At 31.3% G+C, this 72,089-nt stretch overlaps 4 protein-coding genes, 1 long non-coding RNA gene and 2 other non-coding genes across 8 annotated transcripts; 6 read left to right on the top strand and 1 right to left on the bottom strand.

Annotated features, from left to right (window-relative positions):
• Positions 1 to 31,539: 31,539 nt before the first annotated feature.
• LOC130945830 (pyruvate dehydrogenase E1 component subunit alpha-3, chloroplastic-like) lies at positions 31,540 to 32,052 on the top strand. Its single transcript, XM_057874526.1, has 2 exons — positions 31,540 to 31,765; positions 31,856 to 32,052. The coding sequence occupies exons 1-2, from the start codon at positions 31,540 to 31,542 to the stop codon at positions 32,050 to 32,052; spliced, it is 423 nt and encodes a 140-aa protein (XP_057730509.1).
• Positions 32,053 to 35,479: 3,427 nt separating this feature from the next.
• Positions 35,480 to 39,674, top strand: LOC130946595 (isoprene synthase, chloroplastic-like). The gene is made up of 7 exons (XM_057875390.1): positions 35,480 to 35,792; positions 37,517 to 37,787; positions 37,893 to 38,274; positions 38,377 to 38,595; positions 38,686 to 38,824; positions 38,911 to 39,159; positions 39,242 to 39,674. The coding sequence occupies exons 1-7, from the start codon at positions 35,550 to 35,552 to the stop codon at positions 39,545 to 39,547; spliced, it is 1,809 nt and encodes a 602-aa protein (XP_057731373.1). The 5' UTR covers positions 35,480 to 35,549; the 3' UTR covers positions 39,548 to 39,674.
• Positions 39,675 to 43,011: 3,337 nt separating this feature from the next.
• Positions 43,012 to 51,817, top strand: LOC130946720 (isoprene synthase, chloroplastic-like). 2 transcript variants are annotated; one of them, XM_057875554.1, is made up of 7 exons: positions 43,012 to 43,321; positions 49,191 to 49,461; positions 49,582 to 49,963; positions 50,490 to 50,708; positions 50,805 to 50,943; positions 51,081 to 51,329; positions 51,439 to 51,817. In XM_057875554.1, the coding sequence occupies exons 1-7, from the start codon at positions 43,082 to 43,084 to the stop codon at positions 51,742 to 51,744; spliced, it is 1,806 nt and encodes a 601-aa protein (XP_057731537.1). In that variant the 5' UTR covers positions 43,012 to 43,081; the 3' UTR covers positions 51,745 to 51,817. The 2 variants fall into 2 exon arrangements, with proteins under 2 accessions (XP_057731537.1, XP_057731538.1); XM_057875555.1 differs by lacking the exon at positions 50,490 to 50,708.
• A 186-nt stretch (positions 51,818 to 52,003) lies between these two features.
• On the top strand, positions 52,004 to 52,085 carry TRNAS-CGA (transfer RNA serine (anticodon CGA)). The gene has a single exon. It is a non-coding gene; the product is annotated as a tRNA-Ser (tRNA).
• An 87-nt stretch (positions 52,086 to 52,172) lies between these two features.
• TRNAY-GUA (transfer RNA tyrosine (anticodon GUA)) lies at positions 52,173 to 52,260 on the top strand. The gene is given in 2 exon segments: positions 52,173 to 52,209; positions 52,225 to 52,260. It is a non-coding gene; the product is annotated as a tRNA-Tyr (tRNA).
• A 526-nt stretch (positions 52,261 to 52,786) lies between these two features.
• Positions 52,787 to 55,066, bottom strand: LOC130944909 (scarecrow-like protein 32). Its single transcript, XM_057873498.1, has one exon. It carries the CDS (start codon positions 54,877 to 54,879, stop codon positions 53,488 to 53,490), a length of 1,392 nt encoding a protein of 463 aa, XP_057729481.1. The 5' UTR covers positions 54,880 to 55,066; the 3' UTR covers positions 52,787 to 53,487.
• A 13,454-nt stretch (positions 55,067 to 68,520) lies between these two features.
• On the top strand, positions 68,521 to 70,760 carry LOC130944100 (uncharacterized). Its single transcript, XR_009071967.1, has 2 exons — positions 68,521 to 68,599; positions 69,100 to 70,760. It is a non-coding gene; the product is annotated as an uncharacterized LOC130944100 (long non-coding RNA).
• The last annotated feature ends 1,329 nt before the right edge of the window (positions 70,761 to 72,089 follow it).

Genomic DNA, 72,089 nt, shown 5'->3' with positions numbered 1-72,089 from the left:
AACTAATTGCAAACACTTATCCCAAAACATATTTACAAAAATTAGAGCATTGGTTACTAATATTTTAACGAAACTAAATTTGTGCATAACACAAATAAATAAATTAAGCATACTTACTACTTGATACGCTGCTACCTTATCAATATCATATACTTTTTGTATTTTTTACTCTGCCTTACTTGAATAAAAGCAAAAGGTACTATTGATCGGCAAAATTAATTTTATAAATTACCAATCTATAAATTAATTTTATGTGCCATTACCAATCGATTGAAATTGGCAAAATATTCAACTTCATCACCTTCCAATCGATTGGATTATATTACCAATCGATTGAATTTGGCTAAAACTTCAATGTCATCACTTTCCAATCGATTGTATTTAGTAAATCTATGTTATTTTCGTGAATTCAATCGATTGAGTAACAACAACAATCGATTGTTTTGAGTCATTCATTCGATTGGAAAATATAAACAATCGATTGGTATAAGCTTTTTACCATTCTACCTTACAACTTTCAATCGATTGTTTTGTGATATAGTGTAAATCAATCGATTGAGTTATCATTCAATCGATTGTTTTGAAAAACCAATCTATTGAATTTCAAGAAAACACGATTTGGAAGCCATGGATGAACGTAACGAGAACAAAGTTAATTTTTTAATCAATTGGAATTATTAGAATGAATGGAGGATATAATTGGTTATTATTTTTGTATTTGATTGTTAATAAATATAACAGATAATTGATAAAATAATAATTTATAAAATAAAAAACTATTTTTATAATTAAACAAAATATATGGGGTTGATTTGTAATTAAAATTAGTTTAAGGACTAAGTAGCAATTGATAAAAAAATTCTAAAAACATGTTTTCTACTTGGACCACTAAGTGGTCCAAAGGTTCCTGGACTACCGAATCCTGTGCCAATAATATAATTTTATTTTCTCTTTTTTACTTTATCGTTATAACGCTCATGTCACATGTTATTTAGCTTGTGAACAAAATAGTATTTCTATAAATCTATATATATTTATATCTATACGTTATAATTCTCTTACATATAATCGTAAAATGCAAAATAAATCCTTATATAATTGTAAAGTGTTAGCAGTATAATTGTGTTCTGACTTCTGACCAATCAAATAATCAATATATCATGTTATTAGGATTTCAAGTTGATTAGTGGTGAGTTGAGTTTCGCTGTATAAATTATTAACGAGTTTAACATGTGTCACGTTAAAGTTGCAAATTAATTTTTTTTTATTAAAATATAAAAAATTTAAGTTTTTAATAAATTTGTTTTATTTTTGTTTAAATTTTTTTGTTAATGATAAATTTATCGGACACATGTTAACTAAATTCGTTATTAATAAGCACTAGAGTTAATGGCGTGACTTATCACTAAGTTGAAATTAGTAGAAGTCACTATTCTAAGGGTTGGTTTAATAAAATTTTTTAAAAAAATGTTTGTACTTTTTAAAAATTTAAAGTTTTTATTTTGTGTTTGATAAATAAATATGTGTTTGTGTTTGTAATTTTTAAAAGATCAAAATATTTTTAAAAGTACATAAAATAGAACTTTTTAAAATTGATTTGTACTTTTTAAAATTTAAAAATCTAATATAATCTTATATGTTAACTAATTTTTAAATTTAACGCTTATGTTTATATCTATTATAATATTTTTAAATTTTAAAAATTATTTTATCAAATACAATTATTATTGCTTGTATTTATTAAAAGTTATTTTTAATTTAATTTATCAAATATAAATACTACCACTTTAAAAAGTTATCTTTTTGAAATTAATTTTTATAAATTATTTTTTAAAAAATAAAAACTTTATCAAACCGCTTCCCCCAACTCGGTAGGTCAAGGACTAATCCGTCGCGGTACTGAGCTCCATTTAAGGGTTTGTCGCTGGCCAATGGGTTGCTGCATGCACAAGGCGGAATTCGAACCCCCAACACTTGCTTAAGCGGACTATTGTAACTACTAGACCAACCCAACTTGGTTAATTCAAAGGATGTTACTAGTGAATGTTTTGCTAAGGGCCACCAAGCAAGTGGGGCTCGCAGATTGGGGTCGGGTTTTGCAAAACCACTTTTCCACTATAATCACAACCTTGTTCCCTCTCAACCTATCTACGGCCCAACAAAATTTAAAATACGAAACAATATCGTACGAAGTCCAGTTAGCTATTTTGGGCTTTTTTTCTCCGTTCGCATCCAGGCCCAACCATACACAATCTTTTTTGCCTTAATTTTACCACCCTGCCCTGCGGTAATGTTGCGCAAGTTACCGCAACTTACCACAGCGTAATTACTCCTCAGCGCTTACCATTACACTAACCGAGTAACAGGACAGTCAATGCTCAGCCATGGTTATGCATTACAACCTCGCACCAGAGACGCGAAATAAAAGATAACTAAACTTTTATTCTGGTAAGAGTAAAGTATCATTTTTGTCTCCAATATTTAGGGTAAATTCTATTTGTACCTCTAATATTTAAATCGTTCTATTTTTGTCACTAACGTTTGTAAAAATGATTCAATGTTATTCTGTCATCAATTACACATTATAAACACTTTAGTTTGAGTTTTAAAAATCTCTTCTTGAAATTAGAATATAAATGTCTGGAATAGAATCGATGATCCACTCCGAAAAATAACTCATAAAAAGTTGAAACTAATTCATACAACATTTACATAATTCACTTTTCTAGAAACATAATTAAATCTAAACACAAATAGTGGGTATAATATTAAAATCAAACACATTCAAGTGAGACTTAATTGAAAATAAATACATCAAAGTGAGAATAATTGAAAAATATAATCTTATTTGTTAGTATAATTGATAGTAGGATAACATTGAATCACTTTTATAAATGTTAGGGATACAAATAGAACGATTTAAACGTTAGAGATACAAATAGGACTTACCCCAAACGTTGGAGATAAAAATGATACTTTACTCTTCTGGTAATTAATCATTAGGGTAGTGTTTGAAAGCAATAGTGAAATACTGACACTGAGGAGCAAAGTTAAATAATATTTAGGGGGTAATATTTTTTTTTGAGTTTTTTATTTTAATAAATAATAATTAAAAAATATATATATATAAAATTAATTTAAAATTGTTCTTGCCTGTGTAAATTGGATATTACTCGGCCCTTGATTAATTGGCACCGGGCTATTATCCTCGACGCCCAACTAAAGTCTTGAAGGTCCGAGCTTTTTGTTCAAAAAATATATAAGGTTGCAGAGAACAAAAAAAAAAAGGAAAAGTGTATCTGTAAAAGATACTCCAATACTTAAGTTAGTATTGTGTATTTTTTTTGTTGTATATCCAAAGATAAAATGTGATACTTTTTTCTACATAAAGTAGCATAGTAAAACGGTTACATTTTTGGCAATCATTTTCGTCGAAGGATAATAATGTCGTATTAGGTTGTTATAATACTTATTTTATGTGAATCAAAATTATGACGTTTGAATGTCATGCAGGGGCCGATTTATTACTTTTTGATTAGGTTTTACCGACCATATCATAGCCCTCAAACTTGGCCTGACAATATTTTAATAGAATAAGTTGAGCTTTTAGTGAGTTATAATTCGACTAATGCGATAGTTATGGAGTCCCCAGTTCAACATGCTTTATTAAAATTTGTGAAATGGAACTATAAATGATTAAATGTAATTAAATGAAGAGAGAAGCATTTAATGTTGGAATAAAAAACACGTGTTACCTGTTCACTTACCCAGGTAATTTGGACCGTTAATGGTGCTGATTTTTAGCTTTTGTGATTCACTTGATAGATCCCAAATAGTTTCATTAACTTGTATGTAGTTACCTTTTGGAATCCAAATAGATTGCTTCATTTCACATTCACTGCATTGGAAACATCATGAGTAAAAGGGGTAAGTTCTTTTCATCTGTTTAGTTTGCTTTCTCTTTCCCTTACTTTTGTCTTCTTTTTTGTTGGCTCTGTTTGGGATAGTGATGGATAAAGAAAAAGGAAAATAAGTACAAAAATTGGTAGAGGATGGTACATATGAGTGGGTCAGTGAGGATGTAAAGATAAGGGGTTCACTTTTTGCAGATAAAGATAGTGTGAGTCAGATAGATGTAGGTAAGTTTGTGAGATTGGATTCTGGGTTGCGTATTGAATTGTTGCCTTGTTCTAGGTCTGATAGGATATTTCATAGGAGGAATGACTTTAAGTTCTTCTACATGCATAGTTTTGTGTTGGAGGAGCTTCAGATTAAGCTTCTTTTTACGCAGTTTGAATGTGATGTTTTAAAACAGTTAAACTGTGTTTCATCTCAACTACACCTAAATGGTTGAGATTTTTTGCATTGTTTTGAGATATTGATGGAGTATCTGGAGGTAAAACCAACCTTAGAGTTGTTTTTTACTCTGTTTTAGGCTAAATGAGTGTGGAAATGTGGTTGGGTTAATTTGAATAGTACATCGGACTTTTCAATGTTTAAGTTATATAAGTCGTCCTTTAAGGATTTTAAGGAGATGTTTTTAAAAGTTAGGACGGCCAAGGATATCTTCCCGTTTTATTTGGATGAGAATAGGGTGAAAAGTTCCTTTTATTCTAGTGCTCTAAGCCGCAAAAGATTTTAGGTTCGGAGAGAATTTCACCTAGGAATGAATGCATAATTGAGTATTTGGTTGAGGCTGAAAGGATCTGATATCTATTTTTGAGTTGTTACCTTGGGAAGATGATAGGCAATCAGTGACGGATTATTTGGGTAAGAAGTTTATAAATTATTAAGGATTCTATGTGTTTGCATTTATTGATGTTTTGAATATTGATTTTGCAGGTGGTAAGTATCCTGGGGTGTCAGCGGCGAGCTTGAGGTCGCATTTTAAGTCTAAGAATCTAGAAGGAGGGTTTATCATCGAACCTTGATAAAGTAGCTGTAGAGGGGAGTTAATCAACCTCCTCCTCATCGGAAAAAGCTTATTTTTAAGAAAAGGAAAAGTGACCATATAGACCTCGACTTGTCCGAGGAGTTGTCTGAGAAAGGTAGGGATATTCCTTTGGAGGAATTGAATTCTTTTATTGATATCAAGAAAAGATTGCATGGTTTTGCCGAGGATATTGATAGTTCCTCGGTATGGAGTAAGGAATTTCCTTTTTTGGTCATTTCGGATGAGGTTTGTCAGAGTTCGGCTGATGTGGCTGTGGCTAATGAAGCTGGGGATGTCTCTATTGATCAGTTTATGCAGGTGCGTTTTATATTGTGTTTCTGCTTATGTATAAATGGGCACTTTGGGTGATGAATATTTGCCCACTGTTGTTTTTTTTTTGTAGGTTTTGGGTTTGTGTTTGGCCAGTCTTGGTTGAAGCTAAGAGATTAAGCATAAGAAGGTGTTAGGACAAATGGAAGATCCGAGCAAATTGAGGGAGGAACTGTCTTTGAAGAAAACCTTAATCACTGATCTGGAAAGTAAGCTTTCTAAGAAGGAGGAGGAGTTAAAGCTGTTGGTGGAGAAATATAAGAAAGAAGCTAAGTTGTTAAAGAAAAAAAGAAGAGGAATTGGCGATTAGCAAGGATCAAGTAGCAAGTGCTATAGTAAAGTTGAGTGATTTTGAGAAAAACAAGCAGGCGGAAATATTGGATGCCTTTGTGGACGGATTTGAGCATGCTGTTGCTCAAGCCAAATTTTTGGCCCCTGATCAAGATTTTCTTTGATGGATCCAGTGAGGATTGTTCATGATGGAGCCTTAGTTGATGATGAAGAGGGCGCCGAAGTTGAGGATGATAATTTAGGTTATGATGTATGACTAGTAGTTTTTATTTTGGACTTGTGTTTACCACCTTTTTAGGATGATAATGACTACTTATAACTTGCCAAGTTTGATTTGATTTTTGTTTGACTGATTGGCTTCTTTGGTTATATATGTTTTGAATGTTTGTGTGTTGATTTGGTAATTTGTTATTTGAGGAACAATGTTCTGAGTGTTCCAATTTTGATAGTTTAGTTGTAAGTATTTGATTGATAACTATCGTTTATGATAGTAAAAATTTAGCTCCCATAAATGTCGCCATTTGCAGGTTAGTTTGAAGTTTTTGTATGTCATAGTTGATTGAATAGTATTGTATGACAAAGAGATCATTTGCAAATTGTTATATCTCGAAGAGATATAAATCGGCACAAGAAAAGAGAACATTAGTAAACAAATAGTATTATAATATTGACTTGTTGCGTTACAAAGGTTCAAGTAGGATGGCTTCGTTAAAACCTCTCCAAGAAAAACTCTTTTCGGAAAAAATCTTGTGAGTAGGAAAAAGAGTACCTGCCTGGCCATGACTTTTAGCTATAATAGATCTTTAAAGATGAGATATTCCATGTATTGGGTAGAGTTGTACCATAAAGTGATTGCAGATGATAGGCACTATTGCCTACTACCTCTATAACTCGGAAAGGGCCCTCCCAATTTGCTACCAATTTTTCGTGTTGCTGCATAGCTCGGTGATTGATTTTTTTCAAAGATCGAATTTCTTCAATGGTGTCAAGGTTGTACTGCCGAGATATGTCTGTTGTGTTGAGATTGGTATATTGTGCTCGGAGAGATGACTGGGAGATCTCCACGGGTATCATTGCTTCAGAGCCATACACCAAACAGAAAGGTGTTTCCTTTGTTGTTGAGTGAATGGTGATACTGTATCCCCATATCACTTCTGAGATTAGTTCAGCCTAGAGGCCTTTAGCATCATCGAGTTTCTTTTGCAAAGCATGCAAGATAACTTTGTTGGCGGCCTCTGCTAAGCCATTTGTTTGTGGATGTTCTACGGATGAAAAGTGTTGTTTGATTCTTAAGTTTTGCTAAAAGAGGTAAATTTATGATCGGCAAACTAGCGACCATTATCAGTGATAATGTGCCGGGGTATGCCGAATCTACAGATAATATTTTTCCAAATAATGGAAACTATTTGCTGGGATGTTATTTTTTGCCAGGGGTTGATCCTCTATCCATTTTGAAAAGTACTCAATTGCAACTATTAAAAACTTTACCTGCCCTGCTACTAAAGAAAAAGGGCCAACTATATTGAGCCCCTTTTGATTGAAGGGCCAACTTACTTTGAAATTGTGAAGGAGCTCGGCTGCTAGGTGTGTAATTGGACTGTGCTTCTGGCAGTTGTTGCAGGTTTTCACTTTCACGTTGCAATCCTGTTGCAACGTCAGCCAGAAGAAACTAGCTTGGAGTATCTTGGAGGATAAGCTCCGAGCTCCGACAAGTGTTCCTCATATACCCTTATGAGCTTTGGCGAGTGCAAGCTCGGCCTCCGACCTGGAAAGACATTTTAGCAAAGGACGAGAGAAACCTCGTCTATATAGAGAATTGTTATATATAGTAAAAAATGATGCTTGGCGATGGAATCTCTGAATGTTGTAAATGTTATGTGGAATAATTCCAGTCTTGAGATATTCTATATAGGGTGTTTGACAGTCTTCATCTTGTATAACACTTAAAACCTCGGTCAGATCTATGCTTGGTTTGAGGAGGGTAGATTGATAAAGAGAAGAAGTTGGTGTTTGTGTGCTTGCGAGCTTGGATAGAATATCCGCTCAGTGATTGTGCTCTCGAGGTATATGAAGAATTTCAAATTTTGAAAAATTAGAAATAAATTTTCTGACAACATTTAGATATTTTGCTAATAATGGGTCTTTCACTTGAAAAAGATTATTTACCTATTGCACAACAAGCAAAGAATCATAGTATATCTTTAATTTCGAGATTTTTAAGTTGATTGCGAGTCTTAGACCCGCAATTAGAGCTTCGTATTATGTTTGGTTGTTACTCGCCTTGAAAGAGAAATGTAAGGATTGTTCCAAAACAAAACCGTTGCTGTCTTCAAGCAAGACTTCGGCGCCACACCCTTGGGGATTGGACACCCCATCCACATAAAGGATCCATTGTGTTGAATTATTCGTCGAGCTTAGAACGGTGAATTCGGCTATGAAATCGGTGAGGTATTGAGACTTAATTGGACCTCGACTTTAGTATCTGATGTCAAATTCGGAGAGTTCAACCGACCATTTTATTAGTCGGCCAGCTAGCTCTGGTTTTTGTAGAACTTGTTGTAAGGGCTGATCAGTTTGGAAATGGATGACATGGCTTTGAAAGTATGGTCGGAGACGTCGGGCTAAAAATATTAAAGCCAAGACTAGCTTCTCGATCTTTGGGTAGTGAAGCTCGGCGTTCTGTAAAGGCTTGCTAATGAAGTAGAAGGATTGTTGTTGCTTTTGTCTTTCTGTAACAAGAACAGAGCTTATTGCCCAGTCAGTGACAGATAAATATAAGTAAAGTGCTTCCCCTTGAAGGGGTTTTTGTAAAATGGGTGATTTTGAAAGAGTGAACTTTATATTTTCAAAAGCATCTTCACATTCATCGGTCCAATTAAAATCATTTTTCTTTTTTAGTGTTTGAAAAAAGCAGAAAGACTTAGATGCTAAGCATGGTAGAAAGTTAGATAGTGCAGCAAGTCTCCCTATTAACCATTGGACTTCTTTGATCATTTGTGGGCTTGCCATGTCTAACATATCTCGGCATTTCTCAGGTTTGCTTCTATTCCTCGGTTTGTAAGCAAGAATCCAAGGAACTTAAATCCTTGCACTCCAAAGGCGCACTTTTCTGGGTTTAGTTGCATATTGTAGCGTCGTATTTGATTGAAGATTTCCAGGAGGTTGCCAAGGTGGTTGTCGCCGAGCTTTGTCTTCGCCATCATATCGTCGTCATAAACTTCTAAGTTCCTCCCAATTTGATCTGCGAACACCTTATCCATAAGGCGTTGGTTTGTTACCCCTGTATTTTTAAGTCCAAAAGGCATAACCTTGTAACAGTAATTTTCATATTTAGTGATAAATGCAATTTTATTTTGATTAGATGGATGCATTAGAATCTGGTTTTAACCAAAATATGCATCCATGAAGCTTAATATTTTGTAACCTAAAGCATTGTCTACTAAAAAGTAAATAGATGGTAAAGGATAAGCATTTTTTGGGCATGCTTTATTGAGATTGGTGAAATCAACACACATGCGCCATTTACTATTATGTTTTTTTACCTTGGCCACGTTTGCCAACCATGTTGTAAACCGAATTTCTTGTATGAAACCAGCACTGATTAGTTTTTTGGTCTCTTCCAAGGATGCTTGTTCTTTTTAAGGCCGAGGTTTCGCTTCTTCTGTGATATAGGTCGAATAGATGGATCTAGTTCTAATTTGTGAGAAATGACCAAGGGATCAACTCCGAGCATGTCAGTAGGGGTCAATGCGAATAGATCGGTATGTTGTTGTAGAAACTATTGAAACAAACCTTTTTCTTCTAGGCTAAGTGTGGTACCTACATAAGTAAATTTGTTAGGGTTATTATGGAAATAAAATTTTTGTAAATCCTCTGTGGGGGTTAGGTGTTCAAGGACGTTGGCCCTTGGATCAAGGTCGACAAGAGCTGGGAACTCATCAGAACTGCGGACATTGTTTACTTGTGCCCCTATAGCTCGTTTAGGCCTTTTCAGACTGATGTTGTAGCACTGACGTGCTTCACGATGGTCATTGTGAATAGTTGTGATAAGGCCATCCTGCACAGGAAACTTAACGCAGAGATGAATTATAGATACTATAGTGCCGAACCTATTTAAGAAGGGTCGGTCAAGTATTAAATTATATGGACTAAAGCAGTCGACAACTAAATATTGAACATTTGAAGTTTTAGATAAGGGTTGCTCACCCAGTGTGGTTTGTAACCACACAGATCCCAAAATCGGGACGCATTCACCTGAGAATCCGACCAAGTCTCCAGTGGAAGGTTGGAGTATATTGTTGCTTAGCTGCATTTTCGGGAATATAGAATAGAAAAGAACGTCGGCACTGCTTTTAGGATCCAGCAGAACTTTTCGTACCAAAAGGTCTCCCAGCTGGATGAAAATTACAACTGGTTCGTCAAGATTTGTGGTGATTGTATTGAAGTCAGAGGCCTGAAACATCATTTGTGGAAAATGCTGAGGTGTGTGGGCATCATTCACAATGCTCTCTACTGAGAACATAGCTTGGTACGTACATTTTCGGGCCGAGCTTGTTGCTCCCCCACCTGTAAAACCTCCAAAATACAGTTAATAATTTCCCATGGTTGGTCAGGGAAACTATGAGTTGTTTTCTCTTTGTCTCACGAATGTTTTCCTATGGAGGTGTGGTCAGTAGAGGATGTGATGCGCTTCTGTATAGTCCCGTTGATGTATTTATCTAGGTGGCCTTGCCGAGTTAGTCGTTCTAACAGATCTTTTGCATTCACACACTCATTTGTAGTGTGTCCATGTTTTTGGTAAAAAATGCAGTATTTGGATTTGTCTGCGTTCTTTGAGTCCGGATAGCTGCCATCCTTTCGGGGAGGTTTGATCAACTTTGAATTGAGAATCTCCTTGATGATGTGGTCCCTTTTTGTGTTAAACTGAGTATATGAATCATAGCGAGGGGTTAGTTTAAAAGTCTTCTTGCTGTATCAAGCTTTATCTTCATCTTTGTTAAAGTGGGGCTTGTCTGATTTCCGAGCTTGTCGCAGATCCTCGATTTCCATATGGCCTTTAGCTTTTACATGGAACTCGGCAAGGGTTTTTGGTTTGGCAACCATGATTGCTTCTTGAGATTTTCCTGGTCGAAGTCGCGTGCAGATGTACCTCAGGATGAAGATCTAGTACGGTGATGGCCACCTTTGTAAAAAGGGTAATGTAGTCCTTCAGGATTTCGTTCTGACCTTGTTTGACTTTGTTCAGGTAGTCAGAATCGTGTAGGTAGATGGAATAGGTAGCGAAGTGATCCTAAAAAAGTTTCGCTAGTTCCTGAAAACGGGAAACAGAATCTGCAAGCAAAGAACAAAATCAATCAAGTGCAGAACCATCTAAAAATGTAGGAAAATAACATCATAAACAGGATTGGAAGCACCATTTACTATCATTATAGATCTGAACTTCTTGACATGCTTCTTTAGGTCTCTTAACCCATCATAAGGAGTTAAGGTCGTTGGCAAAATGAATCTTCTGGGCATTTGAAAATTCATGATGTCAGCAGTAAATGGCCCTACAGCATTATCGGGCTCATCGTCTTCATTTTCCGGCCGAGCTTCTTCATGCCGAGGAGTTTTGGAAACATGTGTCGAATCAGATTCATGCTCTTCCTCCTCCACTCGTTCATTACGATCACCGTTGCTTTCGATCCGGGCATTGGTTAACTCGGCGATCTAGTTTGCCATTCTCTGATTTTTCTTTGCCATACGCTGATTTGTTTGTTGCAGCTCAATTATCAAACGAAGTAGTTCGGAAGTTGTTGGTGGAGGTATATCAGCCATGGATAGATATGGAGGTTTTGAGGCTGATAAAAAGGGATAAAAAAATTATGTCTTCGGCCCCACGGTGGGCGCCAATTGTTCTTGGGTGAGTAACATGGATATGACTCGGCCCCTAATTAGTCGGCACCGGGATATTATCCTCGACGCTGAGCTAAAGGCTTGAAGGTCCAAGCTTTCCATTCAGAAGATGTATCAGGTTGTGGAGAGAACCAAAAAAGGGGGAGTGTACCTGCAAAAGACACTTCGATGCTTAAGTTAGTATTGTGTATTCTTTTTGTTGTATATCCGAAGATAAAATGTCATACCTTTTTATACATGAAGTATAGTAGAACGGTTACGTTTTTGGTAATCATTTTCATTGAAGGATAATAATGCCGTATTAGGTCATTATGATACTTATTCTATGTAAATCCGAATTATGACGATTGAATGTTATAACGTGCGGGGCCGATTTATTGCTTTTTGATTAGGTTTTACCGACCATATCAAAAATAATAATTAAAATTTAAAACTTACTCTTTACAAGGTAATTAAGCATATTGTATGTCAAAATAATTAAACACAAATATCTCAAAATTAACCTCAAATATTATAAAAATAGGTTGTTACATTTAAAATCTATAAATATAATTCCATTATTTTTTAGACGTTTTATGCCAAATTATAAAAAATTTATTAACAAAATGTAATTATACTTCATTTAAATAATTTAAATCATAATTATAAATTATGAAATGGAAATATTAATAATAATATTACTAAACTTAAAATGAATGAAAATTTGTAATTTACATAGACAATTAGGCTCGGCGTTTTTTTCTTAGTTCAAAGTTATCTATTATTGAATACGTACTGAAAGTAGCTGCAATTTCTTTTTCAATATAAATGACTAAATTATCTGCACGAAATTTATCTGCCATTTTACTCCAAAGCCTTGTTTTAACAATTTTCATTGCTAAAAAAGCTCTTTCTTTTGTTGTTGTTGTAGATACCGAAATAGTTAGACATTGAAAATCAATCTATCAACCGAATGATAAGTTCTTGATTTTCATGCTTCTTTCAATATTTAGCATAACTCAAAAAGTGTTTCGACATATTTTAAATAATTCAATATATTAAATGCATAATGTTGCAATTGAACATTCAAAAGAATCCTTTCATGATCGGAAAAATCTGAAAGATAAAACTTTTAAGCTAACTTACATATATTTTGAATATTAAACAACTTAAAATTGTCTTAGAATCCAAAGCAGTACTTAAAGTCAAAGGTTCCATGATTTTCTCATTGAATCTACTATTTAACTCTTGTATTTGAGAGCGAGTTGCTGCTAAAAATACATACGTCTACTCGATACTGATGCTCAACTATTATCTTTGGTTGACGAGATCGACCTCTTCCAACTGTGTACCATGCATTCATATTAGAAATATCAATTTCCTCCTTCTCACAAAACTTCTTAACAGTCTCAAGTAAATTGCACCAACTGTTATCCCTCAAATTTTGAAGTAGTTTTGATGTGGAAATGTGCATTGCATTTAAAATATTTTGGAATTTTTGTTGTAATGCTTGGCACAAAATATTAGTAATCCTCATTATTTCCTTCATTAAATGTAATGAAAAAAAATTCAAACGAGGATAGCACTTTGTTGACAGCATAAATCTCACCTCTTTGAGCAAAAGTTATACCATCTTCAATAATGTTATTAAGAATGGTATGAGCAGTTGTAAACATTCTGATCAAGCTACAAATAGAATGAAAGTGAGAACTCCAGTTTGTATCTCCAGCTCTTTGCAAAGTGACCACTTGGTTTGCACCTTAACCTCTCTCTAGCTTATCATTAACAATCAATTTTTCATTTTCAATTTCTTGAACTTCTTGTAGTTGATCATGTCATGTGTAAGATGCACCAACAATATTGATAATAGCAGTCAATTGTGTGAAAAATTCATGAATTTGAAGTACTTCTCTTAAAGCAACCACCAGTGCTAACTACAATCTATGAGCAAAACAATGGACATAATATGCTTCTCGGCAATCGTTGAGAAATAAAACTTGTAAACTATTCCATTTTCCTCTCATATTACTAGCACCATCATACCTTTGACCTCGAATGTTTTCAATTTGGAGATCATAAATAGAAAGCACAGATACTAATTCTTTTTTCAAAGTCAAGGCACTAGTATCACTAATATGTACAAGATCTAAGAAGCGTTCACGAACAAAACCTTCCATATCAACACATCTCAAAACAGTAATGATACAAAATTTGGCATCTCTAATATCTTTTCTAATTGAGTTTCTCGCCATTGTAGCAAGAACATGTAGAATTTCCTTCTGAACATCGCTTGAAGTATATTTAGTAAATCTAAGAGCATTTTTCAAAACAAATTTTTGAACACTACTGTCTAGTACTGTAAGATCTCAAAAACTTCAACAATTCAATAAAGTTACCTCGATTATATGAACTGGAGATTTCATCATGGCCTCTATAAGCGCAACCTTGAAAAGTCAACCATCTAATATATACAATCAATACATGCTCCAAGTCGACGTCAATTATTCTTAATTTTCTCTTATGTTTGTCGCTTCATAATTGTATCGACATGTTGTGATTGTTTCATCAAATCATCATATGATTTTGTTGCCTTGTGATGGAACGAATTGGGGCCTTTGCCAATGTAATTTAAAAGAGGACAATCCTTTCCACTATTTACCATCTTCCAATTCTTGAAGGCGTTTTTAATGAAGACATTTGAACCTGTGTTGATTGAAGATTCCTTAGCAAATAGGTAGTATGGTAAAAATATACAACATTATCTTTAATAGAATATTCTAACCATGAAGGATATAATTCAAACCAAGAAGCTCGAAAACGACGACGATAACTTGTATCACTCAAAAATGGATAATTGTCAAGTATTGGTTGATTCGGTCCAACTTTAAGATAAGCTTGACGAATTTATCTCTTTTACTTGGATGAAACTTTCAAATCATTGGTCATATTCCCAGATCTCTTACCAAATGACATACTTCCATTTGTTTAGGATTAAGCAGTGGGTGCTTTGACTTTGAACTATCTTATTGAGGATCTAAAGTATTTATATTTAATGTCTCAAGTATTGAAGAGGTTAGTGTTGATGTAACAATATTGAAAACATTTTCATTTCTTTGACTAGTTTTTTTTAAATGTCTATTATTTTCATCTTACCCATAATTTAAATAAATTCCTATCATTAAAAATTTATATAGATAAATATTATATAATTTAACTAAACTCAATTAATTTTATTTTTTGTAAATTAATAATATCAATGTACAAATAATTAATAATAAGAGAAAAAAATTAAAAATAATATATACTAGATTAACTTCATAATTGTTAGGGGTGGAAATAGGCCAGGCCAGGCCAGGCTTTGCTCTTAACAGGCCTGGCCTGTTATACAGTTGATTGGCCTGAGCCTGGCCTGCAGCCTGTTATAGGCTCTTCATAAAGTACTAGGCCTGACCTGTTATTCAGCCTGGCCTGGCCTGAAGCCTGTTAAAAGGTCTGATAATTTTTTTTTACAAAAATAAAAATATTATTTAAAAAAATTATTTTTTAATAAAAATAGTTATATGTAATATGTCATATATTTAATATTTATAAAAAAATTTAAACTTTTAACATATTTAAAATATACAGAAATATTTATAATAAAACATAATAAATTTAAAATATTTTATAAATAACAAATAATTATTTATATATTTAATTATATTTTAACAAACCCAGGCAGGCCTGACAGGCCTATAAGGCTAATTAGTAAGCCTGGGCCTGGCCTATTAATGTATTAAGGCTTTTAAAAGAGTCTGAGCCTGTACCTATTTTATAACAGGCCAGGCCAAATACAGGCCAGGCTGCAGGTCCCTGACAGGCCGCCTGGCCTTTTTCCACCCCTAATAATTGTATAACTATAATCTTCAATTTCTTTTAAAAATCTAACTTACTATTATAAGATTGTAAACTAGATAAATAAATATATAAATTGTTAAAAAATTAATAAAAGAAATAATTCATAACAGAAAGAAGAATGAGAGATGATAATAGAAGTGAGACTTGTATCTTGTGCAAATTGAAATTTGAAGTGAGACTAGAGACTTGGACGAGAAAAGAAGAGACAGATTGTTTTCTGTTTGAAGGAAAGAAAGAAGAAAAAAAGTGACCTTTAATAATCACCTAATTATATATTAACAATTAGTGTATATTTCTGTATTCTGTACGGAAAAATATATAAAATTATATAAAAAATTATTAAAAAATAAAATAAAATAAATGTAGTAATTATTATTATAAATATTTTTTAAAGTTATAATTGAAATCAAATTCTTAATATTTTTAATATTAAAATATTAAAAATAATTAATATTTGTCTTAATTGATTTGAGTTTGTTGAGTGATCATCTCACTCGTCTGCTTAAACAATTATTAGGAGTTAGAATCTCGCCTTGTGTGTGTAGCAATCTATTGTATAGCGGTAAACCCTTAATAAATAGAGCATCAATACATGGTTAGATTTGGCAGGAGTACCCGAATACGCGGGTACCTGACCCGTCCATACTCAGTTGGGGAGGGTAATAACTTGACCCGAGTTGGGGCTAATTTTATTCAGGATAGGACATCATTGGGTTTAGAGTGTACCACCCTGGATATATACATAAAAACACTTTTTAGGAATTAGGATTTGCCTCACATCACATATTCAGTGATTCACAACTTCAGTCCATACTCTATAGCCATGTAAGAGAAACCCAGTCATCCTCTCTCAGAGTCTTCTTCTTCTCGGCTTCTTCACAAAAATCCTTATAGCTCTCGTCATCGTTGTTGCTGAGTCCATCGGCCGCCTACCCCTTCACAGCTCCCATCTTCCTTCACAGCTCATGTCGTCATCGCTGCTTATCCCGTTACCATCACTGTTGAGTCCGTCACCACCTTTCTCCTTTCGAGTCCCTTTTCTCTAGGTAAATCTCTCTCTCTCTCTCTCTCTCTCTCTCTCTCTCTCTCTCTCTCTCTCTCTCTCTCTCTCTCTCTCTCTCTCTCTCAATGTGAATATGTTAAGTTCTTCGCTTCTTCTTCCACAAACTCATCACTTAGTCGCCGTCGCTATGAGTCTAGGCGTTGTCCTTGCAGTTTCATCTGAGTATGTCACCGAATAAAATAGAATTTTTATTCAAGTTGAACCAGTTGAAAATAGACATGCATGAGATTATTTTTGCATATAATTTCTGAATTTTCTCATCCAAATTTGATCTATGTGGTTGAGTATTTTAGTTTGGCGATCATCGTGGTCGTTGTAGCACTAATGTGATAAAAGCTGCAGTAATTTCATAACTTATATATGAGACATACCAGATTATTAAAGTAATTAGGGAAATAACATTCAGATGTGTGCATAAAATTTATAAGATGTGATTATCTCAGGAAAATATATATGTATAGCCCAAATAGAATATTGTTAAGAAATTATTATTTCTTAATATATTTATGTGCAATACATATATCAATTATAATCGCAAATTAAGTAATTTCACATTAAATGACTTATATAACGATGATCTCATTTATTGTTTATAAATATTGAATTAAATAAGTCACTATTACTTTTAATTTGGATAAATGAGATTAAAATCATAGATATTATTTTATTTGAGTTTTAGGGTTTAATGAGTATCACACTCATATAAATAATGACTTCAGGATTTTGGCTTCCAACACGTCAAACTCGCTTCTGCAGCTCATTTCCATAATGGAGTTGTGATTCAGTCCTATCAGAGATACAGAAGATTTTTGTTGATGAAGATCAAAGAACCACAAGAGTCAAGTTCTCTGATCTCAATCATGCTCTCGAATAAAGGGACACTTCTGCGCTCTCAGTTATATTTCTTAATGATTTAAATGGATGATCTTGGGGTTGAGAAATCCTAAAATTTTCAGATAAAATAGAATTTTTATTCAATCAAATGATGATAAATAAATTTATTAAATTAAATTATATTAATATAATCATTGGATGATAAAAAATGCTAGAAAAATAAATAAATAATATTTTAAGAGTATAGAAATATTAAATTGTCCTTTCAATTTACTTTTTTAATCAACGACAATAAATATCTTGAATTAATTAAAATTTTATAAAAAATTATATACCTAAATTTATTTCATTCCTTCAAAAATCTTTTGAACATACAATGGTTTAATGAGAGGTTGAGTGTTGAGGATTGAATATAATATTTTTAAATTTGTATTTTCAATAAAAAGATGTATTTAGTTATATCCATCCTAAATAATTCTATATTCACCATTACTTATCTATCTAAATAATTCTAACATTGATAGAATATTATTTTTAAGTACAAAAAATTTAAAATATATTTATTCTATTTCAAAAATCAATATTCATATTTAACTTAGGACGGATTTCAACAAATATGGCAAAAAATATTACATTTTTTAGTTAAAAAAGTAAAATATGTATAAATATATTTTTGTGCTTTAACTTTAGATTTTTTAAAAAAATTTGGTAAGTTAATAAAATCAAATCATATTTCTATAATATATATAAAAATGTATATTACACATAAATAAAAATGTTAGGTGTAATAAGAACAAATACATAAATTAAAGTAAATTAAAGTAAATATTATCGAAAGTAAAATTAGTTTTTTTAAATGTTAAAAAATAATTTATAAGTTACAATTGATTTTATATAATTAAGATATTATTTTTGTTTGTCATTATTCAGAGGCCTTGCCTCCTGCCGCCCCAGCGAGTGAGCCATACTTTACCTCCACCGGACGCCATCGTTTCGTATCTGGCTGAGGCCGGATTCGGCAACACTGTGCCCCTCAGGGATTTTACTTTTGACAATTTCCTGATTTCGGCACTGGTGGAGCGATGGCGTCCAGAGACGCACACGTTTCATCTCCCGTGGGGTGAGGTCACTACCACCCTACAGGACGTGGCGTACCACTTGGGCCTACGCGCACTGCTTCCGTGACTTTGGTAGGTGGTACCATACGGAGATGTGGGTGTTGGTGGAGCAGCTCCTCGATGCCAGGCCTCCCGTGGCAGCACAGCAGGCGGTACAAAGGAAGGAGTCGTTCACGCTGAAGCTTGTGTGGCTACGGGATCGTGTCCGCTAGATGCCCCAGACAGCCAATTCCGAGACCCTTCGACAGTACGCCAGGTATTATATCATGTTACTGATTAGAGGGTATCTGATGACCAACAAGTCCAACAATCTGGTGCACCTTCATTGGCTACCGTTGTTCCGAAACTTTGCGGAGTGTAGAGCATTTTCCTGGGGCTCGGCTGTGCTAGCCTGGACGTATCAGTGCCTTTCTTTGGCGGCTCGGTGGGGCGTCATGAATATCGCTGGCTGCACTCTGTTGTTGATGTCATAGATCTATCAGAGATTCCCTTGTTATATGACTCTTTCCAAATACCGTAGATCTGTGCAATTGCCTTCTGTTTTGCCATCTACACCTTTCTGCATGACGGCTTGAAGTGATAGCTGGCCTGGACCGCACATTGCAAGACCGGGATACTCACAGACGGGTTAGACTAAATCTAAGGCAATATGACTCTGTAGATGAGACTGCTATCTAACTGACGATGGTCTTGAGACATGGTGGGTGACAGACAGCTATGTGGTCCACTAAACCATTGAACCTCCCTAATCATAGCAAAAAATTTATTCTTACACAACATCTATAACCAAAATAAAATATCATACAAAAGTACTCAAATTCACAATTAAACTTGAACTTACCAGTATCCGAGATCCTGATGAAGGACCACACGAAGGCTCCATTGACACCCACCATCAGCTTGACGGCACTACACATGGTACTTTAACCGGTCGGACTCGATCACCCGTTACTCAGCACTCCGGCGGATACGGTAGTTCTTCACACCTTGAAGCACCGCCTCTCGGCTTCTGAACCTGTGTCCGACCCAAAACTCTACTCCGCCATCTAGGTTGTAATCCACTCCACAGGTGTAAAAAATCGGGATCCTTTCATGCATGGCATCCAGATCTAGACTGTGATAGTGACTTGGCACAGCCGATAGCGCCAGAATCGGGTGAGGTGGAGACAGCACATGGTGCGACAAAGCCCTACAGGTGTCTCCGGCACAAACTCATCCTCATCGCCACCATCGAAAGACTCACTGTCTCCACTGTCCGCCACGTAATCCTCGTCCGACTCCTCCTCACCCTCCTCTGCCTCATTCTCCGGAATCGCGACATGAATGGGTGGTGGTGCGAGAGGTCGGTCGTCCTGCACATAGGTTTTCTATGTGGAACCCCCACTACCACCGTGAACCACCTCGGTGGACAGCTCCATTACCTGTTCACAGATGATCCTCCGATGAATGTCGAACATCAGTCGCACATGCTCGTCCCCGTGAAGTCGGAATCGTCGAAACCAGAAGACTCCATTTCCCATGGGTGCCAATAACCTATACGCTACCCTTCCGATTTTCCTCACTTGTATCCCACCAAGCTTGCTCAATATCAAACTCTTCAAATCCGACAACGTCTCCACACGTTGAGTGCGAAATAATATCGGATCCTGACACTCAAATGTCACCCCGTTGTCGCCATTTCTCATACGACAATTCGGATAAAGAAGCACAACTATGAATGGATTGTTACTGGCCATTCAGCTTTGTTTTTGAGAAAAAGAGGAGACAGAGAAAGGATATAAAATGTGTGTGAAGAATACCAAGGGTTACACATCCTTTTATAGATGCTAAAACTGTCTTTATATATATATATATATATATATATATATATATATATATATATATATATATATATATATCATTATATATATCATTTACACTGTAAACGAGATGAGGTTTTCACGTATCTCGTTTACAGTGTATATCTCATTTACAGTGTAAACGAGATATACACGTGTCAGCCTGACTTGCCATATCTCGTTTACACTGTAAACGAGATACATGAAAAATCATCTCGTTTACAGTGTAAACAAGATATGGCAGGAAATTTAAAACGGTAAATTCTTTAAAAAATATTTATTTTCGTAAATATTACATTTATTTTATTTATTAAAATAAAAAATCCAGAATGATGTTGCTCTTTTAGGCTTCTAGCCTCCACCTTTGGTTATTGTTTTTTTTCTTTCTTTATTTTTTTATTTAAATTATCAAGTTATAATAAAATAAAAAACAATTCAAGAAAACGAAAACAGCAAGATCAATAGTAACTATACAAATCAAAATATATAGGAGAAAAATAAACTATTATATGATAGAATTAACATGAATATATTTCATCATTAAATAAATAAGGTTAACGCAGAACAAAATTACACGTAAAGAGGAAAAAAAGAAAAAAGAGTTAAAATATACAAAATGATAAAAAAAATTATTTTTACAATTTTATTCTATCATGTGTGTATATATATATATATATAAGAATATAAAATAATGAACTTCTAACTAAATTAAATTGTATTTATTATTATTAAAAAGGGTAAGAGAAAGCAGTAGAAAAAAGGTTTGTGTATATTCAAGTTGTGTAGAATGATACAATATAGAAGGGTATTTATAGGTACTAAGAGAATCGAAATAATAAAACGTAATATTCTATAATAAATATTCATATATGTTAAATAATGAGTTAAATCTCAATTTGACCCCTGAAATTTAGCCCGATACTCAGAATGACCCTAACAATTTCGTTGGCCCCAATTAGAACCCCCAAATTTGCAATTGTGGCTCCAACTTGCCCCTGCCATCATCTCCGTCACCAAAATGCTAATTGGATGCAATTGCATGACATGGTGGACACTACTTAAATGACGGCGCATTGGTTTTGCGCCCAAACCCTTTGAAAACCACACCGTTTCAGTTTTTTGTGGGTTAAAACTCTCTTTTTTTCCACTATGACGATCATAAGTTGCCAAACATCAAGAAAACCCTTACACTACGTGGTTTCCAAAGGTTTTGCGTGCGAAACTAATGCACCGTCGTTTAATTAGTGTACATATCATGCAATTGCGCTAGATCAGCATTCCGGTGACGGAGATGATCACAGGGGCAAGTTGGAGCCACAATTGTAAATTTGGGGGTTTTAATTGGGGCCAACAAAATTGTGGGGGTCATTCTGAGCATCAGGCCAAATTTTAGGGGACAAATTGAGATTTAACTCGTTAAATAATGCTAATTGATCCTAATTATACTATAACATCCTCCCTCAAACTTAAGTGGCAACTTGAGTTTGAAACTTATTTAAAATAACTAAATAAAAAAGTACATAAACTGATATAATGGGTGCAGATGGAACTGCCTGAAGAAAGCGCAAACGGAACTGTCGGAAAGAAGCGCAGACGGAACTGCCGGAAGGAAGCGCAGATGGAACTGCCAGAAGGAAGCGCAGATGAAACTGTCGGTAGAAAAGACAGACGGAACTACCGGAAGAGAACGTAGACGAAACTACCACAGGAGTGGCCAACTGCCAAAAAACTGCTGAAAAGATGGCGATCTGCCGAAAAACTGCTGAAAAGTGACAAAGTGCGAAGAGATGACAAACTATCGAAAGGTGATGAAAAGCATATGGTTTCTCTATGAGAATAAGTAAGTAGTGGATGAGCTAATTGGTGATGTCAGAAAAACATCAAAGCATTGACCAAAGAGAAGGAAAAAAATGGCACGGAAGAAAAGTATGAAAAATACGATGATTTCACCAGAAGAAAATCAACTTATCCTTCTCAAGGAGAATACCATGGCTTTGATACCATGTTAGAAATGGGAGAGGGAGCAATAGGAAAAAAGTTTGTGAGTATTGAAGTTGTATAGAATAATACAATATAGAAGGGTATTTATAAGTGATAAGAAAATCAAAATAATATAGACGTAATATACTATAATAAATATTCAGATATGTTAATAATACTACTTAATCTAATTGATCCTAATTATACTCTAATAATTATATTTAATTAATTGATATATATATATATAATATTAAATTGTGTGATAATTAAATATCTAATCAAATCAATTAGTTGATATAATTAATTTACGTAGTAATGAATTGTATTTAATAAATTAAAAAAATAAATTAAAAAATACTCAAAATATATTACGTCAATTTTCTTCATAACTAATTAACTAAGGCCATGGCCCAAGCCCCAACGGCCCAACCTGACACTTGAGTGGGGGAGGCATACTTTTTTAAATTGGCGGGCCACCCTTATATATATATATTTTTTATTAGGGGGCATTGCCTCCCCTCTACACTACTAAACTTTGTCCCTGCTGATAGTAAAGTAGTGCATGGAAGAGAGATTAAAATTAAAAAATTGAGATTGAAAGATTAAAATTAAAAGATAAAAATTAAAATAATTTAAATAAATTTTAGTATTATATTTAACGTAAAAGTATATAAGATTATTGAATTATGTTTTAGTATCTTATTTAGTTTGATATAGAAATTGAAACTAAAATATTTAAAATTATAAAATTATTCCTAATTTAAAAATAAAATCATAAATTCTAAACCCTAATTTGATATGAGCACCAACTAAGAAGGATTTTTAATTAGTAAGTAAATTTGTACAGAGGGTAAAATTTGAAATTATAAATTTAGATTGAGGGTGTTTTTGCAAAAAATTATTAGTTAAATTTTAATTTCGTCTTTAAAAATTTCAGTATTCTGTGTTCTCATTTTTTGAAGGTACTAAAATACTGAAATTTTGGAGACAAAGATTGAAATTTTAATACCAGTCTCTGGGCCAACAAACACGATACTAAGTTTTAGTCTCCCAATCTTCGTCTCAGTACCTCAAAACAAATGACACCTAAGAGACTGAGACGATAAGACAGAGACTCGGAAATAGAAATTGAAATAAGTTCCAATATTGTGTTTGGAATAAAGTGTACAAAATTAAATTTATATCTCAGTATCCTATTTGGTTTGAGAATAAGCTAAAGATTAAAATTTTAAAATTACTAAAATACTCCTAAATTTAAAACTATATCCTACCCCCCCCCCCCAACTTATTTCAATTTTAAATTTCAGTCTCCCCTTTCTCCTTTATCCTTAGTTCGAGTAGTGAAGAATCCTCCGGTCAACCCCGCCACCAACAACACGACCAAGGATCCTATCGAGCAAGGCACGCCATAGTGTTTCCAACGCTTCTCAATCGTGCCACCAGCTACTTCCGAAGGTCATGTTGTTGGTGTCGTTTGTCGCCTTTGTGTTTGCTTTGCCACCGCTACCGTAGTTCCTTATATTGATGTTTTTGGAACCTGGCACATCATCAAGATAATATAAAAAAGAACTCAACTTGAAAATAAGATAACAAAATAAAAATATTATTGTACAAGATGACATAGCTAGCTACCTTCCTATGATTTGTTTTTTCAGGGAATTAATAAAATTGTTGGTTTGTTTTGGAGAAGAAAAGTATGAGTATGATTTGGACAAAGAATCAACTTGGAATTAAAGATTTGAAATGCGGATAGTTTAGACAGAAATTATTATTTAAATTTCAGTTTTTGTTTTAAAAAATTTTAGTCTTCTGAGTCTTTATTTTTTAAAAGTATTAAAAAAATTAAAATTTTTAGTCACAGAATAAAAATTTTTATTTCAATCTCAAACTAATAAAATATAATATTAAATTTCAGTGACTCAATCTTAATATCTCAAAACAAACACTATTTTGATAACTAAAATTTTTCTATCCGATTGCCAATAGAATAAGATTCAAAGTCCATAATGATGGAACCTTGATTCCTTGATAGGGACGAGGAATCTATATAGCATTTTGGATTTCGCAATTTCTATTAAGGAAATATTTGGTAACTTAAAAATATTAATAAAAATTTATTAAATTTTATTAAATATATTCTGTAATAAATAAATATTAAATAAAATAAATTTAGACGAATTGTTTTTGTCTTTTTAGTATTACCGTTTTTATTATTAGCCACAAATTAAAACTGAGGTCGTAAGTACTTTTAATAAATTGCAAAGGCTAAAGTCACTATAACATTTTTTGTCTAAGACAACATTTAAAAAGTATTGCCTAAAGATTAAAAAAGAATTGCCTTTAATCTAAAATAACACTTTTAGACTTGAAGCAACGCTTTGAAAAGGTTTTGCAAATGCAGCCATTGCATTAGGTCGAAGCAACGCTTTTTTATTTCAAAAGCAACTCTTTAAAAACGTTGTCTATTCTTAAACAAAAACAACGCTTTTAGTCAGACTCTAATGCAACACTTGCTAAGTGTTCTCTTTTTTATTAATTTTTCAACTAGTGAAAAATGTTGCCTATTCTATTAGTATAGCAACCCTTGGCTGCGTTGTGTATTGCACGAACTATGGCATCACTTCAGAAGCATTGCCATTTCTATTATTACTAAGGCATCAATTCAGAGACATTGCCTCCTCTATTATTATTATTATTATTATAGAAAATATTTTTAAAATATTTGCTTTTTCTTGTGATAGTACTAGGTACACTTTGCCACTATTCTTGTATTAGAGTGAAATACTAGAATACATCATAGGCCAAAACAACAATAAAAGAAAGCAGTTAATATTACAATAACTTTTACAGAGAGCATAGTTATAGAACAATAAAGATTCTTAATTAACTACCTCTTTTTTCTTACATTTGCAAAAAAAAAAAAATTGATCAAATAACTAGAAAATCAATTATAGAGCAAAATTTCTTTGTTAATGAAGCACTCAATATACCAAAAACTATCAAGTGAAAATCTTCTAAGCTAACTGTATATATGCCACCAAATCTCAATAAACTATTATCACATATAAGCAACTATGAACAAATTAAAGGTAATCAACCAACATAATTTCTAATTACCACAATGGCATCAGCCCAGCAAACTCAATATAACTCTAGTTTTGCCTCGTCGGCCATTTTTTTAACACTGTTGATCTTTTCCCTCTCTATCAAAATATTTTCAACCTGAGCTACCAAAGCACTATGTGCAGCAACAGCATTTTTAGCCATAGATTCTACTTCAATGCGTGCAAGCTCTTCATTGAATACGTCAGAAGCATCTTCGGTAGCAAGGGCAATAGCCACCTGGGCATTGGTTACTGATTTTTCTAGCTGGAACAATCGTGTATAACTTTGAGTACCCCCACCCCGCCCCAAAAATGAATGAAAATTGGAAACCAAAAGTAATTAAAAAACAACTAGGGGGAGGAGTAACAAGTAGGCAAAACCAAATTTAGTTTGAAATATGACATACCAAATGCAAGAGCTATTATACCCTGTTCACCAGCAGAGAGGTCAGCTACTAGTGCAGGACAAGCATTAGAGTGTATATTTTCAATGTTGATAAATCCAAAAACTTTGTACAGTGTCTGCACATCAAACATTCAGTTTGATGAACGCAAACAGATCAGTTCAATGTAACTTGAATCAAGAGTATAGTTGAGCATATCAAAGTAACAAGTTAAGAAACCTTTTTATCAGCTTCAGGAAGCTGTCTCTTTTCCATGGTTATTTTTTAACTAACAAGATCTTGGCATGATAAAGGGCTATATAAATGAATGTAGGAGAGAAGGAAGATCATCATTATATCCAATGCTATAGAAAATTCCAAACAGAGGGCAATAAATAAGATGAATATTGTAAGTCTTAAAAGAAAATATATATATTTTGGGGTATTGTAATAACTGTGATTTTGGAATGGTAATGTATTACCAAAGACAGATAGGAAGCCACAAATGCATACCTTTCAGGAGAGAAGTAAAATGGGCCACTGTTTTCATTTGTAAACAACTGTATATCACGTCTTGAAAGCTTGCTTTCAATAAGCTCAACTTCTGCAAAACCTGTGACATCAATATTTTTTAGACATGACACTCTTATACAATAGGTGAGTTGTTAAATATACGTATTAAAATGTCCTATTCTAACCTTGAATAGAAGAAAAATCAGGGTCTTCTGGGTTGATATCATCAGAAGAACAATATACATAAAAAAAAGTGCAAAAGAATTAACGTACACATATAAAAGCAAATAAGTATGAAATAGAAATATCTTACGAGGTCATGACGCAATAATTTGCTATATATGCCAAAGATTCGTAAATATTTTTTATCAATATCCTGCAAGAAAAAAATAAAAACCAAACACCAATATTAATAATTAACCATTTAAAATCAAATAAAAACTATTCAAGAGCACAAACCAAAGCATTAGAAAGAAAATGAAAGATTTTTTAATTAATTAGTATGAGGTAGTTACTTCAAGTACAAACACAGATCCAAGTGACAACTAACTCTTTTCTAAAAATAAAAGAGTTTTTAGAATTGTTGTGAGAAAGACAGAATTTGATTGTATTATTAATTATTATATTAGACATATGACATGCATATACTCACATCATTCCTTAGTTTTGAGCACATGAAACTTGCTACAGATATATATTTATTTATTGGAAAATATAACAAGAAAGAATAGGCTAATTAATTAATAAGAATAATATATAATTAATTTTAAAGCGATCAAAATTCATCATGCATGCGGCATCATATTAACAATAAATCCCCAATAGAAATTCATGGTACTTAAAAGATGTACTCTGTTTTATACATTTTCAAAACATCATGTCCCTTAATAGTCAAACATGATCTCTATTAAAGATCTATCTTATCTATAAGTTTAGCAACATCGTATATATGATGTATACAGTGTGTTTAAATTTCACTTAATTCTCGTTTTAGTATAGATCCTCAGCTATTCATTTCACAGTAGCTTAGTAGCAAATGGATTATTATATATGGATTGTTAACTCTCCAATACAAAAATTTTTCAGAGACATTCAGAAAAATTCAAAACTTTCGTCTTCTATTTTTTCCTTTGCCTGGATTTAGTCACTGCCATTATGCTTGAAAGTTAAAACATTTCAAAATAAATAAATAGCATTAATGACAATTATGATAACTAATAAATAATAGTAATTACTAAAACAAGAAGCACATTGTTAATGACAGAACAAAGTAAAACATATTTCATTAGTAATAAAGACTGCATAGAAGCACACACCTTGTTGAAGAAACACATCTCTTCTGCTATCATTTTTGTTCTTCTACAAACAGACCAGCATGAATTTTATAACTACCGTTGTCTATAAATTTTATGTATTGCAAAATAGAAAAGGTCAGGGAGCTGAAGGTGGGAGAAAGGCTTGTACGAAGAGTAAAGACTTGTGAAAGAAAATACAAAAGTACAATATCAGTAAGAAAATTGGAAGTGGTCCTTCCATTATTTTTCTCAAATAAGTTAAACTCACTATAACAAGTCATCAAAATCTTCTACTCCATCATATAATCATAATCATCAGTAAGTGCGAAAACACAAAGAAAGCATCACGAGCTTTAAAAATGAGACAAGAGTCATCATTGCAAATAGCAACAGCAACAGTATCACTAGTATTAGAATTAGGGATCAAATCACTAAAAACATTAAAACAAAAAAGGGAAAGGAAAGATGGACACAAAAAGAGAGGAACACGATTTTTGCCGTCTCCGGACCACTTTTTCAACCGCTTATCCGACGTCTCCCATTCCAATCGCCAAGGTTTCCACAATTCCATGGCCTTAGCAATGATGCCGATTGTGAAGCTGGTGTTGCCTTCGAGCTATACAACGATGACGGTGACGGAAGCGATTTAGAGCCTCTGCTGCCGGCTATTGCAGAATTTCTGTTAGGTTCATGATTTGATCGGCTTTTGGAGTAGTGAGAGTAGAGCAGAACAAGTTTAAAATTAATGCACTCAGCAACAAGTTTAACAAAAAATTAGGATTCAAAACACAAAAAGGTGCTAAAATAGAATAGAGAAAGAACGGTAGAATCATCAGTACCTGCAGAAGAATGCCAAAAACAAGAATCTTACAAAAAATGCGAGCAGTGATAATCGAATAGTGACCGGCAGTGATGAACACGAGTAGAGAGGATCGAAGCTCAACGAGAAGAGGAGTAGAGGATCGAAGCTCAACAAAAAGAGAAGTAGAGGATCGAAGCTCAACGAGCAGTGAATCGAAGCTCATTCCGCGAGCAGAGAAGATTGAAGCTCAATGATCAAAGCTCATTCGCGATCAGAGATTGAGATCAAAGCTCAATAAAGGAACGCACGTCATCATCGAATGGATTGAAGAACCAGAGAGTAATGAATCACTTGGAATCAATTGGGGTTAGGGATTTCGTTAAGGTTGGGATTTTGCTAGGAACGAGAGACTCTTTTTTCTTTTTTTCTCCCCTTTTTCTCCGCACAATAGTTAGCCTTGCCGTTTGGGTTATTTTTATTTTTTAAAAAACATTAAAAATTTTAGGGAACACTTGAGAAGTGAAATTTAAAATAAATTCAAAAATAACTCTTAAAAAGAGTAATGTACACTACAACATTTTTAAGTTGAGACAACATTTAAAAAGTGTTGCCTAAAGGATGACAAAAGGTTGCTTTTGATCTATGGCAACACTTTTGGACCTAAGGCAACGTTTTTTGCCGTCGTTGCATATGCAGCCGTTGCCTTAGATCAAGGCAACACTTTTTTGTTTCAAAAGCAACGCTTTTGAGAGCAACACTTACCAAGTGTTGCTCTTGGTTGAAAAACAACAACACTTCAAAGGTGTATTTGAGACAACACTTTTGTAATATTGTCTTTTCTCTCATATTTTGGCCACTACTAAAAAATGTTGCCTATTTGGCATAAAATGCAACCCTTTTACGCATTGTTTATAAGTTTGAATTTGCAATCCTTTAAAGTGTTGCCTATTAGTTTTGATATGCAACCTTTAAAAGTATTGTCTTTTCTTTTGAATATGCAACCTGCACAAGTGTTGCCTTTTCTTTTAAATAAGCAACCATACAAGTGTTGTCTAATATTCAAAATATGCCACTAATAGAAGGGTTGCTTTTTTGACAAAAATAAAAAATACTTTTGTAATAAAAATACAAAAAAAATTACAATAAAATTGTTTGTTCATATATGTGTAATTATTTTAATTAATAAATAAATTTATGTACAATAAAAAAATTTATAAAAGAGACAAAATAACTAATAATAAAATTCTAACTAAAATAGATATTAAAAGATTCAATTAGTATTTCAAATAAACTTATAATAGTTACAGTATAGCAACAAGGTGCAGAACAAGCTAATAAAGATAACACCTCAAATTAATTATATTTAAAATCAAACAATTCATGAAGCAAGGCTTAATCTCAATTTGCTCAACAAAACAACAACTGAGTAAGAAATACTTGGTGATAGAAAGACCAAATTAGACACAGCTCTTTAGCATACATACAACAAAAGCTAAATACAAATTTGCCATTACTTGAGATGTCCCTTGATCTTGATCTTAAGGTCCACTACTACTGCCATTGCCATCATACTCATACAAGGATACTTGCTTCAGAAGTTCGTTCATTACTTGATTAGACCATATGTGCTTCTCCTTCTTTCGCCCTATCCGCTTGAATATGTTTGTCCCTTTTATTAGTACAACATATAAACCACATTATCACCTAAAGAGCACACTAATCCCTTAATTATGTGAACCATGAATTAATCCACAATGCCCTATATTATATATATGTTTGACATACCTTTTCCAAAGATTACCAGGATGACCGTGTATATAAATGTGAGGAAGCTAGCACAACATTCATAATTTTTTGGAAATAGGGGATGCAACCAAGCTTCAGCATTAGTTTTCTCTTGTGCTTCACCATCCCCTCCTTGTCCTAATTGAGTTTCCAGATATATTACTTTCACATTAAAAAAAAATGGAAGCAACATTTTTAGTTAAAAGTATACAAGTGAGTATGTGTATCACTAATTAATAGTGCGTCCCTCACCTGATGAAGAGTTTATCTCAATTTCATTGACAGTAGATTCCTCTTGTGCTTTAAAGTCCCGTCTTTGAGTAGTTTTCAAATATTGTAACAAAATAAAATTTGTTATATCAAATCATAATATATAATAATTGTTTAGCATGCACTAAAATGCAGCCCTATATATGGTCTCACCTAAGAGGTTTGTCTGAGAAGCCATTCTTTCTTGTGTTTCAAGGTCCCTTCCTTGAGTTTTATTATGCTTTTTCCTTGAAAATTTCCCAATCAGAAAGGTTGCCACGGGGAATTTGGTGGTAGCTGGTGGATACATAACTATAGAATCAAATCATTCCTTTTGCGGTACATAGACTCAAATTAAATCACATCAGTTGCAATTAATAGTAAGTAATATATAATTCCTCAATGACTTGATTTATATGTACCGATGAATAAACTACACTAAGAGGGTATGATTTATTATTTTGCATACCAACCGAGGCTGCATTTTTCATCAGGGTCATAAAGGCCACGCATGCCTGATAATTCTTTGGATATCTAGTTTTGCCATTGTCTCTCGTTTCAGCTTGTGGCCGGTAATCAGTTTCAGCTTTCAGTTGCTTCACACGTATACCTTCCAAAAATATATAGCACAGTTATAATAATGAAATTGAGGATAAAAGTTTTAAGTACTATACTAGGATATAATGTCTCTCTTTTTATTTTTTATTTTTAGAAAGAGCTAACTATAAAATAGTGTGAATTAATTATAATATCAGCTATATATGTATACATGCATATGTGTGAATATAATTAATAATAGTTAATGTGATAGGGAGTATATCTTGCAACTCTGTAAAAGGAAGGATTACATGTCAATAATAAATCAGTTAAAAATAAAGAGTAACTTGAAGTATAGCAGAGCAATAAATTGTTTAAACGATAAAATACATATAACAGAAATGTTATTTTTCCAATGTGATACATAGAACAATGAGCAAAATATGGTATTCAATTTCATGTCTTTGATAACCTAAAACAGAGATTAGTGTAACCGAAATAAATAAAGAAAATACTTTAGCTTGAAGGCATATTAATTTAATTTGGTCCAATTTGAGAAATTACTTTTTTTTTTCTTTTTCCGATAATCCAAGAGAAAAATTGCTTCAAAACATGTACACTATACTCATCTATGAAGCTTTGCATTAACTAGAATAAAACTATTTTGAGATGTTACCTGAAACAGAGATGAGAATAATTTGTGGGCTATTGGGATGTCACATCTGAGGCCAACTTCAGATCCTGAGATATGGAAGAAAGGACCAGTATTTGGAATGGCAGGGGTTCATGCAGATGGAATGGATGTTTTGAAGGTCAGGGAAGTCGCAAAGGAGGCAATTGAAAGAGCCAGAAGAGGAGATGGACCAACTTTGGTGGAATGTGAGACCTATAGATTTAGAGGTCACTCATTGGCTGATCTTGATGAGCTTAGTGATCCTGGTAAGCAATTCCATTATGTGTTTCTGATGGTATCCTAGTAGCATTCACTTTTGAACCCATGTTTATCATGATATGTTTATGCTTTGGCAGCTGAGAAAGCACGCTATGCTGCTAGGGATCCGATATCTGCATTGAAAAAATACATGATTGAGAACAAATTAGCAAATGAACAAGAATTAAAGAGCATAGAGAAAAAGATTGATGAGGTCCTTGATGATGCTGTTGAGTATTTAGATGAGACAATTAAAGGAAGGAGTTGGTCACATCAACATGAGCTTCACCGGTAACTCAAAGCGTACAAGAAGCAGCCGTTACAGATTAAGAGCCATTGTTCACTTACCTTGCCATCAAGAACACGTCGGAGAAGCTGTAAGCAATCCTTTCAGGGTCAAGGAAAGCAGAGGAAAGCAATCCTTCCAACATATAGAACTTTATTCATTTTTGCATTTATTGTTAATCATTGTATACACTAAATTGAAAATAACTTGACACAATATAGACCTGCCTATAAATATAGCAAATTATTGTCTCTTGAAATCACTGAAAGGTGAAACTTGACATTTAGTTAGTTAGTATATTGCTATATCAAGGATCATAAATAGAAAACCTTGGTACCAGACCATACGGTCATACAATGCAAACATTAAAACATATAAGAAGGGAAGGCAAAGGATAACATATCCACTGATTACCTCAGCTGCTACCACAAGTAACCTGCACATATACCAATGAAACTTAGTTTTTATTATTGAGATGCATAAAATCTCTTCACTATAACAGTATTATCTTAAAGCTATACTGTTATAGAAAAGCAATACATTTTTTATGCAAGTTATGTTTAATTAAGTTAATTGCCAAAAAACTTAGACCACTATATGTATATCACTTAGCTTGAATTTAAGAAATTAATACCACTGAGCCTGGAACTGGAAGATCTGTGTGCAAAATGGAAGAATCTCCTTAGTGTTTTCCATCAGAAGAAAGAAAACCTTGGCAGGAGCATTAGCAACTCTGAAAGCTTCTGCGGTTGCCCGTACTTACCACAAGCTAGGGAAAACATTGAAAATTCAGCACAAGAAACTCAGAAAAGACGCACATCATGATGATGAAAGTGAAAATAGAAAGAAAAGGAAAAATACACAGTACATACAATTGTTTCTGAACATGTTTGGGCCTCGAACCTCAAAGCATAGCATTATATACATCCTAAACACATTCCTCAATTTCCCCAATTTGAGAATAGAATTAGCTTCCTAAGATTATAGAGGATAAAAAACCCTAACCTGAGACATGATTGCAGCGGAGACAGCTCAGGCAGAGCAGCGAGGACGTGAGGCATTGGCGAGCCGACAACAATCATCGAGCAGCGATGACGACCAGAGACGACTCAGGCAGCGCAAGGCGGAGAAGAGGGATTACAGCAGCAGCGAATCCGGCAGCGCAGGTAGAAACGGCAACAGCAGCGCAAGTCAGAGATTTCAAAATGGCGGAGAAGAGCAGAAGTTTCAAAACGGCGCGGGTAGAAAAACAAATCAGATCAGACTAAAGCAGAACGCGATGCGAGCAAAAGAATACGGCGCGAGCAAAGTAGAACATGGCGCGAGCTTAAGCAGTGATGAACATGATGACGACGAGCAGAGAGGAATGCAGAACGCGCGTCAATGTCGTTAAAGGGGAAAATTGAGTTAGGGTTAGGATTTTGATTCTGAAATGGTATGGTTCGAGACTTCGAGTTTTGTTTCTAAGTAATGGTAGTCAGGAATGTGATGAATCAATTATTGTTTGATGTATTTTGTGCTTCTTTTCTTGTTTTTGGTTGAGTTCAGGAGAAAAAGAATAATTTTAAAAAATAAATAAAATAAAAATTTTAGTGAAATAACTTTAGACAACACTTAGAAGGGGAAGTTTATTAAATATTTGAAGGCAACTCTTAGAAAGTATAATAGATAAATACTATAAATGTTGCCTATATAATTTATAAAACAACGCTTTTCACATGTATCTTAAATTGATCAAAGAGAACGTTTGCAGTACGTTGGTTAACAAAGAGTTGCAATAATTTTATTTTTTTGCAACAAATATTAAATGTTGTTTTTGACCATTTTAGACAACACTTTTTAAAAGTTATTTATATTATATGTTACAATAGCTTAAAAATATTGTAGTGGTATTATTTTTATAATAGTTGTTTTTGTATATTTAATAGAGTAACACTTGATAAGTGTCTCCTAATTTATCTAACACTCATTGTGTGTTGATTAAAAATTCGTTATTATAATTCTATTTTATTGTTACTAGTATAAAAAGTTTCCTATATATATATATATATATATATATATGTTAAGCAACCTTTTTTAAGTGTTATTTTGAACATTTGTTGCGATAGCCAATAAATGTTATAGTGAGTTATGAGATAATGATGCAATCCGAATGTTTGGTGAAAAAATTGTGCAATACAAGCAACATGCATAAATAATATACCTTACCTTATTAAGGTAGGTAGTTTGATGAAGCCATGTTAAATGGTTGCTCATCAATGGCAAATAACACCCACAAAATTCTTCTGAGGACCACATATGAAATAAATCTTCTTGTCGGTTGGATATGTTGTTTTTTTCTATTTCCATCCCATTTGATTTTTTGATGGTAAATGGTGGCATGCCACCTCAACTTGTTGCCTTCCGTTGCTGCTCTAACTAAACCTTAAAATTTAGGGTTTTGTTACTAATTTTTTAATATTTAAAAATCTAATTTTCTATGTCTCTTTATTTACTTCAATACATAATTAATAAATCGCAATAATTAATTTGTAAAGTTCTAACATGATCTTTATATATATGTTAATAATGCTACTTGATCTTTTGATAATTAAGTTTAAACAAGTTGATCTTTCCATAGTTTAAGGATCGATAACCACAAATTTCAGTTGAAAAAAAAAAAGAAAAAAAAAAGAGAAAAGTCATAAGAAAAAGAAAGACTAAAATTAATTGAACTTAATTGTAAAAATAATTTATTCACCTAATATTATATATAATGTGCACACTTTCGTAAATATTATTTATTCTCATTTCTAGAAAACAATTAGTTTGAATGTATTTAATATATTGAAATATAAAATATAAAAATATATAAAACTAATTTTTAAGTAGCCAATATTAGTTAATTTTTTATTATAAGATTATATTTTAAATGTTTATTTTTTGGAGTACTTAAAATTTAAGTTTATTTCAGATTTAGAGTTATTAGAATTTAAGATTAAAAAAGTTGACTTCTAGTTAAACTTTTAAAATATATATTGAAATAATTAAAAAAAAATAAAACGAAGAAGGTAATTTGAAGCTAATGTTGTTGGAGAATATATCATCATTGTTTTTAATTAAGCCAAATTAAAGAAGATGAAAATTAAAAGAAATTAAACTAAAGGACAAATTAACGTTTGGTATCTCACAATTGATTTTGAAGAGGCAAAATAGAAATTTGAGCACTTAATATAAAGGTATTTGTTATATATATATATGGTGTCTAAAAGTTGGGTGTTTAATTACTAAAAAAAAGAAATTCATTTAAAAATATAAACATTAATAGATTTTATTCCCGAAAGATCGAAAGACCTTGTTGTTTTCGATCGTAACTTTTTTCTTGAGTTGATGAATGAATGAGGCCTATAAATAATGGAGTAGGCTCACCTCACACATTACAAACTTATATAAAACGTTTTATTAACTTATATAATATTAGAGTGTCAGAGAGAACGTGATATGTAGCAGTTGATAACTCGATAACAATGGCAAGTGAGTTGATATCTGTGCCCTACGCCCTATCGACCACACAAAGAGTAGTAGTAGCAAAACATAGGAACCACTTTGGACGCAAAACAGTTACTCATGCCACTGCAAAAATTCATGTCATCTGTGGTTATTCCACCAAAGAGGAGGATGCCCAGTTAATTGGGAGGCGTTCAGCTAATTACCAGCCCAATCTATGGACTTATGAATTTCTTCATCAGTCTCACCACAATCATCACGTGGTAGGTAACTAACTAACTAGCGAATTCTGAAATGGAGGAATAAATCACCTTGAAGTTAGGGCTCCCTTGTATCTTCGTATTCAATTCATACTCCTGCTTTCTTTCTTTCTTTTGAATAGTTAAGGAAAAGTCTCATCATCAATACCATAATCATATTTTTGCTTCATGTGATCATGTCACTGTTTTATATATATATATATATATATATATATATATATATATATATATATATATATATGCTCCATTCTATTCCTTATTAGTAGGGATATACATGGTTCGGTCCAGTTTGAAAATTCGATCCGGACGCGAATATTTTAAAAGATAATTTTGTGTTATTTTATCGGGTCTAAATCTGAATAAGAGTCTTAAAAATAGACTCAGTCATTAATTAGGGTTGGGTCCAAATCAAGACGAATCCGATTTCACCCGATTTATATGCACCCTAAGAAAACTATAAAAAGTATATATGTTTTAAATTAATGATATGTTGTATTAATTATAAGTTTATTAGTTGATTTTTAATCATATTTGTTGAATTAAAAAATAGACTAAAAAGACATGAAATTAAAATTTATGAACAAATTCAGATTCAAATATGAATATCAACTTTTTAATAATAAGTATATTTTTTTATAAATAAGTGTATCATAATTTTTTAACATAAAATTTATTAAGACCCAAATTTTATCGATTTAGACTCAATTTTAATGTGATTCAAAAGTAGTAAAATTTTACTAATCTAAAATCAAATAATAATATAAAAAATAAACACAATCATTATTTAAAGTCACATGGAAATCCACACAAACCCAATTTTATCCAATCCTATATACATCTCTACTTATTAGGAGCTCTAATAAATGTTATTCTAGACAACCCAGGCCAGTTGTATGAGACATCAATTTGTTTGTGAAAATTATTATTCAATTAAAAAATCCTGATGAAAATTTTTTTTTAATAACCAAGTTTTATATTCGTGTTTTTTTAGCAGAAATTACGTACATTTTCCTTTTTTTGTGTGTCTTTTTCGTTTTTTTTTAATTATGTTTCTATTTCCAATGTAAATATACAGAAAATTTTTTATATAAATATATAAATATTTAAAAAGAAACATACAAAATTACATATTTTTTTTATTAAAACACATAAATCTTTTGACAATAAATATTTTTTTTTAAAAAAAAAAAGAAAGAAAACATTTTTACCTAAACATATAAATTATTTAAATACAAACAAAATTTTGGAAAAAGAATATATGAATAAATTATAAACTCTTTGACATAAACATAACATTTTTCACTTAAATACATAAAATTTTTTTATCCAAAATAAAAATTTTTGAAAGAAAAATATAATTAAGAAGAGATCACAGTTTTTATTTTATACCAAAAGTCCAAAACACACATAAATAACAAATACGTGAAATTTTTTTCCTAATATTAGATTATTAAAAATAATTTTTTAAAAATGACCCAAAATTATGTAATATTGACTTTTTGTCTTTTTATAATTAAAAAATATTTTTACTAGAAAATGTCACGTTTTGTCTTTTATGATTAAAAAAATATTTTTATTACAAAATATTTGTTGTGCGGCTATTATAACAATATAAAACACTAAAATATTCTCATAATTCACGTTATAAGTGTTATAAATATACATATGTAAAAAAATTAGCCGAAATAAGTTGACATAAAAAATAAGGTGATTTTGACACTTTGCAGGTTGATAAAGTTGAAAAGAGAGCAAGAAAGTTAGAAGAGAAGGTGCGATACATGATGATGAATAGTTCAGACATGGAGCCACTGAACTTGCTTGAATTCATTGACGATCTCTACCGGTTGGGCCTCTCTTACAAGTTCCAAAACCACATCAACTCTGCTCTTTCCCGCATTCATTCTTCACAATATATGCACCTTCACACACACAAAACTCTACATGCTACTGCTATCCTCTTCAGAATTCTTAGACAACATGCTTTTCACGTCTCTCAAGGTCTATAAAACTAAACACATCATTATCACAACTCTTTAGAAATAATTAAGTAACCTCCATCATCTCAGGTTATTTAAGTAATTTCACTGATTTTGTGAGGTGCAGATGTATTTGAGAGTTTCACGGATGATGAGAAAAACTTTAAGCCTGAAATTGGCAATGATGTGCAAGGAATGTTAAGTTTGTACGAGGCATCACACCTTAGCTTTGAGGGAGAAAATTTATGTGAGAAGGCAAAGACATTTTCAGCAACAAGTTTGATGAACATAATATCAAAAGATGAGACAGAGAATAAAGTAAAAGAAAGCACTAGGAGTGTGTTGGAGGGTCTTCCGTACCACCATAGTCCTTACAGAGTAGAGGCACGACGCTATATTGACACATACCATAAAAAGGAACCACATAATCAGTTGCTATTAGAGCTTGCCAAGCTTGATTTCAACATGGTTCAGTCATTATATCAACAAGAGCTTCAACAAATGACAAGGTCAGATTTGTTAACTTTAGCATGTAAGTTAAATATTTAAAGAAAAGAATTTATTAGAATAATGTTACATGGCTGGACCAACTCAATTTTACACATTTATAGGTGGTGGAGGGACATGGGGCTGGCTAGCAAGCTGAGCTTTGCCCGGGATAGGTTAATGGAATCTTTCTTTTGGTCATTGGGAATAGTCTCACATCCAAATTTGTTTTATTGTCGCAAAGAACTTACTAAAGTGGCAGCTTTAATCACCGTCCTTGATGATGTTTATGATGTTTATGGTACTTTGGATGAACTGGAGCACTTCACGGATGCTGTTGAGAGGTTACTTCATTATATTATTTAGTAAATATTTCTAACAATAACTTAATGCAGCAAAAATTAATTATAATTATATGCATGCTTTCATATCAGATGGGATGTAAATGCTATTAATAATCTTCCAGACTACATGATATTGTGCTTCCTAGCGCTTTACAACACTATCAATGAAATGGCTTTTGATATCTTCAAAGATTATGCAGTCAAGTGTCTTCCCTATCTCAAAAAAGCTGTATGTACTATAAGTTTAATCAAGCCTTATTAACTCTTAATTAGATGCCTAAATTAATGATTGATATGTCTATACTATGATATCAGTGGTGTGATTTGTGCAAATCGTTTCTGCAAGAAGCAAAATGGTCCAACAACAAAGTTGTACCAAGATTGAAGGAGTACTTAGAAAATGGTTCAGTCTCATGCTCAGGCGGGGTTTTTCTTACTCACTCCTTCTTCTTACTCAATCAAGAAATAACAGAGCCAGCAGTTCATTCGTTAACTAACTACCACGATCTCTTGCGCTCTTCATCCACCGTTTTCAGGATTAGCAACGATTTGGCCACCTCAACGGTAACAATTATATGAATTCATATTTATTTCTTGCACATTTTCTATATTTAAAAAAAATGCTTACATTATTATCAAAATGCAGGATGAGATGGAGTGCGGTGAAACCGCGAATTCAATGACGTGCTACATGAATGAAACGGGTGACTCCGAAGAGGACGCACGAAGGTACTTGAGAAGTGTGATTGATGAAGCATGGAAGAATATGAACAGATGCCTAGTGATGGATTCTACATTCGACAAATCCTTCATAGAAGTAGCCATGAACCTTGCCCGTATTGCCCAATTCACATACCAACATGGAGATGGACATGGACGACCAGACAACAGATCAAAGACCAGAATAAAGTCCTTGCTTGTTGATCCAATTCCTGTGAATGTGCCAACATGAAATAGAAGAGTGTTAGAGTTTGCAGATTTTGTAATTTGTAATCATTAATTAGTTATTATTAATATTTTTAATGGTGTGAGATTATATTTAATTGTGTAAAATTATTCACTTTTTTTTTGTTGGTTAAGTCTTATACTTTTTCTTTACAAAAAAACTACAAATTTATTTAAGAGTAACACTACCTGTACATCAAAATTAGCCACTAAAGTCAGTCACTAAAATCAGTCACCAATATAAAATATATATTAGAATATATTTATACATTAAAAATAAATTAAACTAGATATATATTTATACACAAATACATTAGAGTAAAATATTGTTTTTGTCCCCAACGTTTGGGGTAAATCTCAAAATTATCCCTAACGTTTCAATCGTCCTATTTACGTCCCTAACGTTTTAAAATTGACTCAATGTTGTCCTGCCGTTAGGGATCCGTTAATAAAATTAACGGCGGGACAAAATTGAGACGATTTTGAAACGTTAGGGACGTAAATAAGACTAAAACGTTGGGGACAAAAACGATACATAGAAATAAATTTTAATTTTATTCTTCAATAATATCAATTTTTTATTGTACATAGTATTCAATTATTTTTAATCATATTTACACTTAATCACCTTATTTTCATTCTAAATAAATTAATTTTTCTTAATAATTTTACGCTTAAAATAATATAATTTTTTTATAAATAAATAAATTTTATACTTTCATTCTAAATAAATAATGTAATTTTACTTTCATTACTTAATCACATTACTTATATTTTTATAGTTTACACTTTCATTCTAATCACATTACATTATTTATTTAGAATAAAAGTGTAAAATTTATTTATTTATAAAAAAATACATTACTTTAAGTGTAAAATTAAAAAAATAAATTTATTTAAAATGAAAATAAGGTGATTAAGTGTAAATATGATTAAAAATAATTGAATACTATATACAGTAAAAAATTGATATTATTGAAGAATAAAATTAAAATTTATTTCTATGTATCGTTTTTGTCCCCAACGTTTTAGTCCTATTTACGTCCCTAACGTTTCAAAATCGTCTCAATTTTGTCCCGCCGTTAATTTTATTAACGGATCCCTAACGGCAGGACAACATTGAGTCAATTTTAAAACGTTAGGGACGTAAATAGGACGATTGAAACGTTAGGGACAATTTTGAGATTTACCCCAAACGTTGGGCACAAAAACAATACTTTACTCAATACATTAATAGCTGATTTTAGTGTACAAATAACATTTTTCTTATATATGGACCCATTTCTCTAGGTACGATCGAGATTAAGGTTTTCTTCAAATATGTATACTTCGTGACAGTTTTCTTCAAATTTATTTAACTTAAACTTTTATTCTGATGATTACTCGCGCAATTAAGGTTTTTCCTACCGAATGACCAAAGGATAAGATTCAAGTCCATCATCAAAGGCAAACGCCAAAACTATGAGAACCTGGAATCCTTGACAGGAACAAGGAATCTACATAGCATTTTGGATTCCGTATTTTCTATTATTAGCCACAAATTACAATTGAAAGTTGCAAGCACTTTCAATAAATTAAATTAATGGCAAGAGTTATGAGATATTGAGATACACATGCAATCCGAAAGTTTGGTGAAAAGATCGTGCAATAATACATGCAACATATATAAAATGTGCAGTAACAAACCCGAATCAAAATGTGATCCTTGGTAGAGTACAAATTCACATTATTTAAGAACTACTAATTATTCATTTTTTTATATATATTATTTCCCTTTTTGATTATTTTGTGGTGACAAATAAATATAGAAAAGATATAATTCTTTTTCTATAATATATAAAGATTACACCTCACCTTATTTTGGTAGGTAGTTTGATGAAGCTATGTTAATGGTTGCTCAACGCCAAATAGCACCCACAAATTTTTCTGAGGACCACACATTCGATATGTTGTTTTTTCCATTTTCCATTTTCTTTTTTAATGGTATATATAAATCGAAATGTGTAAATTAAATTACATGTGCAATATTTTTAGTTCCGTAGCAATAATGTTCACCTTCTCTAAATATTTTTCTAATTTCTAAAAAAATATTTGGATGTATTTAATATATTGAGATATAAAATATATTCAAACATTTCAGAATTTGAAAATGAAGATAATTTGAAGTTATTGTTGGTGGAGAATATATCATCATTGTTTTTAGAGTGAACATCTAAATTAGTTTTTAAGTAATTTTAGGAAAGACATTTTGTCTCCAATAAATTTTTATTACTCTAAAAATTTTGAAAAAAAAAATCTCGTTAGGCATATTATTTCTCATTCTTTACTTTTAACAAAATTTTTAATTACATGTCAGACAAAGATGTTTCTAAGTTCTAACAAATTTTATTACGAGACAAATAAATAGTCTTCATAAAATTTTATTATAAAATATAAATTACCTCTTCTGAAATAAAGAAAAGATCATTCTGTCTAATAAAAATAATTATTAATAACTTTTACATAGTAAAAAATTAAAAATTATTGGAAAAGAATTGTATTTGTCAGATCTAAAATCTTTAAAAGCTAATTTTGGTGTTTACTCTTGTTTTAATGAAACCAAATTAATAAATTAAAAAAGAGATAATTAATATTAGTATCTCAAATTCGATTTGGAAAAGGCAAAATAGAGATTTAATCATTTAATATCAAAACTAATGTTTAAAATAACAAAAATGCTCATGTGCACTAAAAATTATTGATCAAATTAATTATTATGTATTTATATATATTTATATATTTTTTAATTAAATAATCAGTCATCGCTCATCAAAATATATGACATATAGTAGAAAATTAAACTTGCAATAAAAAAATCATTAAACTTGTTTATAGTAATATAGTAAAATAATAAAATTTTAAACTAATGTTGTTGAAGAATATATATCATCATTGTTTTTAATTAAACCAAATTAAAGAAGATGGAAATTAAAAGAAACTAAACGACAAAATTAATATCAATATCTGACAATTGATTTTGAAGCGACAACACTTAATATAAAGGTAGTTGTTATGATTGAGCCTTTAATATAAAGGTAGTTGTTGTGATGCCTAAAAGTTTGGATGTTTAATTATAAAAAAAATAATTATTTAATATTTATTTTAAAATATAAAAATGAATAAATTTTATAGTAAATATTAGTGTCTAAAAAATAGTATTTATTTATTGAAAAAAGATTAAAAATTAATATTTAATTTAAAAATATAAAAATAAATAATTTTAAAAAAATAAAAATTTACTACAAAAAATAAGTTAGACAAAATTTAGATACCAATTCATAGACATTATAGAATTGGTTAAATTTTATTCCCAAAATAACGAAAGACCTTATTGTTTTCGTACTTTTTCTTTTCTTGAGTTGATGGATGATTTATGAGGCCTATAAATAAATGGCGGAGTAGGCTCACCTCACACATTGCAAAAATAAAACGTCTTATTAACTTATATAATATCATAGTGTTAGTGAGAACGTGATATATAGTAGTTGATAACTCGATAACAATGGCAAGTGAGTTGATATCTCTGCCCTACGCCCTATCAACCACACAAAGGGTAGTAGTAGTAAAACATAGGAACCACTTTGGACGCAAAACAGTTACTCATGCCACTGCAAAAATACATGTCATCTGTGGCTCCACCAAAAAGGATGATGGCCAGTTAATTGGAAGGCGTTCAGCTAATTACCAGCCCAATCTATGGATTTATGAATTTCTTCATCAGTCCCACCACAATCATCACGTGGTAGGTAACTAACTAATTAACTAACTACCAAAATTCTGAAATGTGCATATATAATTCATCTTCTAGTCGTGTATTTTTTTTTTCCATCAACATGATAACAGAAATGGTCGAATAATCACCTTGAATTATTAGCTCTCCCTTAGCATGTATCTTCGTATTCAATTCATATTCCTGTTTTCTCTCTTTGTTTCTTTTAAGTAGTTAGAAAAGTCTCAACACCAAAATAATCATATTCTTTTTTTATCTCACTCATATATTGTACACACAACATTCTGTTTCGTATTATGAGCTCTAATACGGCACTTTTGGACACCACATGCCGGTAGGAATGTTCATAAGCCGAAAATATATGTCGGGTCTATTTTTTAGACTCTAATTTAATTTTAAATTCAATGAAATTTAAATATTTTTGTGCTATAATTATATCGAATTTAAACTCGATAAAAATTGGGTCTTTAAAACTTTAATAGTAATTTATAAAAAAAATTATTTAGAAAAAAATTAATCTATAATACACTTATTTATTTATAAAGAAAAAATTTGTTATTGAAAAGTTGATTTAAATTTGAATTTGTCTATAAATTTTAATTTGATATTTTTTTTATTTATTTTTTAATTTAATAAGTATAATTAATAATAAAATAATAAATTTATAATTAATATAATATAATATATATTAAAATTAATTTAAAATATATATATTTTTTAGTTTTCTTAAGATGCACATAAATGAATTTATCTTGATCTAAATTCAATTTAAAATAATGATCGAATATATTTTTAAAGCTCTTATTTAATATTAAATTCGATAAAATTATACCAAATTAATTTCCAGACCGGGACAAGTGGAACATATGCACCCCTACATGCCGTAGGTATATGATACTAGAGATATATAGCAATAATAGATAATATTCCTAAGCATAGGTGTATCATACACGTAGGATGAGAATACGGATAAAAATCATTCTTTGAAGATGAACAGGGGTAGAAAAAGATATCTGTATGTAGGAGAATTTTAAAGTAAGAATGAGGGTAAAAAACCATATTAAGCCAAATGAGTCAAAAAATAACGTAAATACGTCAAAGCAAAAATCGTTTCAGCAATAAGGCAGAAGCTATTTTTATATAATTCGAACCAGCTTGGTTCGAACTCCATTTCTACATAATTCGAACTAGCTTGGTTCGAATTATATACAAACACATACACACATAATTCGAACCAGCTTGGTTCGAATTACACATAATTCGAACCAGCTTGGTTCGAATTACACACAAACACACGCACACACTAATTCGAACCAGCTTGGTTCGAATTACACACAATAATTCATGGTATAATTCGAATTATGCTGTTAAAAAATTAATAATTTATTAAAAAAATTTATTAAAAATTTATTAAAAAAATTAGTAATTAAAAAATTAAAAAATATATATTTTTATTTCATACGTTAAAAAAAAGTTAACAAAATATTTAATTACGACACTTCTTTAAAATATTAATGAGCTATCAATTTGAATTCCATACAATACTTTTCTGTCCATTTTTAATAGTTCATGAATATTTTTTAATAAATTTTTTTAAATTATACTACAAAAAATATTTTATCCTATGCAAAACAATTTAAAAAAAATGGCTTAAATTTGTTAGGAGTACTATAAAAATTTGTAATGTTATAATAACTTAGGTAAATACATGCATGTACTCAAATTTTAAATAAAATACTCTACATAGTCAATAATAATTTAAAAATGAAAGAAAATATTTTATTCCATACAAAATAATTAAAAAATATATTTTATTCTATACAAAATAATTTTAAAAAATGGCTTAAAAGATGTTATGAGTACTATAAAAGTTTGTAATATTCTAGTGATTTAGGTAAATACATGATAAAAATATTTTTTCTTTAATTTCTAAATTATTAGTGACTATGTGGAGTATTTCTTTAATGTCCTAAGTCATTAGGACATTACAAATTTTTATATTACTTCTAACATCCTTTAAGCCATTTTTTAAATTATCATGAATATTTTTTAATAAATTTATTTAAATTATACCACAAAAAAATATTTTATTCTATGCAAAATAATTTAATAACATCCTTTAAGCCATTTTTTAAATTATTTTGCATAGAATAAAATATTTTTTTGTGGTATAATTTAAATAAATTTATTAAAAAATATTCATGATAATTTAAAAAATGGCTTAAAGGATGTTAGAAGTAATATAAAAATTTGTAATGTCCTAATGACTTAGGACATTAAAGAAATACTCCACATAGTCACTAATAATTTAGAAATTAAAGAAAAAATATTTTTATCATGTATTTACCTAAATCACTAGAATATTACAAACTTTTATAGTACTCATAACATCTTTTAAGCCATTTTTTAAAATTATTTTGTATAGAATAAAATATATTTTTTAATTATTTTGTATGGAATAAAATATTTTCTTTCATTTTTAAATTATTATTGACTATGTAGAGTATTTTATTTAAAATTTGAGTACATGCATGTATTTACCTATGTTATTATAACATTACAAATTTTTATAGTACTCCTAACATTTTTAAGCAATTTTTTTTAAATTGTTTTGCATAGGATAAAATATTTTTTGTAGTATAATTTAAAAAAATTTATTAAAAAATATTCATGAACTATTAAAAATGGACAGAAAAGTATTGTATGGAATTCAAATTGATAGCTCATTAATATTTTAAAGAAGTCTCGTAATTAAATATTTTGTTAACTTTTTTTTAACGTATGAAATAAAAATATATATTTTTTAATTTTTTAATTACTAATTTTTTTAATAAATTTTTTAATAAATTTTTTTAATAAATTATTAATTTTTTAACAGCATAATTCGAATTATACCATGAATTACTGTGTGTAATTCGAACCAAGCTGGTTCGAATTAGTGTGTGCGTGTGTTTGTGTGTAATTCGAACCAAGCTGGTTCGAATTATATGTAATTCGAACCAAGCTGGTTCGAATTATGTGTGTGTATGTGTTTGTATATAATTCGAACCAAGCTGGTTCGAATTATGTAGAAATGGAGTTCGAACCAAGCTGGTTCGAATTATATAAAAATAGCTTCTGGCTTATTGCTAAAACGATTTTTGCTTTGGCGTATTTACGTTATTTTTTGACTCATTTGGCTTAATATGGTTTTTTACCCTAAGAATGAAACGACTACATAGTTAATTTAATATATATAGTTTAATAATAATAATAATAATTAATAATAATAATAAGAAATCACACCGATATAGATATTAATATTTAAAAATTAAAAAATATTTTAAACATGAATCGTTCAGTATTTATGGTATATTTTTTATTTTTAAATTTATATTACATGTATTTAATTATGTGTTTATTTGAGTGTCATTAAATTATTAAAAAAATATTATTTTTATTTTTTTAGTGTATTTGATAAATTTTCAATAGTAAAATAAATAAAAATACTAAAAATATATTTTGTACTTAAAAAATATTTTAACACAATAAAAAATAAATAAGTTTTCTTTGTATTATTATGCTCACATATAATTAATAAATAAAAAATATTTTACATAAAATATCTAAATATCAAATTAATTTTACTATTTTAGTAAAAAAAAACATTTAAAAAAAATCTTTTTTAAGAAATCACCCATATACTCAAATTAATGTAGTTTTCATTGAACTGACAATAATCTCTGTGCAAATTCCATATAAAACTATATTTTCTCGTAAAAATCAGAAATGAAGAGGAGTATTTTCCGGTTATAGAAAATGAAGATGGAAATGGAAAAAAAAAAAAATCAGGACGTAGGATTGAGAGTGAAGGATTATCTTCCATACATGCTCCTCTATATTATCATCGCCATATGAGACACAACAATTCGTTTGTGAAAATTATTATTCAATTATAATTAGGAAAATTGATGGAAGGTTCTTTGAAATATAATATTAATAATATATACATTACAAGGAAAATTTTATTTTTCACAACCTCTAAAAATATTATTTTAATAGAATGCCTTTGACAATCGCTAGTTGTAAAATTTTTATTAGAAAGTATTTTCCACGGTTATTCGTTACCCCAAAAAAAAAAAACCATAAATTAATAATGCTTAAACGCATTTTTTTAACCGTATGGATGAAACCTTTTTTCATTAAATTTTTAATGTGGGTTTTAGTTTCTATGTATCTAAAAATATTTTTTTTTCAAAAGTAGATATATATTTCATTAATTTCAAAGAATTAAATCGTTCAAAATAAGAACTACGTAGATATGTAACTAAATTATACTTAAATATTATATTATTTTTGGAAATATTTACTCCCTAAACCGTTAATCCTAGTGACATTATTATTATTATTATTATTATTATTATTATTATTATTATTATTATTATTATTATTATTATTATATTATTATTTTAAAAGACAAAAAACCCTTACTTGTATGTTTTGTCATACTCCCATAATAAATAAATTAAATTTGATAAAATATACTATTTATAAGTAACCATTGCAGATAGATTTTTATGTAAGACAAAATATTATTTTTGTCCTAAACATTTAAATAAGTATTAATGTTGTCCTTATTTTTCTTTTCATCATATTTTGTCCCAAAATTTTCAAAAGTAACTAAAAGTTATTCCCACTCTTAAGTCTTAATCTCATAGAAAAACAACGCAAATAGATGACGTATATTTTTTAAATTTCTTTTCAATAATTTAGTAACGAAAAATATGATCTTATATATATATATAGGAGTTTGATGATTTGGAGTGAAGAAGAAAACCATAATATTTTATAAGTTAATTATATTTTTACATTTTTTTGTTTTAAACTTGAATTTATTACTTTTAACTATTTTTAACATTTATTCACATAATGAGATAGAGAGTTGATATATAATTTTTTTAAAAAATATTTTTGATTATATATAATTTATAAAAAAATATTAATTTTAAGAGTTGAACCAGTAGATTTTTTATTTTAATATAATATGCTTTGAAGTGTACCATATTATGAGTAAATGGATTTTGTAAAATGAGGTCAGAGACGGTGGAAAAAGTATTTGAAATAATTTCACGGTCAATTTTGGAATGACAAATAAAAATATGTCCAAAGGATTCTGATACTAAAGTCAATAAAAGTTTTAGCAAGTTATATATATACAATAGATTAAAAATATCTGAATTTAATGAGATATTTACAGGAAAAAAAAAACAATGACTTAATTATCACTTATAAATCTCTTTCTGTAAATAATGAATATTTTTTTCTTATTGCATAGATAGTTAATCCATGTTGTGTAGATATTTTCATGTAGATAATACTTAAAAAAGTAGTAGTAAAAATCAATGACTTATTCTTCAAATCGGATCAAACACATCTTGGTTTTTGTATTCCGAAAAAATTGAGTAGATTAACTCGTATAACTTGTAAATCTCTTTTAATTTAAACTGACTTTATTGAATCTATATTAAGAATTGACCAACTCATTTTAGATCATGACCTTAATCATTTGGGCTATGACATGAACACTTACCTCTTATCGAATAATTTTAAATTTATTATTATTCATATTTAATTTATAAAAAATAAATTAATGGGCACATTAATATCTAATATACTAATAATAAATAAAAGAGGTGTTGGAGTTAGATAGAAAAAGAAAAAGTATAAATAATCAATAATATTTTTGAATAATGTGTAAATAATGTGAATTAATAGCATTAAATTAGAATATAATATATTTTTATTTAATTAATAGTTATTCATGTTGTTTAAGATAGTCATTGTTTACTTAATAATGGAGTTAAAAAGAACGAGAATAATTGGAAATTTTGACACGGCGCAGGTCGAAAGAATTGAAGAAAGGGCAAAAAAGCTAGAGGAGAAGGTGCGATACATAATGATGAATAGTTCAGACATGGAGCCACTGAGCTTGCTTGAATTCATTGACGACCTTCATCGGTTGGGCCTCTCCTACAAGTTCCCAAACCACATCAACTCTGCTCTTTCCCGCATTCATTCTTCACAACATATGCTTCATCATACACAGAAAACACTACATGCTACTGCTCTCCTCTTCAGAATTCTCAGACAACATTCCTTTCACGTCTCCCAAGGTGTATAAAACTAAACACATCTTCACAACTCCTTTAGAAATTAGCAAACTCTATCAATCATCTCAGTTTATTTTAAGTGATTTCACTTACATCACCACTACGATGATTTTTGAGGTACAGATGTATTCGAAAGTTTCAACGATGATGAGGGAAACTTGAAGGCTGAAATTGGCAATGATGTGCAAGGAATGTTAACTTTGTACGAGGCATCACACCTTAATTTTGACGGAGAAAATCTATGTGAGAAGGCAAGGGCATTTTCGGCAACAAATATGATGAACATAATAAGAAAAGAGGGGACAGAGAACAAAGTAAAAGAAAGCGTTAGAAGAGTGTTGGAGGGGCTTCCTTCTCACCATTGCCCTTACAGAGTAGAGGCAAGGGGATACATTGACACATATCATAAAAAGGAACCACACAATCAATTGCTATTAGAGCTTGCTAAGCTTGACTTTAACATGCTTCAGTCATTACATCAACAAGAGTTACAACAGATGGCAAGGTCAGATGAATAAATTATTTTTTTTTTCAAGTTTAAGTCGATAAATAAAAATAAATGTAATGAAATTATTTATCTTAAAAATTTACATTAATAAAAAAAAATATATATATATATAATTATATTTTTACTATAACCATCGAATAAGATTTTTTTTGGGTTTGTATTAATTTTGTACATTTATTCATTTTATAATAAATTTTATTTTGAAATCAATAAAGATCAAATTTTAAATTTTTTATAAATATTTTTATATTAAATCATAAAAGCTAATTTTAAAAATTTAAACTGTTAAAAAAAGAAAGATTATACTACGTGTACACCATAATTATCCATGTCATCAGTATAAAATATATGCTGGAATATAAATATATTATAAAAATAAATTAAAACACACATATATTTATACACCAAATATATTGATAGCTGAATTTAGTAATTAATTTTAGTGTACAAATAGCATTTCTCAAAAAGAGAATTTACCTGAATGTTACTAGCAGACTACCAACTCAGATTTTCACATTTATAGATGGTGGGGGGACATAGGCCTCGCTAGCAAGCTGAGCTTTGCTCGAGATAGGTTAACAGAATCCTTCTTTTGGTCATTGGGAATAGTTTCACATCCAAATTTCTCTTATTGTCGTAAAGAACTTACTAAGGTGGCAGCTTTAGTCACCGTTCTTGATGATGTCTACGATGTTTACGGTACTTTGGATGAATTGGAACTCTTCACGGATGCTGTTGAGAGGTTACTTCATTATATTAAGTAGTAGTATATCTTTCTATTAATAACTTAGTGTGGCAAAATTTAATTATAATAATTATATGCATGCTTTTATATCAGATGGGATGTAAATGCCATTAACGATCTCCCAGACTACATGACATTGTGCTTCCTAGCACTTTATAACACTGTCAATGAGATTGCTTTTGACATTTTTAAAGATCATGCTTTCAAGTGCCTTCCCCATCTCAAAAAAGCTGTATGTACTATAAGTTTAATCAAGTCTTATTAACTCTTAATTAGATGCCTAAATTAATGTTTTCACTATTGTCTACAAAATTATTATGAGGATTCATAAATTGATTGATATGACTATACTCTATACTATGATATCAGTGGTGTGATTTGTGCAAATCGTTTCTACAAGAAGCAAAATGGTCCAACAACAAAGTTGTACCAAGATTGAAGGAGTACTTGGAAAATGGTTTAGTGTCGTGCTCAGGCGGGATTTGTCTTATTCACTCCTTCTTCTTACTCAACCAAGAAACATCAGAGCAAGCACTTCATTCCTTAATCAACTACCACGAACTCTTGCGTTCTTCGTCCACCATTTTCAGGATTAGCAACGATTTGGCCACCTCGGCGGTATTTTAATTATTCCCTGCTAATCAATTAAGAATTATATGAATTCATATTTATTTCTTGCACATTTTCTATATTTAAAAAAAATGCTTACATTATTATCAAAATGCAGGATGAGATGGAGTGCGGTGAAACCGCGAATTCAATGACGTGCTACATGAATGAAACGGGTGACTCCGAAGAGGACGCACGAAGGTACTTGAGAAGTGTGATTGATGAAGCATGGAAGAATATGAACAGATGCCTAGTGATGGATTCTACATTCGACAAATCCTTCATAGAAGTAGCCATGAACCTTGCCCGTATTGCCCAATTCACATACCAACATGGAGATGGACATGGACGACCAGACAACAGATCAAAGACCAGAATAAAGTCCTTGCTTGTTGATCCAATTCCTGTGAATGTGCCAACGTGATATATATATATATATATATTAATGTTATTTTATATAATCTAACAATATATTTTATTATATATTTTTAAATATTAATGGCCAAAAATAATAAAATATAATAGTTTCCTAGCATTTATCTAAGCTATATATAATTGGTACTTGTTATTGATCACTCAAATGTAGTTTCTTAATAAAAGATTAACAGGGAGCTAGGAAGAATTTAAAAACAATTTGCACTGTTACACGTACTTAAAGTATTAATGGAAAAACTTATAAAAACGTCGATATGTCCGAGTGGTTAAGGAGACAGACTCGAAATCTGTTGGGCTTTGCCTGCGCAGGTTCGAATCCTGCTGTCGACGAATTTTTTCTTCACTTATTTAACGTCCTCTTGTAGACTCCGAGAGAAGTAGGAACTTGTTCATATTTTAGACTTAAGGAAATATCATCCGACCTTAGCTCAGTTGGTAGAGCGGAGGACTGTAGTGGTTCACCCCAGTAATCCTTAGGTCGCTGGTTCGAATCCGGCAGGTCGGAATCTGTTTTTTTAACTCTTTTTGTGGTCTCACGAAGACATGAACCATGCAATTTGCTTTCCAGTACTAATAATTAATAAACACAAACAAAATTAACAAAAATCACGGTCCCATCTGGACCCATTACTGCCATGGGTTCGTCAATTTGCCTCCATGACTCATCATTATCACCAATACAACTCCGAATATAGTTGTTTGGCCTTAGCCTGTGACTCTTCATACTGAAGAAGACTACTCATAAAATTAAATTTAACTTTCTGTGTGGTCCTTTTTGTACCTATCTATACTCTCATGCACAACACATAACAGCCTAACTAACTACTCATCAAAAATAAAAATGTGTTTATATTCATTTGGTACCTCTTGAAAAATTCTTCTCATTGAGAGGAACTAACAGTAAGTTTTTGAATCAGCCATTAAATGCAACAAAACTATGATATTATATATTGAGGTACGTTACCTTAAATGCTAACACATTTGTTATTTTTTGTTTTGATACAAAGTTTGCTAATCCGAAATGCTTAGTTTATTATTAGAACTGAGTATATAATAAGACAGATTTTTTTTTTCCTCTTCATAGTTCATACAACCTACCCGTACTTAAGGCTGTGATAATAGAAACGAATATTAAAGCTGCATAAAAAAGAAAAACAATAATACAAAGAAGAGACAATTTTTAATTTGTCTCATACAAAGTACATTGTACACATATCTCCTTTTTGCCTTTCATGTGATCCAATGTATTTGAGCTTCATTACAAATCTAGCCACACGAAAAACAATTCTTAAAATGCAGCCGTTTTTTTCTTTTCTCTTCTTCTTCCTTCTTGTCATAATAATTTCAGTATCAATTTGCAGCCTTTTTTTTTACTTTCACAAAGTGATGAAAAATCGTCTGCCACACTCCATGGACCATTGTGGCATGCATAACCCATATCCCCTCGTAGGCCCAAATTAACTTTGGAATCTTGTGATCATGTGTTATGTATGTTGACGTGTCCAGTATAACACGTAACTCATTTTTCTTGTTACTCATCACATTTGATACCTAAACTAAGACATAAACACAATCATAGGGATGTCAGATGTGTTTGCATGCATGTATATCTGTCAAATATCATATACTCATCACTTTATCGCCACAATTTGGTATATAATTCTAAATTACATTTACTTTTGTGACAATAGAATAATGAATATAAGAAAAATGAGTCATACTATGAGTTGTTTTATGCCATAGTTGCATCGAAAACAATAGGATCCCTGGTTTCACTGGGGACCCAAGCAGTGGCATAGACACAGCTGTTTCCTTTCCATGTGAGAACCAACATTCCTTCTTCCCTCTTCATCCCCCATCCACTAGCATGCTCATCAAGCAAACCCTTAACTTCCATAACCGTTTCATCACAAAATGGGAGGCTCAAGTAACCAGCATTCTTCATTCTCTGGCACATCTGCATCCCTGACTCCAACCTCTCTATCCTATGCTGCCCTTCATATCCTATGATGTTCTCAATCTTCTGTCCAATGTCGGATTCGAACTCTGTCCTCTGGCAACTGTCCTTAGGCAAGAAAGTCTCCAATGCATCAAAGGGTATCCACAGATGGTTGAAACATGTTGCAATTCTTGATGTGAGGCTTGGTGAACTAAGATCACAATCCTCATCCACCAAAACCACAATCTGAGGGTTAAGACCTTTAACTAAACTCAAAAAAGCATCACGGAGAGAAAGGCATCGGTGGTTTCCCTTTCTATCATCAGACAAATAACGAAGCCAATTTTGACAATTTATGACCAAAGCCTCATCATCCCTAAGGTTTAGCACACTAGGATTCAACAGACTCAGCAATGACTCAACATGAAAACTAGTTGATTCATTGCTTAATTCAGAATTATTAGGTGCTAATAAGGGACCTAAATTGTTCCCTATGACATTGAATTCAAAAGGGACATCCCTAAACTTTGCGAAATTCGCCAACCGAAGGCCAACCTCATGAGTTGATACATTCACCAATGGAGGCACCGGTGGCCTAAAAGATGGGACAGTGATTCTAAGTGAAGGAGGACCTTCAGGGCTTTTGGCCAATGCATCAATGAAAGTAGGCCATTGCATACAATGAGTGATGCTAAAGTCTAAGATATGTACCCTTTGGAACCCTAAAATTGCTTTGAAAATCTCATTATTTGAAGCACAAAACCCAAACCTGTGCCATGGAATGAGATCCACGTATCCTGCTAGCTCGGTAACCGTCATCAACCTCCTCTGAATGTTGTTGCTACTTCCCTTGAAACTCAAGGCTGTAGGGCAAATCCTTGAAGCCCTAGAGATCAGTGCCCTGAGGAACCATGATGTGAGCCTTTGATTTGTGTCACCGGTTGGTGAAGCAACGTTGTTGAGGACCCACATCACTTGTTGAGCCAAGGTTACATCGTTGCTCTCCAAGGCGCTTGCGCAGTGGAGAAGAAGCTTCTCGATGCACGCGCCATCCAGGCTTCCGAGACATCCTTTGAGTGCTCCGGTGAGTGAACTGTGTGGTGCTGTGTTGAAAAGGCTGTGGTTTTGGAAGGAGATAGAGGATGCTCCTTTTAGCTCAGCTTTCATGCTATGCATTACGTGCATGAGGATCCTCTTTAATTTCTTCTATAAGATGTAGCTAGATCCAAGAAGAAGATGAAGTTAGATGAAAAAGGTTTAGGCTTTCTAGCTTGAATTGTTTCAACTTTGAAAGTTAATTAGGGTTTGGAATATTTGGTGTAACTATTAATTAATGAGTTATGTGTATACTGTAGATAGGTTGAAGGTTTGAGAGATGGTTGTTACTTTTATGTGAATGTATCTTTAAGCATTATATATATAGAGGGAAGAGAAATGGTGTGGTCTAATTATTATTGTGAACATAAGGGATACACATCTATACATAGAGACAAAAGTTAATTTAGGCTCCAAGAAGGAACCTTTAGGTTTTTTACTTTTTTTTTTTTTTTTTTTTTTGCATACCCTAATGGATAGAGTACAATAATTTCTATGGCTCTAACTAAGCCATGTATCTATTATTTTAAAACCATTTCACAGGGATCGAGCTCAAAAACTTTTTTTTATAAAAATTTTGATATTATATTATAATATTATTTTTTTTTAATTTAAAATTTAAACTAATAAAATGAAACACATAATGATTATATTTTTAATAATAATTATAAAATAAATACTAAAAAATTATTTAAATTTATTATTTTTTATTATTAATTAGTCATTAATATTTAAAAATATAAAATAAAATATGTTATTGAATTACAATTGAATTGATAATTTAGTGATGAGAAAAAATAATAAATTATGATGATTTCTATTATTTCTGATAGTTATAATTTAGAATTATAAATTCAACTTATAGTTAAGTTATTACAAATCCACCAACTAATACTAAGCAAGTTCTAGTTGGTGAAGTGGTGATCATGTAACAAATAGAATTTGGCGGCTTGTTCTGTTGATTGATTTGTTTATATTAGCTTTGAGTTGTTTTGTTGTAATGATTATTTAGATTATGAATTAAATTAAAACCTAAGGGTAGCGAATAGGTTAAAAAAGGTGTACTAGCCGGCCCACTCTTGTCGAATACGTTTTCATGGAATAACTATTTAAAACAAGATCCCAAATATATGTTTACTTGTACAAATCCGATTTTCCTTTGCCTTCACTTCCATGTTCTTACATGATAGCAATATTTTTAAAAATTAAACTGAGTTATTATGTAATGTGAAGCCAAAACTAAAGACAAACCAGAACTCTTCCTACAACAACATATTATTATGTCACTTTTTTGCACAGTTCTTTCTCCTGTTTTTTTCCATTTTCAAATAGGCAATTCCCTGTTCAACCATCTTTCTTCTTGTTTAAATAGATATCCACTTGTGATATTGAGTCAATTAAGAACTCTTAATTAGACATGCACACGTACGTACGTATTCTCTAATTTTGTTGTCTTATATATATAGAATGCATTGATTAATTAATATTTCTATATATGGTTGTTTCACATGACTAATGTCTAATAATATAAAGAAATTAGAGATAACTAATGTCTAATAATATAATCCTGGGAGCGTTGTGGATGGATATTAATTAATATAGAGTTATCATCAGGATTCATAAGATTAAGCTGTTTAGGTATGATAGCTAGGAATTATCAAGATTGACACGTGAAAAGAAAAAGATGAAGATTGATAAAGTGATCATCAGTCGTATATGGTGAAGTTCATTCATATTAGTAACTATATTTTTTATTACTAGTTTTTTTTTTTTTTTTTGTGGCATGTATATATATTCAGAGAAAAGGAAATTAAAAGATGTAACGGACGATTACACCGCTCGCGTTGGGTTTGATACAAACTATGTTTTTATGAAAGAAACATTTCTCTTGCTGCAATTAAAAGCGGCAGATGAAGAGGCGTCTCCATCACTTACCATGCATGTGTCTTGAGTGAATTAATTCTTACTATTTCATTGGTTAGTTCCTTTTTTTATTTACCTTTTGGTATTTTACTTGTACTATATATACCTTTTTTGTGTTTGGTGAGTATGTAATGTTATTATGTAATACTTGCTGTTATGGAAAGTAATTGTTTTACATTTGCTCTACTAAACCTTAGGTTACATCATTGGCGAAGATTAGACTCTAATCCCAATGCCTTTCTTCGGTAGTAAGTGAAATATTAGGAAGATATATATATAATGGAATATAATAAGTATACTAAATAGTAAGTGTTGTGAACTATTTTTCCTTACTTAATGCTAAAAACAGGCTCAAAAATATCTAAAGACTAATAGATCCACTTGATGATCGAAAGATATTTCGAATTTTAATACAACTAGCTATTACATCTTATGATCTTAAAAAGTATTAAACGCTTACGTTATTCGACTTTATTAGTTTAATAGCTTACATTATAAACATTATTCTCTTGTTAAATAGCACGTTATAATATTGATTATACGTAATTTATAGGTTAGAAAATTGAAATTAAAAAAAAAATTCATTATTTTAAAATTAATTAAATAAGACAACTCATAAGTCTAGAGTTACATAAATAGTATAAAAATTCATAACATTATAATTTCAGACAGATGTATTATTTTAAATATATGTATATGTTTATGTATGATTTTTAACTTAATGTCTTTGGTGACCTATAATTTGAACTTCAAATCAGTCTCGTAGGTACATTACTCCCATATTTAGAAATAATAAATTTAAAATTGTAAGATTACACTTAGAAGAAAGACTGATATTGAGAGATCGAAATTAAGAATAATAAAGAGTAAAAAATAGAGACAAAATTAAATCGCTATAATATATTTAGTGTAAAATGTACTAAATTTAGTTATGTCTCAATATTATTTTTGGTTTAAGGTAAATATATAAAGATTGAAAAATAAATTTAAAATTTAAAAAATTAAATAATATTTTTAAAAAAATATTATTAAAGTTTCAGTTTCCATTTCAAAAAATTTCAGTCTTTTGTATTTTTATTTTTTAAAAATACTAAAAATAACTAAAATTTTGTGTCTTCAAACTAAAATTTTAATTTTAATCACTAACCACCAAATATAATATTAAATCTCAATCTTTCAATTTCTCAATTTCTAAAAATAAATGCTACTTAAAAACTTCGAAATAAGAAAATCAAGACCAATTTCGTATCTTCAATCTACTGTCTCTGCAATTTTGTTTAAATAATATCTCAACTTGAGAGCTATAAGACACTTTTCAACAATAAGAAAGAGCGACCCTATTTGTTTCCCCTTGCGATGTGAACAAATAAAAGGCATAAATAAAAAGGAAGTGAACGTTGAAGAGGATAATAATTATATTTCCCTCAACTATATATGGAGGTGATAGTTAATTCAATCTTGTTGGGTAATCAAGAGGGATTTTGTCAACTTCTATTAATTTTTGTTGGACTAGACTTTAAAATTCATTTAAAAAAATATATATATGTTCAATCATTTATAATAAATCTAATTCACTTTTAATTATTACTTGTAAACATAATTAATTCTATTTTTTACCATTTAAGTTTAGCCTCATTTTTTGATTAGGACAGTTGTTCTTTCTCGACCTTCTTCCTCTATTAGAAGAACATCCATTTAAAAGATACATCTACAAAAGACATTTCTATTAAAAGATACATGTATAAAAAAATACTTCTTAAAAATACATACATAAAAAAACACTTCTATTAGAAGAACATTTATAATTTATATCAATAAATGATGCATTTGTTCTTTCTTTCTCAAATATGCGGTTCCATCGACGAAGTCTCGGAAGATGCGAGATTTTTGTTTGTGACTTTGAGACAAGATCTAGGGATATATGTTCGATGGCAATCGGGTGATGGAACACGCACAAGTTTTCGCAATAACAAGTTTCACCGTCACCAATGAATCAGCGACACATTGGTTATTGCGGCAAGAACGACAGCGCATTGCAATGGTGGCGAATCAGCACCTGGCAAGGACGATGACCACAACCCGCACGATAAAAGTTTATGCCGGAATAAAACGGCCGTGCACCAGTGGTTGTGCAGCTGTAACGGGAGCGCGCTGCAGCGACAGCGACGCGGCGCTGTTGACGAAAAAAAAGATGCCGCGATGATAGGAGAAAGACAAACGTTGATCATAATGATTTTGTGGGCAGTTACTCAATACAATTCTTATTATTCAAAATTTTTATTAATGTCATTTTTTGAAATTCAAATTTATTAAAATAATTTAAAATTATTAATTAAATTGTAAAAATTTGATAGATTGATTCTTGATACCCAATAATTTTTCTAATTAATTTTTTAAGATAATTAATAAAAAAAGCTTTTTTCTTTTTTTGGTCATGAAGATTTTAACTATTACGATAAAAAATATTTCACCGCCATATAAGGAACCAGGCTAGTTAGCTATAATATATACAAAACAAAGGAACAAACCAATTATAAAAGATATTTTTTATATCAGACTAATATTACAATAAAATATATCACATATTATCTTTTATTATTATAATTAAAATTATTTTTTTTTAAATTAGAGAGTTCTCTTTTTTTTCCTTTTTTTTTTCTGTTTTTATCTTTTTTATTCTTTCATCAATTCTACTTCTCTTATATATTATAAATGATTAATTATAAATTTAACAATTAAAATATATAATATAATATTCTTTAATTATAACTAAAATTAAATTAAAATTAAAATATAATTATATTATATTATTAATTTAATAACTAACATATATATGACACTCTCTCTTATTAATCATCATTACAATTAAAATAAAATATTTTTTTAATTATTAAACTCTCTTTTTTCATCCTTTTATCTACCTCTCTCCTCTTCTTTATTTTTCTCTGTCCTTCTCACTGTATATAACTTATAATTTATATTTTACATTACTAATTTCACAAATTAAACTGTATCACGAGATATTCTTTCGTTACAATTAAATAAAGAAATTGTCTATGATAAGAAAAGTATCTTCTAATCCTTTAAGGTCTATAAACAATTATTCTAAATTTGTGGCTATCATTTGCGCCGTACAAAAATTGTAATTATATTTACTTCTTTCCCAAAATTTTAGTAATAACAAACCGATATCAATTTGACAAAACAAATAAACCATGTTCTCTTTTTGGTTTATAATAAACCACAACTTTGTTGCAGTTGTATGAAGTCACTGGTGAGTTGTTTATTGGGTTTGAATGGGCTTTTGTTAATATAAAATATCTGTTATATATTTTATTATATATTATTAATTTTATAAAAAAAATACATTATATGATATTTTTTATTGTAATAAATTTTTTTTAAATTAAGAAGTTCTTTTTTTTTCTTTTCTCTTTTTTATCTTTCTCTGATCTCTTTATCATCTATTAATAGACAAAAAAATAGTATAAAAGCATGAAAGGTTGCAAGAAGGATAATATTAGTATGACTATAAAGTTAGTCTATATCTATATTTGTCTCAATTGTTACAATAATATAATCTACTATTTGTGGGCCACTCTCTATATTTTTAGATATTTTTATTTATTGCTTAGTTCTTTAAGGTTTGGATTATACTTTTTTTTTAATTGAAGAAAGCTCCTTAAATAAAATCTTTTTCTCCAAAATTAACAAACTTTTTCTCTCTTTCGTTTTTTTCTTTATCTTTTTCTCTCTTTTCTCTCTTATTCTCTATCTCTCTCTACCTTTTCATGCTACAAAATATAAAATTAATAAAATAATATAATTTAAATAAATTTTTAAAATTATAAAAAAATACATTAAATTTATAATTAAAAATATTCCAATAATATTACTCACATAAAAATATATTATTATTATATGAATTTTTTTTAGTTTTTTTATTTAGTTTTAGCTTTTTACCTCTTATCTTTTTAATTTATATTTTTTATTTTTTTAAATATTTATTACATATAATTTTAAAATGTTCGGGAGATATCCTGAATGGGTCGAATGTGCTGGATATGCGGGGGTGACAGGGACCTAGATCCGGGTCACTCGTGTGAGATTGGACCTCCCGGGTTGACGTTGAAGGAAGAGGAAGGGCGCTCGAGGATCTTTCGGGTTGACAAAGTGGTGAGAGGGGAACCACCTGGGACTCCGATGTTCAAGTAAGAATCCGTACAAGGCGGCAGAAAAGGTAAGGGTTAGATGACGTCCCTCTAGAGAGGGGTAGGGCCCTCCCCATATATACCCTGTGCTAGGGCGGGTCCCACATGAGCAGACCCACCTTCCAGAAAGTTTTCCTCCCCCAACTGGCTGGTTTCATGCAGTTAGGGAGGTGGCACGCGGGTTATCTCTTGGTTCGGGTATGGTGCGTTGTCGGGTCAGCGGTTTGTCCGGACCCGGACTCCTGCCTAGCTAGACTGGGCCGGAACAGTGCCCCCAACGCGCTAGCTACGTCGACAAACGTTGTTGGTGGCGCGTTCTCCTAAGTTCCTCTATTGTCGGTTTCCCGCCTGGCTGGTTGTTCGCAAGGGGGCGTGACCCCTATGCGTAAGCGGCGCTTGTCCGTTTCGGGGGAGTGTTAATCGTTGCCTCATTTCTCGCGCTGTACATTTAATGCGCGTTATGATTGATTTAAAAGCATGGGAAAAAGTCTGTTTTGCCCCTGACTTTCGCGCTTCTTAGTGCGGTTACTTCCTAGTTTTTATCTTCTTTCCTCCACTCTTCCAACTCCTCCGCATTCCATTTTCCATTTTTCATTCCTAAATCCCTTCTGCATCACTCTTTCTCACTTTTCTCTTCAGATCTTCTGGGTTCCGCTGGAGTTTGCTTCTGGTTCGATTGCATTCTTTCAGAATTCTTCAACTTTTTTTTACGACTGTCTTTCTGGTAGGCATCCTATCCTTTCATTGTAAATTATTGCAAATATTTGAGTGTTGTTGTTTCTACTGTTACTATTACTTCTTTACTGTCATTTCATTTCGCTTTTGCAATCTTCGAGTTGTGCATGCATGTTTCCTTGTTTAAATTGTGTCTCCATTAGTTAGGCTCTAGGGGAGTTACCATCATATTTTCAGTGTTCAATTTTTGACCTGTGTGTGATTGTAAGTAGTGAGTGGGCTTCCTGCAACACGTAGAACTAGCTCCGGCTTCACCGGTCTCCTGACTACACGGTTTTAATGGTTTAGTGGTGCCTCTACTGTAGGTATAGTGCAGCATCCCGTCATGGGAGTCTCCGTGGATCGGTATGCTTAGGTCACGTCAAACGTAAAAGATACCACTTTCCAGATGACCTTGGAGGAACTCATGGAGTTTCGTTAAGTAGACTATCTCTACGGGGTAGGTCCCGAGGAGGCGATGTTTACCAACCTGGGAATTCACCTTCCTTTCTCCCCCTTCCAAATGGCACTATTAAATTGGTGTGACATGGCGACGTCTCAATTGCATCCGAACAGTTGGGCTTTCATCCGCTGTTTCAAGATGGTTTGCGAGCATTTAGAGCTGGCGGCTTTCGTGGAGGTCTTTCTGTTCTTTTTTATTTTAACGAATTCCTCCAAGGAGGAAAAAGCCAATAAAGAGTTCATGTCGTTCCGATCAGCCCAAAGTCAGAGGATCTTTGGCCTGTTCGAAGGTCATCATCCCTTCTGGCTTACTCTGGAGGGGAAACGTCGCATCCCGACCTACTGGAGTTTTGGGGCTGGGGCTAATGCATTCACAAAGGTGACGTATAAGAGGCTGTCCCCCGAGAAGAAAAATGTATGTTGTTGGCTATGTTTGGCAAGAATCACGTTAACCCCACCTCCTGATGAGAGATACTGAGATGGACAAGGCCTATATTTGTGAGTCATCGGGTGGTCGTTGTCGGGTCAGCGGTTTATTCGGATCCGGACTCCTGTTTAGCTAGGCTGGGCCGGAACAAAAAAATTTACTAATATTATGATTAATAATTGAATTAATATTTAGTTATGAGTTAATCTTATAATTATTAATATAAAATTTTTATATTAATATCTAATTATATTTTTATATTTATAGAGAGAAAAATATTATTTTTAAAAAAAGTATAAAAATTAGTTATTTTTATTTGTGCAACACTTAACACCTAATCAAATGTAAAAATATACACATTAAAATTTTTTAAATTTAGATAAAAAAGATAAAATTAATTATTAATAAAAAATTAAACTGTTTCATTTAAAAATAATAACTAAAAAAGTTATTATTTAATTTTTTTATTTACGAAAATTTTAGTTTTTTAATTAATGAAGAATTTTGTCCCTTATAATTTTTTTTATCATAATCTATAATAATAAAATAAAATTAATATAATTTTAAAAAAATTATATTTTGTAATAATATTATGAATTATTATGAACAAAACTACTAGTAATAAGCTAATGAGAGTGGCTAGCTAGTCTTTTCTCTTTTTAAAGATCAATATTTCTCGACATTTTTATATCGAGTGAAGTACATGCACACACATGTTAATCATAAGATCCGAAAAAAGAATTTAAAAGGAGACTCGAAAAGCTAAGCCCCCAAATTAATTAAAGGATGAACTGAAGAAACATAATTATATGTGAGAACTTGTTGAGGTGAGCAATTTTTAGTATTTTTGTTATTATTCAGCTAATATAAAAATTAAATTATTTTTAATAAATAAATTTTATTAATTTATATGTGTAAATTTTAAAAAATATGAGTATAAACTATATTGATTTATATGTACAAAATTTTAGTAAATATAAATATAAATTATATGCTATTTATCTATAAAACATTTTATTTATACGATATCTCTCTCTTTTTTCTATTTGCTTTTTTTTCAAAGGGTCAAAAATTTTCTGTTTGTGGCTTTTTGAGATTGAGAAGATACTATATAGTCTTGACTATGCTGTTATTTTGTTCACCGTTCACCGTCCACCGTCCACCATCTATTATCCCCATTCTTCATCTGTCATTGCCTCCGTCGTTTGTCGTCCCTGTCTGTCATCTATCATCCCCGCACCGTTCTTTCTCTTCTCCTCTTATGAGTGTCAGTAAAACCTAATCTTTTTACGACTTCTTCTATGCTTGTATAATTGATTAATTATACATTTAATAGTATATTTTGTTTTTATTCTTTTATTCTATCCTAAACTATAAATTTTCTCTGATTTTGTGCAAATTATTAGTATTTTTTTATCCTTCATTTTATTTTGATTTGAAATAATTTTTTTTTTCATTTTATTTTAATTTTAAATGATTTGGTACTACTAATGTTGTTTATGATTTTCAATTTTTTATTTATTTTTAATAAGAGAGCTCATATTTTGTATTTTATTATGTGGTGAATTATTTTGTTAGAAGCTTTAAATTCTGTTTGTGTTAGAATTCATTTTTATTTTATTAACAGACAACCTATTCGATGAAATACCTCAACTAAAATTATAGTTGAGTTGATGCATTTCTAATTAGAAGTACAAATAAGAGTGAAATTGATGAATCAATATTCAATTATATTCGTCCAATAGGTATATGCAATTATTCTTGGTAGGTGTACTTAAGAAAGGTGAATAATTGTATAACATTCAAGATGCAAATTATGTCCTGCTTGCTAGGATGAGTGATAGAGAATATGGTGTTTCTCTACATCATAAGTAAAATCTTAACCCAATTTTGTTTATGTTACACTTGCGGTATATATAGTTGATTTCAAATTCGGATAAATGAGGAAGATTGTATTAAGCCTTCAACAGCCAATATAAAATTTAGTCAAATCTTTATGATATGAATTAAAAATGTTAGTACACTAAAACTAGATCATTGCCTGGAAATAATGTGTTGTATGACTCGCGTACAGTGTCAAATGAGCAAGAGTCGCTGCATCGGTGCCGGATATAGTGTTAAATGAGCAAGGGTTTCCATGTTTTCATGAACAAACGAGGATAAATAAGCTAGTTCACAAAGAAAAAGGTAAAGGTAAAGGCCGGAGCGACAGAAGGTTGAGATTTAGGACATGAAACATAGGCACTCTAACAGAAAAATTCACGAAAATGGTGGATGCCATGACAAGGAGGAAGATTAACATCATGTGCCTACAAGAAACAAAATGGGTCGGCGCAAAGGTTACGGAGTTGGATACCTCCAGGTTCAAACTTTGGTATACAAGAAAGATGAAGAATAGGAATGGAGTAGGTTTTATGGTGGATAAGCAATGGAAGAAGGACATAGTGGATGTCAAGAAGGTGGGTGATTGGATCTTCTCTATCAAACTTGTGATGAAAGAAGATACTTTTCATGTGATTAGCGCCTATACACCGCAAGTGGGTTCGGACGAGCCACACAAGATAAGGTTTTGGGAGGAACTATAGAGTTTAGTCCAAGACATACCTTAGGGAGGTAAGATTTTCTTAGGAAGAGATTTAAATGGCAATGTTGGAAGAGAAGTAACTAGGTATGAAAGTATTCACGGAGGCCATGGTTTCAGGGTGGTCAATACCGAAGGTAAAACTATTTTGAATTTTTTCTCAACCTTTGATCTTCTCATCAGATACATGTTTTAAAAAGAGAGACGAACATCTTATAACCTATAGGAGTGGCATGATAAGCTCTTAAATTGACTTCTTCTTGTTGAGAAGAGTTGACCGAAAATTTTGTATTAATTATAAAATTATTCCGGAAGAGAGTTTAACAACACAATATAGGATGCTCGTTATAGATTTTTGCATTAAGCAAAAGTTGAGAAAAAGATATCATACGAAGAACCTAAAGATGAGGTGATAGCAAATGAAAGGTGAAGAACAAAGAAGCCTCCTAAGACAGGTAGGAGAAGAGGCAAAATGGGAAAGAGATAGAAGGGCGGAGGAGATGTTGAGGGAGATGGCAAAAGCTATTAGAAGAACAGTAAAAGAAAGTCTTGGTGAATTTAGAGAGATCGGACCAAGAGACAAGGAATCCTGGTGGTGGAATGCGAGTGTACGAGAAAAGATAAAAGCAAAAAGGGAGTGCTTTAAAGAGTGGTCTTTGTGCCACAATGCAAATAATTAGAAAAAATATAAGGCGGCTAAAAAAGAGACAAAAACGGTTGTAAGTGAAGCAAGATTAAGAGCATATGAGGGTCTCTACCAATCTTTAGGCACAAAGGAAGGAGAAAAAGATATATATAGAATTGCAAAGAGGCGTGAAAGAAGAACGAGAGATTTGGATCAGGTTAAGTGCATAAAGGATAAAGACAGGGAAGTTTTAGCTCAAGATGAAAAAATCAATGAAAGGTGGAAAAGCTACTTCTACGAGTTATTCAATGAAAGACAGAAGACTCTTCCGAGCCTTGGTCGGTTATGCACGAGGAAAGAATATCAAAAGTTCGACTACTATTGAAGGATTCGAGACTTCAAGGTAAAAGAGATTTTAAAGCGGATGAAAAATGCAAGACAGTGTGACTCGATAATATTCCGATTGAAGTTTTTAAGGGCCTTAGAGAGAAAGGCATTAGTTGGTTAACCAAGTTTTTTAATGATATTTTAAGCTCTAAGAAGATGTGAGATGAGTAGAGAAAGAGCACCCTAGTACCTATCTACAATAATAAGGAGGATATACACAGTTGCGAAAACTATAGAGGGATCAAGCTCAAAAGCCATACCATGAAGTTATGGGAAAAAGTGATAGAACGGAGGTTGAGACAAGAGACACAAGTATTAGAGAACCAATTTGGTTTTATACCCACCGAAACTACATACCTATTAAGAAGGATGATGGAGAGGTATCGTAGTAATAAAGTGGATCTACATATGGTGTTTATTGATTTGGAAAAAGAGTACAATAGGGTGCCAAGGGAGGTCTTATGGAAGATTTTGGAAAAAAAGAGAGTAAGAATTGCATATATTCGTGCAATTAAAGACATGTATGATGCCAACGAGCTATAGCTCAAACGGCATAGTCTCTCCATACTCATCTTGATGTTGCGGCTTTTTGTTAATGATATCGTCGTTATGGGAAAGTCAAGGGAAAACCTAAATAAGAAGTTGAATTTATGGAGGGAAGCTCTAGAAGTGTATGTTCTGCGCATAAGACATAGCAAGACGAAATATATGGGATGTAAGTTCGGCCGCTAAAGGAAAATCCTAATATAGAGGTGAAGATTAGAGAAAACATCCTACAAAAAGATAAAAATTTTAAGTATCTTGGGTGCATCATACAGGATAATGGAGAGACTGAATAGGATGTAAATCATAGGATCCAAGCAAGTTGGTCAAAATGACGGAGTGCGTCTGATTTTATATGTGACAGAAAAGTGTCTTTAAATGTAAGTTCGGCCGCTAAAGGAAAATCCTAATATAGAGGTGAAGATTAGAGAAAACATCCTACAAAAGATAAAATTTTAAGTATCTTGGGTGCATCATACAGGATAATGGAGAGACTGAATAGGATGTAAATCATAGGATCCAAGCAAGTTGGTCAAAATGACGGAGTGCGTCTGATTTTATATGTGACAGAAAAGTGTCTTTAAAACTTAAAGGTAAACTATATCGCACTGCTATCAGACTGCCTATGTTTTATGGTACAGAGTGTTGGACGGCCAAGGGGGAGCACGAACATAAGTTAAGTGTGACAGAGATGAAGATGTTGAGATGGATGAGTGGTTATACGCGATTGGATAGAATAAGGAACGAAGATATGAGAGAGAGAGAGAGAGAGAGAGAGAGAGAGAGAGAGAGAGAGGGATTCGAGTAGTACTTATTGTGGAAAGATGGTAAAATCGCGTCTCAGGTGGTTTGAACATGTGAGAAGAAGGTCGACAGAGCACCTAATCAAGAGGGTGGATGAGATGAAAGATGGATAAGGAGTGAAAGGTAAAGGAAGACCATTCATGATGTGGTCAAATGAGATCTACATATATATATACGGTTTTTCTGTAAACATGATACATGATAGAGTTTAATGGCACTGTTTAATCCATGTAGTCGACCCCATCTAGTAGGACAAGACTTTGTTGTTGTATAAATAAAGTCTTAACCCTTATTATACTTTTGAATTATAAATAATTTTGGAATTTATCTTGGGTAAAGCTAATTATTTTGTTCTAGCTTCTAAGAATTATATAAGCTTAAAGAGTTACCCCTTTCGAATTGTTAAAAATGAAGTATCTTGTAATATCTTAGCTAGGCGACCTTTTAGGATTGGATCGGATTTTATATTTTTCTTATATTACGCCCTATGTATCTTTATTTTAGTATGTTTAGGATTTTAGTATTTTTCATTAATAGAAATTGTTACTTTGTAATTTATATCATAGTACATCTCTTCATATCATAATGTTTGAGTTGATTAAATGAAGATAATAGTGATGTAGATTGTAATGCTATTTTTTTTTAGCTTTTTTTGTTGTTGTCATTCTTCTCCCTTTTTTGTTGTTGTTGATGTGTAGCTTGCTATTTACATCACACTTATGAAATTTAATTATTTGTATTTTGGTTCATGCGAAGATAATCTATTAATTTGTAATTTTCTTTTGAAAGCTCTTTTACAATATGTATTTATAATTAAACTATGGATAACATTTTCTCTTTGCTTTCCTTTTTTTTTTACTTTGATATTAAATTGAAATTATTTTTCAAAGCATGCACCATAGTTGTAATTGTTAATAGTCTAATAGACTTTATTAATAACCTACTAAAACTTTTATAAATTGGTAACATAGGGCATCGACAATGAGAGGCTCAGATTGAAGACTGGCAAAGACTAATCCTTGAAGATAAGAGACTTCTTAAGTGGTAGGGCTCAATTTTTTATTCATTATCTTCTTATACTTTTAAAATTCTGAAGCATTTAGAGTTGTGCAGGTACTTTAAAACTTGGATAGGTATTTCTCTAAATCCTTCTGAATAAACTTTACTATCTAAATTTCGGAGGCACAATTTGGACAAGTATTTCTCTAAAATTTGGATTTTATACAATAGCTAATTAAGTAAAGTTTATTTTTCGTTTAATTTTTTCAGACTCTGCATAATTATGTGTTATGAGTTATGATTGTCTCGGTCATCAATTAAGTTTATTTTTCGAAAATGTGTGAAACCATTTTCATATATTACAAATGATTATGTGTTATGATTTATTTTTTATTATTCTATCTACTAATATGTTTTTATCATTAGTGTAAAAATTGTACAGTGCATTATTGCTTGATCCTTACTTCCTTTTTGCCTCAGACATCGCAAAAAGAGTATTCTATGTCGTCTATAAGGTTCAATATGCTGTTAAAAATGACTAGAGTGAAAGTTAATGGATTATATTATATAAACTTTTACCTCCCAAGATTCACTTTGGTGCATTAATGGATTAATTTCTCTTATCATATTGCAGATCTTTACAACTATATGGATGGCCTTGTAGATATGAGGGTTCTTATGTGTATCTCTCTCTCTCTGTTTTTTTTTTCTTCTATTATAATCATGTGCATGCATAGTGCTTTCATATTCACAGATTTTCAAACTGTGGGCGTTCACAGTTTTCTTGAGATAAAATTTTTTCTCTCTTTCTTAATGAAATTCTTATTCTCCTTCTCTAAATGCCGTGTTAGTTTTTCTTATGCGCATTCATGAAACTACTACTTTTTCTTTCTTTCCTCTACAACTTTGATCGAGTTTGCATTGTTTCTTATTCTTATTAATTTCAAGTTCAATTCTTTCTTTTTGTCAACGGGAGAAAAATATGTATATTTGTTGACTAATTAAAATAATAATAAAGGAAGATAATTACTTTGACAAGAAATACTAATTGGTTCAAGATATTTTTATCCTTATTAATTTTGTAGGATATCTTGGGAGGCAGTAGAAGTGAAGCATAAATTGATTGAGCTGCAAAAGCATATCTCAGCTCAATCTTATACAGGACTTAATGATCAATGCCTGCCGTGAATTGAAAAGTGGAATAAGTCAAGTTGCAATCCTGCTTAAATTCAATCATTGATACAAGCCTGTGCTGTTAGGCAACCATAATGTTAAAAAAATTTAGATTTATGTTTTAAGTAATCAATCTTTGAATCCAGGTGTTATAGTATGTGATTAAGTGATAAATTAGCTCTTACATATCTTTTGGATAGATTGAAATTGCTGAAATAGAAGTCTAAATATATTACTTGAATAATAAATACATGCTAATTAATTTTCTCTTGTGAGAGATATTATCTGAAAATGAATTAATATCGTTGTTGACTTTTCTATTGTGTTGTTGACTTTTTTATTGGACTAGTTTTGGAACTTCTAATGGAAGCGTGAGTTATTTCAATAGGAATTAAAACTTGTAAGTGAATTACATGACACTTTGAGGCTGGTTAATCTAACAGTTGACAGAGAGGATAGGATTGTGTGAAAGTTTGACAGACAGGGTGTATTTTCTACTAACTCATTTGTGCAAGTGTTGCAGGAGGAAACGCTTTTGGAAGACGTTATAAGTTATAGTTTCACCAAGACTATTTGGAAAGGCTTAATTCCTCCAAGAGTGGAGCTATTTGTGTGGTTCGTCTTGATAGACAGGGTGAATACAAAAGAAAGATTATGTCGGCTTGGTATAATTAGCCATGAAGATAATTTGTGTGTACTATGTAATAAGGATGTGGAATATATTTATCACTTGTTTTTTGGATGTGAATTTACTTGACAAGTGTGGTATGCATGACTAGCTCATTTTGACAGAAAGTGGTCCCTACCCGGTACTTTGAAGGAACATTTTCAAAACTGGACAGAAGCAACGCGTAGAAAGGAGGACCGCAAGAAATGGCTCATATGTTTCTTTGCGATAGTTTGGAACGTCTGGATCGAAAGGAATAGGAGGATATTTCAAAATAAAAGAACAGGGGTAGAAGATATCATTCATTTGTCTAGTCTTAGTTACCAAGAGTGGAGGCGTGATGATCCCTTTTGTTCTTGATGGCTTTGTCGAAGATGATAAGGGGGTATATTTTAGCTTGGTAGGTGTTATGTGGTTACGATTTCTGTTATCTAATTTTTCTTTACTTTTTGCTCCACTTTGTATGTTGAGCTTTTTTGTTTCAAAAAAAAGTGTTTTGAAAATGTTGTGGGAGTTTTAAACTGCCACAATCATTTAAAATAATACTTACATGAACTAGTAACTTAGTGATGATTTTAAGCTGTCGCTAAAAATATTGTGATGGTTTTAAAAAGTCACGAAATATAAGAAAAATTGGCACAAGATTTATTAACTTAGTGATGGTTACAAATCGTCGTAAAATACAACATAAAAAATACATTAACAAGTGTTACAAAACTTACAAATAAATAACGATTTTATACTTCAAAAACTGTCACAAATAATTTGGTGACACTTCTTATCAACGGTGGTCTAAAACTATTGCTATATCATCTATGACATTTAAATCCATGACTTTGTTTAACAATTGCAAAAAAATTTAACACAACAAAAATCGTCACTAAACATTAAAAAGTTACAAAAATATTATTTTATTATAATGTAGCTACAAATAATTGCTAGTCAAATATTGATCAAAAATAATAATATTTATTGCTAATATAATATTGCTCATTATATTTTATAAATAGACCTACATAATATCACCACAAATCATATGTCACATAACATAACCAATGCCACTTTTATGATTTCCTAAATTTCAAGCAAGATCTTAATTAATTAACTTTTCGTTTTCTTTTTCATGGTAACTTCATTGACAAACTAATTTTAACCTTTGATAGTTTCATTAATTCCACATTTCTTTTTTTTGCTGAATAATTAAATTTTTTGTTAGTTAGTACCTATATATAGAATTTTATTATTAGATACAAAAATAAAACTTTTAATTGAAAAGAAAATTAAGCCAATTTAAAGTGTATACATAATGAAAATCATTATATCATTATAAGATATCATTTATTTTCATTTTTTTTTGTTTGCATTAAGGTATTTATTAGGCCAAAATTTAATGACTAATCCTTTAAATACTGTAAAAACAAAGTGAATAATCCTTTTAAATAAACAAGCTTCATTCTCATTCTCCATGAATATCCAATCCAAAAATATAGTTAAGGGAAAAATCCTCATCCATTTATCAACCTGCGTTGGTTAGATACTTTCAATTTGACTTCGCTTCATCTGCGGTTTTCTCGTAGTTAAGTCATAACTTGCTTTTTTTCTATTTAGAAAAATACTAAAGTATAGGATATTTATTAATGTTTTTGTAATCCGACGGGCCTAAGCCCAAAAAGAAAATTACTGGCTCACTCTCCGATTTTTATTTTTGGGATCTTCGTTATGCATTGTTGTTCCTCCTTAACTTTCCATGATGGCTCCACTTTTAGGCTCATGACTCATGAGTC

Source organism: Arachis stenosperma, chromosome 8, assembly GCF_014773155.1.
Source record: "Arachis stenosperma cultivar V10309 chromosome 8, arast.V10309.gnm1.PFL2, whole genome shotgun sequence".
In the NCBI taxonomy this organism is placed as follows: Eukaryota; Viridiplantae; Streptophyta; class Magnoliopsida; order Fabales; family Fabaceae; genus Arachis; species Arachis stenosperma.
Note: the sequence above shows the minus strand (reverse complement) of the source record. Positions and strands in the feature narration are given on the sequence as shown.

What these genes read in the sequence shown, in the direction of transcription:
- LOC130945830 (XM_057874526.1), top strand. Translation starts at nt 31,540, where the DNA reads ATGTCACATCTGAGGCCAACTTCAGATCCTGAGATATGGAAGAAAGGA. An exon ending in TGATGAGCTTAGTGATCCTG is followed by an intron (nt 31,766 to 31,855) that starts GTAAGCAATTCC and finishes ATGCTTTGGCAG; the next exon opens with CTGAGAAAGCACGCTATGCT.
- LOC130946720 (XM_057875554.1), top strand. Translation starts at nt 43,082, where the DNA reads ATGGCAAGTGAGTTGATATCTCTGCCCTACGCCCTATCAACCACACAA. An exon ending in GAGTTACAACAGATGGCAAG is followed by an intron (nt 49,964 to 50,489) that starts GTCAGATGAATA and finishes TCACATTTATAG; the next exon opens with ATGGTGGGGGGACATAGGCC. An exon ending in ACGATTTGGCCACCTCGGCG is followed by an intron (nt 51,330 to 51,438) that starts GTATTTTAATTA and finishes ATCAAAATGCAG; the next exon opens with GATGAGATGGAGTGCGGTGA.
- LOC130944909 (XM_057873498.1), bottom strand. Translation starts at nt 54,879, where the DNA reads ATGCACGTAATGCATAGCATGAAAGCTGAGCTAAAAGGAGCATCCTCT.
- LOC130946595 (XM_057875390.1), top strand. Translation starts at nt 35,550, where the DNA reads ATGGCAAGTGAGTTGATATCTGTGCCCTACGCCCTATCGACCACACAA. An exon ending in TTCACGGATGCTGTTGAGAG is followed by an intron (nt 38,596 to 38,685) that starts GTTACTTCATTA and finishes CTTTCATATCAG; the next exon opens with ATGGGATGTAAATGCTATTA. An exon ending in ACGATTTGGCCACCTCAACG is followed by an intron (nt 39,160 to 39,241) that starts GTAACAATTATA and finishes ATCAAAATGCAG; the next exon opens with GATGAGATGGAGTGCGGTGA.